The sequence below is a fragment of the Pyxicephalus adspersus genome, chromosome 3, assembly GCF_032062135.1.
Source record: "Pyxicephalus adspersus chromosome 3, UCB_Pads_2.0, whole genome shotgun sequence".
Lineage (NCBI taxonomy): Eukaryota > Metazoa > Chordata > Amphibia > Anura > Pyxicephalidae > Pyxicephalus > Pyxicephalus adspersus.
Window position 1 is genome coordinate 76750402 of NC_092860.1, and position 72089 is coordinate 76822490.

At 36.2% G+C, this 72089-nt stretch overlaps 1 protein-coding gene across 1 annotated transcript; it reads left to right on the forward strand.

The window, feature by feature from the left end:
• The first annotated feature begins 9066 nt into the window (after positions 1-9066).
• On the forward strand, positions 9067-43439 carry FGF5 (fibroblast growth factor 5). Its single transcript, XM_072407096.1, has 3 exons — positions 9067-9733; positions 21577-21680; positions 42671-43439. The coding sequence occupies exons 1-3, from the start codon at positions 9334-9336 to the stop codon at positions 43019-43021; spliced, it is 855 nt and encodes a 284-aa protein (XP_072263197.1). The 5' UTR covers positions 9067-9333; the 3' UTR covers positions 43022-43439.
• The last annotated feature ends 28650 nt before the right edge of the window (positions 43440-72089 follow it).

Consider the following 72089-nt stretch of genomic DNA (forward strand, 5'->3'; position numbering starts at 1 on the left):
TAATATCTGTTTCAGCTATCCATTAACGAGATGCACCACTAAGTCTGAAACACATATTAACCACACTTTAGTCTGGATGACTAACTTTATTCAACCTGTAAAGCCCTGGCTGGATTGCTGCTGATGTTCATCTATCATCTAGGTTTCTTACATTTATGCAGGTCCACCATACCAAATTTCTGAGCCCCATACTAGGTAAAATTGTAAAAGACTACATTTTCAGCATTGCAAAAGTCAAGTTTTTTTGATTTTGTATCCCTTCCTCTGATGGTGGCCTTGTATACATGGTAAGGGCTGATTTGAGCGGGCAAACTTTTTTTTCTCAGGCTCATATTAAGTTGTGGTCTGGCTCCTGGAGCTAAGTTGGAGTGGGATAAAGCCCAACATCTTACCTGGTAGCCACACTTCATTATTAATTTAAGCTGTGCACAGACCTTGTATGTATGTAAGCTGGATGATGCTCAGAGTTCTTCCTTGCTCTTTTTGCTATAGGAGCCTGCTGAAGCTGACTGCTAATAGAACGATAAAAAGTGATGCCTAGTTGTTTTGGAGAACCCAGCAGGGAGCACCCACTAGTCAGGAATATGACCTGAGTGTGGCTACTAGCTCAGACACAAATTTTTTGATGGATTTATCATGCAGACTTGTTAAATGAAGCTTTCCAGCATTAAAACTGAATTTAATATTACTGAATAGTAGTGCAGGACAACCTGTTTGGACTTTTCCTGGGTATTGCTGTCTCCCGAATAGATTCTAATGCCAATACAAGCTAAGCCCTCCCTTTTACAATTTATTAACCTACCCAGTAATTCATTCTTTTTAAAATGTTGGTGTACAGATTTTACCAAGAAGCTTTCCATCTAAATGTATCTTAGGCTAACTATTTTGCTCTTCTCATGCCTATTTTTTCATATATCCTATAACCACCATTTCTATATAAATTCTTGTCTGTATTTTTTGTAATAAATACAATGTAAGGCAAAAATGGTTGACATTCACACATATGTGAAGAATTGCCTCGGTGCAGCCGAAAACTGTCAAGCACAAGAAGAAAATATGGGCTTTAACACTGATGTCCCACTTTGCAGCATGCTGGCAGGGGACAGGTTTTTCTACAAATTTTAAAGAATTGTAACCCTATGAATGTCCATTGTTTTCATGTACCAGGAATGCATATAGCTGATTTCATGCAAAAAGTCAGTTTGTCTTTAATTATAAACCTAATTCTAACACTTACCGGTAATTATGCCAACCTTAGCCCTTAACCCAACCTAAAATTACAACCCCCTAGAGCCTGACATCAATATTGATGATACTGCTAATGTTCTTTTCCCATTGCTGTTTATGAACGCTGAAAGTCACCCATATATCATCCAACAATTTTCAAACTATAACAAAACTTTTAAATGCACTTACACTTATTCTTGCAAACATTTTAGAACTATTAGGACATATAAGATACTGTGATGGGAATTACAAGGTTGCAAATATTTACTGTTGGACCTGGGTGTAGCAGAATGTTCCATATTACACACAGTCTATGCATGTATTAATTATGCCACATTCCTGGTCTAGAACCACAAATCCAAATTTCAATGACACCAGTTTGATTTGCCAAGACAAAGAAGAGAACTGGTTTGAGTTTTCTGAGCTCTAATAATGGTTGCATGTGTTCAGTACATATACTTACACACGTCTTTAACCCTTTTTTAAACTTTAGTCCCCCTTCAATGTTTTGTAGGCGCCAAATAATAAAAGATGAAAGAATATAATGAATATAATATAAAGAAGTATGAGTAGCTACTGCTGCTTTTTCCTGATTAATGATTAAATGTATTAAAAATTACTATGTTCAGTACAACAGCCAAATACCTACGAGTTTTAACAATGAAGTTTAATCATGGCAGACAGCATTGTCTTTAATGAGAGGTTTCATATTTAGGTTATATGTACAGGGATATCCAAAATATAGTATCAGCAATTTTAGGGTTGGTTATGGAGGCTCAATTTTTATTGCTTAAAGTTTGTAATAATGCCTATGACATAGACGTACACATGCCATACACAAGTCAGTGAAGTGCCAAGTATCAGCAAGGACAAATGCTGCGTGCAGGATGAAGCGGAATGATGAACTCTTTAGGACCATGTGCGCATACATTGTCAATTGATGCAAGTGTTTTTCAACCAGCGTTCTGCCAGGGATTGCTAGGCTTCCCAATGGCTAGCAATCTAAGAAGCATTCTTCCCAGTGACCACCTATACCAATGTACTGTGAGCTGCGGATATAGTAATTATAGCAGGGGTTCTTTAAAGACCTAAAGTTTTTTCAATGGTTCCTCCATGGTATAAAGGTGGAGAAACACTGTTCTTATAATTGTTATAGATCATCTCGTGCAACAATAGAAGCGAAGAAGCAATGAACAGATAGGCTGTTCTATTCTATGGAAAGAGGAGAGGAAAAGAATGAGCTGAAGATGCCCTACTGCGGGTACTAAATTAGCTAGCATTAGCATTTCGACACTTGGTGATTTGTCATAAGAGATTGCTAACTTACATTGCAGGGCACATATACTGAAGTTAGATTTTTAATTTGGGATGAGAGAGTACAGAGCTTTATTTCCCTGTATGCCATGGCTGAAATCTGAAAAGGTCTGGGTTTTTCTGATCAGAGGATTATTTGGCACAGGGGAGACTGGCACCAGGACAAGGTTAGCTTAAAAAAGTTACTAAATGTTAGGGATTTTTTAAAGGCTAGAATTAGCATTAGGGATTGCGGATTTTGAAATTTAAGTGTATCCCAAGTCAATTTTTTCTCTACCTAGGATGGATTGGTGACAGATGAGAACTCCTGTGAGGTTGTACTGCCCTTTATATAGCCTATATGGAGAACGGCTCTTGTTAATTGTCTTAGTGTCCACCGCCACTGGAATTGGAAGTAAGGGAAAAACAAATATTTTTGGTTGTCACCAGACTAAGAGGAAATATCTTTCAATGAGACTTCCTAACATTGACAACTGTCCAGGGGGGAATCTAATTTGTAAAGATTTAAAATAAAATAAATCATTTTTATTTTGGCTTTAGAAAAACTTTAAAGCAAAGGATAAGAAAGTGTTTAGGGGAGGAGGGAAATTAATTGGTAAAGAAAGACCATGTGGCGATTATTTTGAATACTGTATTGCTAAAATCATTCTGAAAAAAAAATAGCCATCTTACATTCTTTGACCTGAACGAAGAGCCAGGATATAGAGAGAATGCGGAGAAGGCCATGTGACTGGGCCAATCAGTACTGTCACAGGGGAGTCTATAGCCACGTGAAACCAACCTTTCCAGGGAGTTGTCTGCATTAACCTCCCTGGCGGTATTCCAGAGTGTGGCTCGGGGTGACTTTGCGATAACAAAGCGGTAACCCTTAGCCACACTCAGGGTGGACTTGCCAGGGAGATTAAAAGTCCTACCAAGTTCCCACATTCCAGCGGCGTCCTCCAGTGGTGCCTACGGCCTTCTCCAGCGATGTCCGTTTTCTTCTTCCACCTGTTGATGCCGGCTGGCCATCTGTGTAACCTGGCAATGTCTGGCCGGCATCTGCCTTCCCAGCATGTGAACGTTGGGGGTGGGAGGCCAGGGGAAGCAGATGCTGGGCGGCCATCTGCCTGCGAGTGTGTGGCTGGAGGGTGGGACCGTTGGGTTGGCAGTCAGGACCAGGCGGTATATTTAAATGACTAAATATTTTATATTATATTTCTCTGTATTTTATATAAATGTACTGCTTTTACATTTAAAAATACTTAGTATGCATACCGGCAGGGAGGTTAAAGCGAACTTGGTGCTGCACAAGCGCTAGTGATCAGTAAAATTCTTGGGGGTTTTCAATAAATGAAAGTGTTTTATTTTAAAGAATGTTTGTAACTGCCTTAAGACAAAACTCTGAAACCTTGATGCTAATTTTCCAATAAATATCCCCCTCCTCCCCAGCAATTTTTGTGACAATACTGTAAGATTGATTTACTAAAGGAGTGCGGGCTGTTCACTTAGCAAACTCAATAATTGCTGTACTGGGGATATCTCACCTAAATTTTCAAGTAAACAAGGTGAAGTCAAAAATGGAATAGAATACAAAAATTACTGTGACTTAAATGAAAAGAAAAATATAAAATAAAGGAGATTCCATAAAAGACAACTATGTATTTCAAGTCTGTATATAGTATGTAGTGCAATCATGAAGCTGGGCAACCTGGATAATTATTCCAGACTCTCTGAGAAAGTAGGAACCGTTGGTGGATCACCAACACCGGGGGATGATTGTTTAAACTACTGGATAGAAAGAATGTAATGTACCACTATTTTAGGTGATGACACGGAGCACAAGAACAAGGACAATAGTCCAATCACTGGGGAAATGGGCACATCCACCAAATATGTAACATTGTCCGAGGATCTTTCCCACAACTCCAGCAGAGCTCAGAAAACTTAGGAAATATAATATGGAGCACTTCTGGGCATCTGTACTATTGGAGCCAACTTTTTAAACTTTTTTTTTCCTGATCTGTACAAGCCATATTGGCCATATGAGCTATTAGGAAAATATTTAGTACGTCATCACACTCCCAAGCATTACTTCCAATTTCTAACTGTTTAATACTGATTTATTGACAGATAAAATACCTTTTTTCAATTTTTTTTCTGGACATATTTCCACTGGTTCTCCAGACATCCCCAGTGTTTTTGGTGACAATTCAAAGTTCAGGATATTTGCAATTGCAAGCTCGAAATCTTGAAAAGGCTGATTCTTACCTGCTTGATCACAGTTTTTACATTAACTCACCAGTCCCTGCTCCGTCACAGGTTTTCTTCATTGGCTGGGATGACCTTATTCCCACACCTACAATCAGACAGGTAGGTATGTTTTATTGCAGAAGGAACAGTGCCTGCTTGATTGCAAATTTTTAAAGTGGAACTTTAGTTCCAATTTAAAGGAAACATGATGTGTAAAATATGAGGGCTACCATTACTGACCTGTCCACATCCACCTGTCTTAGGAGAAAAGAGACATGAGACATACAAAGGCTACCATTACTGACCTGCCTACACCCACCTGTCTTATAGGAAGAGTGATATGAGAAATATGAATGCTTGGATTACTGACCTGTCTTTCTGAATTCTTCTTATCTTGCTAATGATTTTGCTGGAGTACTTTGATTCCCTGACATAGGATTACCCAGAGAAATGAAGAATTCGGACTTTTCTATATCTGCCTTATTTTAGAACTGGGACTGAACCATTGAAACCAAGTGACTTGCATTGCCAGGAGAAGTTTACCAATGCCAGTCTTCTGCCGCTGTACTTTTGATATACGTGTCCATCTTTGCTTATAGATTATTTAGATATATAAAGTGATAGTTAGATTTTCCCCAAGCTTAGAACAGATTACATGACTATCACTGACATCAGCATGTAAATATGTGAAGTGGTTTGATAACATATGATGTTGTACAGATACATAAATACCAACAGGCAGCAATGTTCTCAACCCAACACTGCATTCAAACTTTAAACATCCATGGTTAAGTATTTAAAGAATGTCAGTTTATCTAGTAAATGACAGATTTGGCTTTTCAGCTAGAAAGGGATTGTGAATGCTCAGGTTTCTCAAGGATGAGTCCTTAGTGGATTGTCATTAATCATTCATTGTGGTCCTCACATAGATCTGCTCTCAGGAAGAAGCTGCACATTTGTTCTGCAAACCCAAAACCATCGCAGAGAAAAGGTGGGTTATAAGAGAAGAGGAGTGGAAGTGGAATATTCAAGGTTCATCATTTACATATGGATGGTGATATTTTATGGCTTGTGTGACAATATAAGACTGCAGTTCAGCTGCTGCAGAACATCATGCAAGTGAACCACCTTCTGCAAAGCTCAGGAATGATTGACAGGTGTCAGATACAAGAGACTGGTCACAAGTATTGCAGCTGCTTGTGCTTTCCTTACTGCTGCTATGTGTTATATTATACACTCGGATATTTACCATATTGTAGAGACAAATGGATGACTGTTGTGTAATTAATTGCTAATGACAGCATGATAGCTGTGCTGGCTGAAAGAAAAACAGGTCTGGAGCGTAGTGATTTTAGGAAGGTAAATTTTGCTCAATTTTGCAAGGAACATGCCGATGGGGAGTGTTTTTTGCAAGGTGGTTGGCTGCTGCCACCGCAGCAGTGAGTTCCCTTTCGCATTTTATTAGATTGAGCAAGGAGTTACAGGAAGACTTGCAAGTGTGGGAAAAGTTTTTATCAGAATACAATGGTAAGTCGGTTTGGATGTAGGGGCCGATGGAGAATGCAGACTTGGAATTGTATACGGATGCGGCTGGGTCATCTGGGTATGGGGCGTATTGGCAAGGAACATGGAGTGCGGGGCTGTGGCCGGAGAAGTGGCAGGCAGCAGGATTACTGATGAACTTGGTGGCACTGGAACTGTTCCCCATAGTGGTTGTGGTGGAATTATAGGGTAAGACCTTGGCTCCTGTAAAGGTTGGTTGGGTAGGGGTTATGGGGGATTGTGGTATCAGTATTGATGGTGTTTACACTGTTCTTTTTAAGGTAATAAATTGTGTCTGGTCTGAATGGGGCACTTGTATGTGTGTCGCAAGGCGCGATGAGCGGCTTTATGGCGAGATGGATGGCAGTTGGGCATTACGAGGTCTGAAAGAGTGATCTGTCGGTTTGGGGCGCCTGGCATGCCTTTAAACAGGGTACTACCAGAGATACACAGATTTGTGCCATGGGATAGGCAGCCTGGTTCTTGTGGTTGTGGTTCTTCATGTGGGGTTTAATGACTTGGGTAAGAGAAAAGTACAGGAATTGATTTGTGACATTAAGTGGGATTTCGTTCTGAGGACGGCTCTTCCTCAATTGGTGGTGGTATGGTCGAGTGTGATGGTCATTTGACTGATGTGGGTATGGATCTCTGGTGTTTGGGAATTAAGGATGGGGTGCAGAGAGCTGCTTGAAGGTGTGGCGGAGTGCAAAAGTGTGAAGTCTTGCTTGTGGCGCTTTGGCAGAGAGGTCCTTGAAGGATGGTGGTTTGGGTAGTGGTAAATGGGGGTGGGAGATGCCACCTTTGGTGTGGAATCTCAAAAAAGTTGTATTTTAAGGTTCATGGTATTGTGGTGGGACTTTGCTTGGTGGTGATATTGTTCCCGAGCTTCGCATTATGCGGCTGGGAGCATACATATCTTGGTGGTGCAGATCCCAAAAGTGAGTAATTGAAAAGGGGAATTTTGAGGACCGGTAACCAGATATTAGTGTGTGGGAAAATGTTATTGTGTGGGAAAATGTTGTTTAAATATGATTTAATTTTGGTTAGGTTATTTCGTTAATATGTCATATTTGGTTTGTTATTGGTGTTATGGTATTTGTTATTTGGTTATTTTATTTATTTATTTGGTAATTTAGGTAATTTACTAGTGTAATAAAAGGCCTACTGGCAATTTAACCTCCCTAGAAGTATGAATAATAAGTATTTTTAAATGCAAAAGCAGTACATTTAAAAATACTTTGTATTTCAAATTTCCTACCTGGTCCTGCTTCCCAGCCGCACCCCCCCATCCACATGCTCGCACGCAGATGCCCGGCCGGCATCTGCTTCCCCTGGCCCCGCATCCCCAACATTTACACGCCGGGGACGCAGATGCCGGCCGAGCATCGCCAGCTTACACAGATGACCGGCTGGCATTGGCAGGGGAAGAAAATTCCGGGCATTGCTGGAGGACACTGCAGGCACCGTTTACCAGCTTTTAAAATTCCCTGGTAACTCCACCCTGAGTGTGGCTCGGGGTTACTGCTTTTGGTATAGATAACTCACTATGAGCCACACTCGGGTATACCGCCAGGGAGGTTAAGCAAAAATCTGGTGTGGTGTGTTTTTTGTTTGGGTGGGGTTGGGGAACTGACTGCAGTTCTCTGTTCATCCTCAAATCAAGACAAGCCTGGAGCATAGTGACTTAAGGAAGGTAGTGGAAGGCCTGCATGACTGAGACAGGAAGCAGGCAGTGGGAGGGTTAAAAAAAAGCATGGGAAGTTAGCACTAGGGGGATGGTAGAAGTGTGTGGAGAATAAAAGGGTTTAAAAGGACAGGAATTTAAGAAAAAGGGATCATTTTTGTTAGGAGTGAGGGAAGCGTTTTGGGTAAGTGCGGAAAAGTTTGTTAGAGCGTGAAAAGTTTCTCTAGTGAGAAAAAGGATTTTCCACCGTCCCGCCCTTTTCGGTTAAGAGTTCAGGGAGTATGCTGCGGTGAGGTCCTCGAAGGATGGTGGTTTGGGTAGTTGTAAATGGGGTGGGAGATTCCATCTTTGGTAGGAATCTCCAAAAAGGTGTGGTTGCAGTAATTTGGTGGGACTGCACTTGGTGGTGATATCGTTCCCAAGCTTGGCATGATGCGGCTAGAGGCATACATATCTTGGTGGCGCAGATCCCAAAAAAGGGTTAATAGAAGGGGGGAACTTTGAGGACCGGTAACCAGATGTCAGTGTGTGGGAAAATGTGATTTGAATGTTATTTAATTTTGGTTAGGTTATTTAGTTAATATATTATATTTTGTTTGTTTTGGTGTTTTGTTATTTGTTTATTTGGTTATTTATTTTATTTTATAGGCAATTTATTAGTGTAATAAAAGACCTACAGGCCATTTAAGCAAAAATCTGGTGTGGTGTATGTTTTGTTAGGGTGGAGAACTGACTGCGGTTCTCTGTTTGTCCTCAAGTCATGCCCTGATCACTTTTAGAAAGAGGAGACCCACTGACTTTGGTCATCTAGCTTTCCCCATTGATTGTCACATCTAGGGATGAAGTCTAATGCACAGCATGGGCCAGCACAGCGCCCCCCCCAGGGACTCTGCAGGAAAGCACTCTCCTTGTCAATTTTGGCATAACCTAGTGCATATTCTTCCTGGAGAGATGGAAGACATCTGTGTCCAGCTGGGATCCCATTCCATGTGATCTATGGAGTTTGTAAAATCCCCCAGGGGTGGCACTGTACCCACCGCAAAGCCCATCATCTCTCTGCAAAAAGATCCAACTTGAAGACATTGTTCTTCACTTCTTAAAAGACCTCAAGCATAGATCAGAGCAGCATTGTGTGTGGGAGAAGAAGAAGAAGAAGGAACCTCCTTGATCTGGCTGCTGCAGGCACACATCCTAGCTGTGAGATCACCAGTGTTATAAATATCTCAAGCAGTGCCAGTGTGCAGGTTGGGTCTCACTAGAACTGAGCCATGCCTACCTTCTCTGCACACACACATCAAGCCTCAGTGCAATAAAGCCACTGACTCTCTAACTGGATGCTGCTGCTGCTGCTGCAGGAGCCACTGGGGCAGCAAAATGCTCCTGGGATACCTCTCATTGGAAGAATGAGCTTTCCTTCCTTCTGTTTTCTCATATTATTTTTACTAGCCACATCTAACCTCTGGACTTCAGTGTCAGCAGCAGCTCCTAAGCAGAAGAAAATTAAAGGACAGCTTGCCAAGGGGTCCAGCAACATCAAGAGAACCATCCTATCCTCCTCTGCATCCTCTTCTTCCTTTTCTTCTGCAAGTTCCCTGGCATCAGAGTCCAGGGATTCCCTGTGGAGCACAGCAGGGCGAAGGACTGGCAGCTTGTACTGCAGGGTAGGCATTGGCTTTCACCTCCAGATTCATCCAGATGGAAAAGTCAATGGTTCCCATGAAGCTAATCATTTAAGTAAGTTGCTTCATTTATAGATCTCTGTATTCTGGCATGAAAAACACTAGAGGATAAATACTTACATAACTGATTTCTATTGTCCTAAGCTTGCAAAGTAGTCCTGAACCTTGCTATTCATCTTATCTGCACGACTGTCTTTTGTAGCAGCACATCTTCTCTGCCAATGTAAAACTATAATAGAGCTAGTTAGTATAACAAGAGGACTGTCTGAAAACTCACCCTGCAGATATTAGATAACTTGTAGCAGTTGTTAGACTTTGCTACGTTTTTATTATATATGCACTGGAAACTAATTTTAATATATATATATATATATATATATATATATATATATATATATATATATCATTTGTATACACTGAACACATTTTGTTTTTCACTTTAATTTTATGTACTTTTAATGTGCAATTACAACTTCTTTTGATATACATGTATTACGTTTTTTATATTCGTATTATTTCTTTTTATATATATAGTTACATAACCGTCTTTTTAGTTATTAGTTTATTTTTATTTTGTTTTGAATAGCTGCAGTACATAGTAATCTCTATTCTGTATTGCCCATCATTACTATTTTATAGTGTAAGAAAAGAAACACTTTGTAAACTTTAGAAAGTTTCCTTTCTTATCATCTATCCGGAAGGTATATCTATAAAACAGATCTCATAAACCCAAAAGGGAACAGATCATGATGTCCTCCCGCCAGCTCTATAGCAGACATAAGTTTTAAAAGCGTGTGATGAATAATTAAAGCTCGGTTTCCTTATCTTCCTAATGAAACATTGCAGACAAGGAACATTATATACTAGATTGTACTAGTATGGTCTTTATACTGACCTGATCACACTGGCCATTTCCTTACAATCTATACTATCATGTTTGTCTTTTTATTATGACATTGTAGTTTTATTACTTTTATGTTGTTTGTTTTGTGTATACTGCATTTTAACAAATTTTATCAAGTGCTGTAGGTATCAGCTTTTCAGTTAATGAGAGTAACTTACTAAAGTAGCACAGATTGGTCACTCAGCAATGTGAACATTCACTGAAATTATGAAAAAATGGGAAGCTGTATCCATATAACATTTAGCTGAGATAAAATCAATCTGAATACAGTGTTGTTGAATTTTCAAAGCTACGTGAACAATTACTTAACAGTCTCTTCTCCTTTACTAAATCAAACCCAAGAGGTAGTCATTATGTTAGTGAATAAGGAAAAAACTATGTGCACTTCAGTTCTACCAAGCAAATCCTAATTTGTTAATGTGCCTAATTGGGTATATTGTTGGTTATTCAAAGTAAAGAGGGCTTTGCATTATTAAATAAAGGTTTACTTTGATAAGTGAAAATTAGCTTTCTCTTTTTAGACCAATAATTCTTTACTTTAAAAATACATGAATCATTTTCTAAAACCTGGGGAACCCCTTATATCATCTGTAGTTATAATATATATATATATATATATATATATATATATATATATATATATATTATCACTCCTACGTTTTATTTATGTGATTTTTTTGTCTGTTAGAGTAACATGTCAGGTAGTTTATGTTATTGTACAGAAGTAGCTCTGGGGTACAGCAAGGTACAGGTAGCACTAATGAAATAGTTAGATTGTATATCTTGGTGTCTGTAATAGTAAATGTGATTGTAGCCCTTTAAGTCTGTGTAACCTTGTAATAAGATTTCTCTGCACTCCAGTATAAGTAATTCCAGTGTGATGGATTCTGCATAATATTAGGAATCAGACTGTGAAATGTAAGGTTTAAGAATGGACTAGCTGCCTTTGAAAATGCTATTTTATTCGGTTAAGATATGTAAGGCTGCTCTGGTTGTCAGCACCATCTAAAATGAGTTTTGCTACAGAGCTGAGGATTAAGTGAACGGTAGAAAGGGCAAGCTCTCCTTTATAAGTTTATTTCAAGGCTTCCTGAGATAGTCATAAAAATGTCACACGACTTCCTATATTCACTGCCATGAGATTTGTCTGAATTTATTATTACTAAGACACTTGTTGCTGGATTCTCAGTAAGTATATTTGACAAAGTAACAAGAACTCTCACACATTACTTACTACACTTTACATCAGCTAAAATGTCAACACTATTGCCTAGACATACAAATGAAATATATCCTATCATAGGTAAAAAAAAAACGTACCTTCTGTAGAACACAGGTAGAGAAAATAGGTACTGTAAAACTAAATATAATATATATATATATATATATATATATATATATATATATATATCTTTATAAAACAGCAAATTAATTATCAGCATATGTGCTTGTTTAGAATATTAGTAATTAGAATATGTGTTGTTTAAGTTGGATCATATAAAAGGTTTAGGAATATTTATACACGGATATGTTTATGTACTTGGCCCTACATAAAAGTGAACACAAACACTGCACTGGGACTACCTTTTTTGCATTATTTAGTCTTAACTCACATTTAGGTATATGAAAACATAGGTGACCTATAATCCTAATATATCAGTTGCAGTTAATGGGCTTTATTTATTCAGTTGGGTTAAATGTGTTCCTAATGCAGCCACGATGATCCGCAGTGTCCAAGATCAGAACATTTCTTCAGCTTTAACTCAAGCTTTCTGCAGGTCCAGTGACATAGAAACCAATTGCTTTCCTGCTGCTGATTACTCAGCAATGGCAACATGAATGTTAAATTCAAAAATTGGATTTTTACAGTGTCTTCACAACATTATCTTCTTTTTTATCAATATTTTTACAGTTATTTGTGTTTTTTAAATACCAGTATAACTTCTGATAGACAATGAGGTCACCCAAAGTTTTTAAGCGGTTTATTCTTATTTTACAACCTTTTTTTTCTTCATAAATTATTTAAAGATCATTTTTTATAGTTTTAATACTCTCAGTATGACTAGCATTATCTGTGTATAGTAGGAATATCACTTTTACTTTAAAAACCAAGAGTATGATTATATCATTTTTATATATTTTTACTATGCATTGTCTTTTTAATTACTGCCCTTTAGTTTGTTAATGATTCATAGATCTGTGTTGCATGTAAATGTAGTGTAGATGTAACTTGGTGAAGCATAATGTAATAAAAAAATTCCAATCAGGTGCAAAAGTAATAAAAAAACAGATTTTGTTTGCTTGTACCTGTTTGAATAATTCATGTGAACACTGCTTTATTAATTTCATTTACGTATTCCCACTGGTACATTGTGCTAACGCACACATTTCCATATGGAAACATGAGCACTAACACAATATGCAGCTACAGACATGACGTGCTGGTGCGCTGGAGTGCCATTCATTCCTAATGGCATCCAAAACACACCATGTCAACGCACTGTAGTGCAACATGCAGTAATTCTTTGCCATGTGTTGTACTCTGTGTACAGCTGTAACAGGGCCTAAGGTAACTGATCATTTAAAAACTGAACATGCTCTATTCCTTTTGTAAACAACCCCAAAATGTCACTAACAACAAATGGTGAGTAGTTATATCACTGACATGCATGGAGTTGCACCAGGACAACTGGGATACTGACTTGCTCTTGTTGAGCTGAATAGTAATATACCACACAAAAGCATAAAAAGTATAAAATTAAAAAACATAAAACAACATAGCATAGAGCTAAGTAACACATATTGATTTATTTTTATTGCATTTATAATTGTTTAACAATCAGCAGTTACAAAAAAACACTTATTTGGTCATTTTTTTAAATCCTTTTTGCTGAAAGCTGCTCAGAAGTTACCATAATGTCAGAGTTCTATGCATTGCAACTAAGCACTCAGAATCAGATCAAACCGAGTCTTGCATTGTAGAATTTATCCCAAAGTATTGTTATTTTTAAACAATTCATTCAAACAATGCAGAATGCATTTCCAACAAATCAGTAAAGGGAAAAGTAGGCACAGCTGCTAAGCAGTTACATTTCTGCATAGATTGCACTGGAAACTAATTATAAGCCTACATGACCAAGCAGAAGTCATATGGTCATACCCATCTGCCTACACAACTTTCATGTTTTGAAAAATAACAAATGAAAACTTTACACAGATAAAAAAACACGATCATGTAAAAGTAAATCGTGATTATGATATGGGCCATGGATTATGTATGTTCAGTTGTACTTCGGATACAGCAGTATAGCTAAGAAAATGAAATAGACGGTGTGCAAACTACTACATAATTCTTTGAACAATACTTTTAGGATGACAGTTTTTATTTTGAAGACATATGCTTTCTGCCTCCAATGGTTTTATATCTTTGACAAAGTAATGTAATTACTACACAGAAAGGCACCTCTTGCTGTATGTAGCTCTGTTGTGTGTGATAAAATGCAGCCGCTTCTTGTGGGGGCTCGCAGCAAAGAAACAATCTGGAGAATGCTGAATGTGAACCTAACAGGTGCATCTCACAAAAATGACTTTTATTGCTTGGCCACACATCAAGCATTGTCTTGAAAAAGAAGACTATATTCAAAATTGACTGCCCAAAGGAAACATAGTCTATTATGTGCATGGTGTAGTTTTGGAGAAAGATTGGAGAAAGTGAAAGTCATATAAAGTGTTGCTGTTGTTTTAGGCAGTATATAAAAAGTTGGCTGTTTGGAGATACTGTTACACCAGTTTGTTTTTATGTGATCTCCATTAACAAGAATAAAACAATTAACCATAAATAGTAATTTACAAAAATAGAAGTAATGGAAATATTTTGCTTGAAGAATAAGCCATTGACTGGTGACATATGGTGATGTGATAGCATAACCTTTTATGTTCACTTATATTAGATCTTTGTCCTGTCATACCTCAGTGCACCTGGATGTGATGTATAAACACTTCCTTGTAATAGGGATCTGCCTCCATTTGCTTCCTATTGTTAAAAAGCAGAAAACAGATGGCCTTGTACTCCAATAGCTGACAAATTTCAGTGTCACTTTAGTGATAAAGGTACAAAACATTTTCAGTTATCTATGAGTAACAGTAAAAAGTCACCATAACAGCAGCACTGCTCCCCATTTTTAATTATTTTTTGTTGTGTATATCTCCGTCCTAACAAACTGTATTGACTGCGTCAGTCAAAATAATCCAAATTTTTTTATTTAGGCTAAATATACTATACCTGTGCACCATCCACATGTAAGCCCCCAACCCCACCAAAACTTTATTTACTGGACTTTAAATGGCTGGCCATTTATTTACAACATAAATAACCAGTTACAACAAATAAATAAATATCAAACTTTTATATAAATTTACAATTAAGCATATATTAACATACAAAAATAACTCAACAATTTATCCCCCCAATAATAAACAACAATATTCTATTTTCTTTATGACAACACCACCTTGTTCTAAACCCAAACAACCAGGCTGCAGGTCGTGGAAGGCAAAGTCCCAACAAGACCCAACAACATTTCAAATCATCAGCACCGCTTCAGGGGCCTACACTATACATTATTAAAGGGGCGCCCCACCAAATAGGTTTCCCTTCCAGAATTTACTGACCAGTACTCATACCTTCCCAGACCCCAACTGCTTTCGACTTTCCATATGCCACCCTTATTACCCAGCTATTGGGGTGGTGGACGGGAAACTTTTATCTCGCAAAAACTGTCCCTAAACTTTTTGTTCTAATCCTTCTTAGCCCTTTCTTTTCTTTCCCCCCATAACTTCCAACCCGACCCATACCTAACCCTTCCCTCAACCCCTTCTCTCATTAATCCTTTCCCTCCTTTAAGTTGTCACTTCCACTCAGTCATGCAGGCCCATGGAGCTGCTGTGGGGACAAGATAGTTGTAGTGCCATACCGATGCAGCAGTTCACTGGCATGAGAAAGCAGTAACCACACTACAACCTCATTGACAGTCTGAATAATACCTTCACATGTTCACATGTATGTATATGGAACAAAACAAATGTGAGCACTGCATTCCATCAGGAAAATCAGTGGCTGTTTCCAAAGAAATGTAATATACCTCGGCAATCTTTATATTCTCCTATTGAAGAAGAACAAACTCATTTCAGGGGTCTGCAGCTCCCTTAACAAAACAAAGTATAAGCCAATTTGATTATTTTAATAAATGAATGCCAGTGTTTCAAATAGGGAGGATGCAGCAGGGTGCCTGCCACTCATCCCCAGGAAAAAACATCACTGTTTGTATAACCCTTGTTGGTTCCTACTGTCATTGGAAACAAATGTTTCCAGTGGCTTTAGTTAAGTGTCCATACACAGCTTTTTATTGTGAGACAGCAAATCTATAGTGTCATTGTCTGCATTCTCATAGGAATTGTGGCAGCAGTAAAATTTTACTAATGAATGATTCTATTGTTAAATTTGCTCTCATAATAAAGAAGTATTATGAGTATGTTCTAAAATGGTTTTAATTATCCGCAGACATGTTTTTAGTACTGATGGTTTGTTCTTGTGGGTATATAGGTCATGAGGAGTTAACAAAAGCTGTACTAGATTTGAACAATTTTATAATATACATTGTATAACGATATTTTCAATAATTAATATGGGACATTTTATTTTAATTTGATGACAAGATGATTACTCTTTTTTCAGTTCTATTGTCACAGGTCTGTATACACTTATGAACATGTGACACACAAGGCTCTAATTACAATATTAGAACTTACAAGAGTAAAAGGGACCCACATTGGATGTCTTATTGTTTTGATTTCCACTATAACACAAAAAAGACATCCAATAAGGTGCCCTAAAGGTTCTAAAAGTTTTGCTATATAATGGATATTGTGTCTCCCTGCAGGGTCTACTGTTACTTTAATGTATTTTTTTATAGGCCCTGCCTAAAGCCCCTCATTTCTCGTTGCTAAACTTAACTAAACTAAGTTAGTTTCTAGAGGAGAAAAATTGGAGGGGTGACCCCAGTGCTTAAAATGTACATAATGTGACAATGTTTATCTGATTTGTTTCATCTACTATCTGCCACAGGACATTTGAAACTAAATTTCAAATATTCTATCTAGAGTTGCTCAAACATGGCTCTGTTCAGCCAAACTGATGCAAACCAGACCAAAGTTTACCATGTCAACCATTTGGTGGGCAAGGTAAGCAAACTTTAGCATTCCTTAAAGAGAACTAAACTCACCTCTTCCTGTTCCACACTGGTGTCTACGACTTAATCTTGTCATGTTCCAGATTTAGGTCTTTGGCCATCTTGATTGTCCAGGGTGGAGTGATATTCCTACCATGCATGTATGCAGGAGTTAATTAGGTGGTGTCAGGACAGTCCACCAGCCAATAAAAATGCTCATCATAGTATTCTTTTACAATGCCATTTCCTACAGTGGCTGCATGCTGTTGACTAAAATATTGCTAATTTTTGATAGCCCAATAATGGCATTGTTTAGTTCTTTAAGATCCATTTCTGATGTTAGATGTTCCAAGTGATTTCGTAATTGGGCCCAATAAACAGTAACAACCCCTAACTTTCAGAAATAGGAAAGAGGGAAAGAGATGCTTTAGCTTAAAAGGATGGCTAAAATATACTCTATCTACCACAAACCAAGCTGTATGGTCCATGAACAATTATTACCAAAACAATGACTGGATAACCCAAATACATTTTAACCCTCATTCCTGGCCTTTTTAATAAAAATGTTATACTGAAAAGATATATGTGAAACATTTAGCGTTGTATAGCAATCTTGGTAATTAAGTATTGCATTTAATTTGGAGGTCTACATACTGTATCTATCCAAAATAAAGGACAACTGTAGAGAAGAGAAGGACATTTGGGATTTGGTTTAAAAACAGGGACAGTCCTTCTAAATTGAAAACAGTTGGGGAAAATTGATCAAAGAAACTGTAGGAGGAAAGGGTTGCAAGGGATGTTATGAAGAGTTATTTTTAAAGGGTTAGAACATGGGGTAAATTAAGTATGTATTACAGAGATGAAGTTAATCTTTGTTTCTTATGTCAGCTATACAACCTAAACTGGCTTCAGATCAGAAAAAGGATTTAGGAATGATCAAAAATAGCATTTTCATGATAAATGAATAGATATAAATTCTGATAGACAAACATTTTTCAAAATTGTAAAACACTCAGATCATAAAAGTGTTGAAAGTTATATTTCAAGTAGCCGGGAGGAGAAACCCATTGCATTATCATGGTCCTTTATAATCATCTGGCAAATCATCAAACATCTGTCATTTGATGAAATGTATCCATTTTACACACCTAGTGAAATCACCTTCACCTGTCCCTAGCAATCACTATTTCCAACCTGTCCCTTCTATGACAGATTTATTATAGTAAGCCTCAAAAATAGCAGCAACTTGGAAAACTAGCATATTGTTTACGATATATTTAATACAGTTGATGGAGGTTACAGAAAATACAGATTAAATGGTTGTACAACAGATGAGATTCATGTTGGGAGAGTAACACAGTATATATGATAGTATGTAAAATTACGTCTTGTTTTGTGCAGCTAGTCTGAGTAGGGATCACTGCCAAGCCTGAGTTCAGATGCACAGGGAGGCTTCATTGTGCCCGTGAATCATGCTGTGGTTGAGGCTATACATGCTTGGCTCCACCATGCAAAAGGGGGCATGTCAGCCTGGCCCTTCTATTCCTGGACAACCAGGCTCCACCTTACACAATTCAAATACAAAGTACAGCTTTAAGCCATTTTATTATTGAATTTGTAAATAAATTAACAAGTCTCATTTAAAGGAATTTTGCTCATTTCTATACTATTATTAGTGATTGTAGTTTTGATATTCCTAGGGAAACTCTTTGTTCAGAAGCTTTGTAATTAACAAAAAAAGTCAGGCAACTTTAAAAACATGTTTTCCCTACTTAACTTCCTTTGATTTGCAAAATAACAGCATGCTTTGAAAAAAAACTAGAGACAAAACCCTATAGATCTCAGTAACCCACCCACCAATTTTTTATGACAATGCCATGTTTAGGGGCTTTGAAATGAAACATCAGCAGCTATAAACTATAATGTATTTTGTTTTGAATTTTATACTCCTGATTGTAAAACTGTCCCCTCCTTTGCACTTAGAAAAAAAATATACTAAAATATGCTACCAATATGCTGCTTGAATGTTGCTTGAAGTATATATAGTACATAGGACATAGAAGGTAATACGTAAAGTAATACCCCTGACTTTTTTACAGACATTAACTTTTTATTCCCCACATTAATCCCCACATTAATTTTTTTTTTTAAATATTCATTATGTATTTTTTTACTGTATGAGCTCCCCAAGGTGTCCACATTTTCAGCTCTATGGTATCCATGAACAATATCAGTCCAGATGTTGTGCCTCCTACCCGCACCCCCACCACTCTGATGTGCCATTCCCAGGGCAACAGTACTGTACACTTTCTGTACTGTTATCTATGGAGAAGCAAATTTGTTACCTATGTTGTTTTCCTAATTTTCATAGCAGAACATCTTCTTAACTTAAATTCTGGAAGCCATTTCCGAAGCCAGAGTGACTCCTTGCAATCCCACCAAGTCCCTTGCCATGCCCCCACAGTCTCTTCTTTGTCACCCCATCTTTTCTCATTGCTCTTCTCAGTGTGACCCCCTATTCATCTCTCCACAGTGCTACTTCGACCCTACCAACCCGGTCTCTTCTCATGCATTCAAGGTTTCAAAGTCACGCACAGGCTTCTTTCGGTAACAGTGTTTTAGTTTCCTAGTGCCACCTTTTGATATCAAGACACAAGCAGTGCTCCTCCCTTTCTTCAGGTGAAGGGGGACAGAAATGTCTTCATGCTCCCGAGGCTGGTAGGAGGGGTGGGAGCTGTTGGGCCAGTAATGCTGGAAGCCCAGTCTCTATGGAGAGGAAAGCAGAGAACACAAAAGTGTGCAACTTTAACAGATTTGCTGGGCACCAGGCACCACTTATAAAACATGACTGTTTAGATCAGTCATGCTATTAAAATAAAACACTCAATGCCAAAAGTAGCAACGCTCACTGAATAGATGGAAGAAATGGTTTACAGTAACCAGGCTTGTAGTAAATTTAAGCAATAATGAAACTTTCCTGATCTGTATTTTAATATACTTTTGTAGCTAACTTTAGAAGGAGACATCTGTTCCATCTCTTTAGCAATTGCTATTTTATTGATTAATTGTGTGGTTATAAAAGCATAACTGAACTAATGGAATATGATGGTCTTTCAGTATCAAGAGATTAAAATGTAACCCAAACTTTAGTGGAAACTAGCACTATAGGACTAATTTTTCAAAACTTGAAAGAAAATGTAAAGTGTGTGTAAACTCTAAATCTATTATCAGTAAGTCTTTAAACTATGGCAAACATTAAACCTCAGCCCTCTGTAACTAACAATCAAAAAACTTTGTCTGAATGCCCTTTTTAAGTCACCTTAAGTCATGGTTATGTGACACTCCAGCCCCAGTCTTCTCTCTGTCTTGGTTTACTACCTGCAGTGTCCTTATTTGTGTGTGGAGGTCACTGCCGGTTGAAAAGATCACTTTGTATTGGCTTACCAGAGATCCATTTAGGATCTTAAGGGGTCATTGCAGCAGTGGCATCAAGGGGGAAGTAGCATGGGATCATCTGCACTGCCCCCATGCATCATTAGCAGCACCCACAAAGCACTGTCAAGGAACCTGAAACAGTGGACTAGTTGAGTATACCTTCCGACACATAGTAAGATTAAAAATAAGCAGGATGGGTTAAAGTGGGGTTTCATTTTTGTCATGGGATGGGCTTTGAGCACCTTGGGCCCTTGCTAGTAAAAGCAATTACTGACATTTTTTAATTTCCTCTGTAACACTGGCAAGTAGCATTACCAGCCTGCTTTGGGAACCCTGCTGTTGATCTGATTATCTTGTAGACCGAGTCTCAAAATAGACCTAACCACCAACTAAAGGTGTGCACATGGCAGGCAGACAAAGCTTCTTCTAATTTCACAATAGTGGCTTAGTGATAAGAAATGCTCTTAATTTCAGGATCTCCAGGTAAGGAACATTAGATTGGATTCACAAAAATATAATTTGCTTAAAAAAACTGTATACAATGAGACATGATGCGAAACATTCTAAGTAGATTTTAAATTTACAACCATTTTATGTAACAAATCTCATAGTTTTGTTTTGGCAACAACTCCAACTTTGGGATCTTTTATTTTTCAGTGTTGAGTAATCAAACTCATTATCGGTATGCAGCATTTACATAGTATCTATTATTTTCAAGTGGAAAAAAACAAGTCTTAATTTGTTCCTTTTTTATTATCACATTTTATATGGCAAATTACAAAATCAGGTCCCCTCTAAATGCATCCAATAATTACATAGTTGCAAAATCAACTACGTTATGTAACATCATTGATCTATGCTGATTATAGGCTATCAGTTCTATAATATGCAATCAATGAATGATACATCTCTGCTTAATGCCCACATGTTGCTTTAGAAATAATATTCAGTTGTTTTATTTACACATGCCAATTGAGTGCAATCAATTTTTAGAGGCAAGATCACCAATGTTTATTGGCCCTAAATGGAAACATATATTTTTTGTCCAATTTTTGGCATGTCCACCACACGCTGTTTTTTGTTATCCCAACAAATGGCAGTGGCTTAGTACTTAGTCAGTAATGTCTTAGGGAAAACTCGCAGCCAGATCCCTAGACATCTGAGCAGTCTTTAGTTTCAAGTGAATGCTAATAAAAAGAGTGATGGATTTACACAGACTTCTTGAAAGATAGATGAACACAACTTCAGAAAATGAAAGCTGTTATTCTTTTCCTTTTCACTCTTTCCTAAGCCCAGGAGCAGTGCTTTATTTTGGGATTTCTGTCGTTCTAGGTATTTTGGAAATATTTGCCGTGTCTCAGGGGATTGTGGGAATAAGAGGAGTTTTCAGCAACTCATTTCTAGCCATGTCCAAAAAGGGAAAACTACATGCAACTGTAAGTAACAAAATACTCTGTGTAAATATTACTTTCATTATCACACATTTGTCTATTTAATTACACTGTTGAGAAACATAAATGTTATATTCCGAAGGTAATCAACATTCATCTTTTTATCAACAGTTGAGACAGACAGCATTTGAAGTTGTGCAATATTTTTGCCATTTTTTGCAGTGCAATATTTTTCTTACCGTGTCCAAATGAACCAAAAATTAAATAATGTAAATTCCAAAAGCAACCATGTTAATTAGTGTAAATTATAAGTAGCAACTTTGGAATTGATCTTTACAAATTTAAAAACCCCATTGTAAAGCTGTTCTTGGCTCTTATGCATATATCCAAAAGAAGACAAGTATTGTTGTTCCAAACATTGGCATCCAAAATATCAAAGAAGTCCCAATCCCAGTATTATACACTAACATACACACATAAAAGTACCTTAATAACAGGTAACTTGAAAAGAGGGATTTTAGGGAACAACATTAAAAAAATATATTGATCATTTTAAAAATGTTAAAAACAACATATGTACAAGATTTTTTTGTCAATGCAATGTCCCACATAACACTATATATATATATATATATATATATATATATATATATATATAGATTTATTTACATGAAAACAAATTTCTATCTGACAAATACTTGCTCCCACTTGATGCGTTTCGCAGTCAACACTCCTTTTTCAAGAGTGTAGGGGGACAGGCATATCTTATTGGAATTTAATCACATGTATAGGTCATAAATTATCACAAAAAAACCACTTGCTTTGCAAAGAGTTTTCTCAACCATTAACAGGGTAGAGACGCCAGGGAGTTCACAGGTGCAGCCAAAAATTGTGATGAGATTTATGATGGAAGACACACCCAATAATATAAATATTTGTTGTACTGGAGTATACTGTAAAGGAAAGATTTCCAAAATAGGACAACAAGAGGATTGCTGTGCTAGAGATGGAGTTCTATTAAGCACTCTATGATGGCTGCTGCTCTCTCTCTCGGCGTCCAATGCCACTATGCTGATTCAGACTGACCAAATGCATATGGATATGCATATATTCACATAACCCTGACCTCTCATGCTTTCCATTTTTCATTTAACAGAATAAAGTTCTAAAATTTTTCACCACCTACTTCAGGTTTTCACTCTAGGGCAGGGGTGCTGAGAAATGAAGTCTGAGGTCTATTGTTCTTCTTAATTTTGGGTGTCACATAGTCAAGTCTGATTGACCCTGAATCTAGAGATGAGAGGGAATAGTTGTAATGCAATGTGCAAGCACATGAAACATATTCTCTTCACTACTTCGCAATTATACACTGTAGGTATACAACTGTTAGCTGGATTGCTCTTAGAATTTGTCTTCCTCAATTGTGGGTTTAGCTGGGCTTAATATTTTTTTTTTTTTAAAAAACACTAAGTACAGTACATTTGGGACTTATTGAGGATAAAACTATATATGCAATTTTGTTATTTGTGAAGTTTTATTGTTGGTAATAGTGGAATAAAGATAAAAATGTATCTGTTTCAGAAGTGTCCCAATACTTCTGTCACTCAGCCAGAAGGTATTACAGAAATAAATGAATCGCAAAGACACAGAAGTTGATGATTGGGGAACCTTAAGTAAATTTGAACTCAAAAAGTGAATATTTTGTAATAGCAAAAATCTAGATCTTATTGTAAGTAAGCAGTGTCATGGAAAATGTACTTTTTGTCCTAAATTCCACCTGAAAAATAGCAATGTGTTTGCCTCGAAACTCCATTGTCCAAACTGTGATGTGAGTGTAAAGCTTGGAATTTACTTTTACCTAAAATGTACACACATTTCATATATTGAATTATTAATGTGTGACTAGATTTTTACTCAAACTTCTTACATTTTTCTAATTAAATCCAATGTCAAAAATATGTAAAGTTTGGGTAAAGTTGGATAAATCATAGGTGAAAATATTTACAAACAGAACCCTTTATTTGCTAGTCTTAAATGATTCTCATTGTTCACCTTGCTGCAAAGAACTTATACCTGAACCTGGCAGTGCTAGCTTTATTCTTAAAACATTTACCAATACACTATGCATGTGATCACATTCAGAAGAATAATTTATTGCCTACAGAATTTGTAAAAAATTGGTGATCTGATTTTCTACAGTTTTAAAATCTTCATTTACTGTTAGGGGACAGATTTTGTTTCCTGGCAATCAGGATTTTACTGCATTTATATAAATTAGGAATTCATTTAGTTTTAAATTTTTTTCTAACGTTGTTGCTTTTTTAATTTTAATTTTAATTTTATTTCAACTATTTGAGTTCAGTATCTTTATAAAAATAGGCAGTAGTTTGTTTGCCATTCTCTTTGTAATGTTTCCAAGTAATATCTGGAATTGTTTAAATTGTTTTGATTTGTTTGTCAGTATTAAAAGCATCCTCTTCTAGTGGGCAATTCTTTGGTGACAGATAAAAATTTCTCCTGGCGCCTGAAAAACAGACAACAATAAGGAAACAATTGTATTAGGTGAAACAAAGTAGGTTTTTTGCAGCAATTGTAAAATATTTTTATGTTATTTACAATATATCAACATAATGGGTCTGATTTAATAAAGCTCCCCAAGGCTGGAGAGGATACACTTTCATCAGAGAAATTGGGTGATCCAGCAAACCTGGAATGGATTTCCTAAAAGCCATTTGCTTTGCAAATGTTTTTATTCTTGGACCAGATCCATTTCAGGCGTCCTCCAGGCTCCTGCCATCCTCTCTCTGGCCACGTTGTCTTCCTCAATCGGTCCCCCGGTGAGTGTGTTGACGTTCCCTAGACGTTCCCGGTGATGTCGGCGCGTACAGCCCCTAGCGGCGGGAATTTCAAATTATTTTGGATTGCATTCAATACAAAATAACTGTATTGAATGCAATACACTGGATTTATATGTCTAAAAGCAGTACATTGTCTTTCATGAAATCGTATTTTACAGTATAATATAATAGTATGAGTATAATAAAGTTTGAAACACAAAATCATGTCAAAGTTTAATATTAAATTTATTTTTTTAAATGTATTTGATTTATTATTTTGACATGATTTTGTGTTTCAAACTTTGTTATACTCATACTAATATATTATACTGTAAAATACATTTTTATGAAAAACAATGTATCACTTTTCGATATATAAATCCGGACAATAATGAACCGCCCAGGAGGTTAGAGGAGTACTGAAGCAGGGTGCAGTGATGTAATATATACTTTACCCTAATGGGCTTTGGTCTGCACAGACAAAACATCATCCCTTCTTTCCAAAGTGGCTAAAATTATTTCTGTGGAGGAGGGTTATACAGTGGAGAAGGGTATAGAGATTTACCCAAAGGGCTTGTTCAGGCCATGTAACATACACTGCATAAAAAGCAATATCTGATCCTCATTACTAGATCTTTCTATCAATGACCCAGATAAACAGACGTTCTGATCCTTTATTATGTAATTGTGCACTGTACAGTTGTAATGATACTTCATAGTCATCTGTATATACCTAGGAATTATAGTGTAAGTTTTATCTCTTACTAATCATGATGGCTTATGTGGGTAATACAATATTGGGGGCATTACATTTTCATTTGTAATATTGGTAACATTTGATTCAGAAGTCAGGGATGGCATTAATCTTTACTGAAGGGTCTTAGAATACAGCTGTATAGCCATTCTTGACCAAGGTACCTCCAGAGTTTGCTAAGGATTCCTCAAACTATGGCTGATCAATCTCCAATTTGATGATGCCTTCATAGTTGTTAGACCAACACCATTTGGTAGGGCTAGCTGCATTACTTTAGTAATATGTTTAGTTGTCTATAAAGGGGGTATTCTAGCCAACACTGTAAGGGGGAAGTAAATTGATTTTAGCTGAGACCTAAAAAATATTTTAGGGTTCTTCAAGGAATCAATGATTGAGAAAGTCTGGTCTACAGTCTGCAGACCTGGGGGAAACATCTCAAGCACCCTTCAGCTGCTGTCTGGGGATGGTAAACACAGATCTTAATTGGACTCCTGGCTGTGGCTTTACCAAGCTGTTAAAAGAATTTAGCAAGAGTGTGTTTGTTTTCTAGAATCTAACTTTAGAGAAAAAATGGGCCCATTTAAAAATAACCTTATACCACTGCTTTATAAAACGCACATTTAGAAAGCAATATATGTATATAAGGCAAAACATTTATAGAGCAATGAGCAAAAAGTTGTGTATTTCACTGGCGTAACGTAGGTGTGTGAAGCTCACTGTAATTAAAATAAATGAAAGTGTAATGGTAAATTAGGAATCTATGCCCATACATATATTATTGCTGGTATTGTACTTTATTGCAAATCCAGCACCAAGCATCTGTTTAACTAATCCATTCTTGTGTTGGTACTTGTAATTTCATATAGCAGTTCATCAAGCACAATCTTCCCAGTGCCTAAATAGCATGATATTTTTCATGCCTCAAGTGATTTAGCAACATACGTCATGTCAAGATCCTCAATTCTTTTAGCTGGCATGCTACTTCTGATAGCAATCACAATGTCATGTCCAATTAATTACACAAACTGTTGCAGCCTTGCATTGTAATCAAAGACTAATTAAAACGTTCACATAAATGTTTTGTCTTAAACTGCCTCTCACAGCATAAGGAAGGCAGTAAACATTGCTGTTCTCTAACGGTTAGCTGTGAATGTGTAAACCTCATGGGTAGGATTAGTAATGGACAGGTGGCTGCAGAATCCATAGAAGGAAGCGTACTTCATGGCTGTTGTCTTAAGAAAACAAATACATGATTTATAGTGACAAAAAGTGATATAGAATATATGGAGGATAAAATCAGCAAATACTTTAATGTTTTTCCTGCTGTTAATCAGCATGCTTTGCAAAATTCCTGTCTGTATTATAAACATTGCTCAGCATTATTCAACACTGAGAACCTTAAGTATGCTATTCTATCCTTTTCAGACCTCATTCTATCCTGTCCACACAGATCACTGGTTATGCAAAGAACAATTCTTTTTAAATGAAATATACAATATTATTCCTACTATTCACAAAAAAAGGACTGTCATAAAAAAGTGCATTTTTCATTTGGCATACCATGCTTCTTTCATGGTAAATAGGATTGAAGAGAAAATTTTACACTATCAATTGGTTTATTACTTGTCATGTGTATATTGACTGGGTGACCAGTCAAATTTATATGTTCATTTTTTTTAAGTTTAACTCCAGTAAAATAAATAACAACCTTGCAGTGGGGCTTTTTTTTATGAACCCCTTGCACCTACAAGCATCTTACCTTGTACAACCAGACCCCTTGCTGCCTCATCTCTAATGTGTGCTTTGTTTGTTGTTACCAATACTCCTTCTTTGTGAGGATGCTAAGGGTCCACCCAAACCCGAAGCATTAAAATGCTTTTTTTATTTCTCTGAAGTCATGCCTTAAAACAGAAGCCTCATAGACACAAGAATACACATACTTTGGTACAAAGGGGTTGGTATAGGCTGACCATATACTGGCCATACCCCAGATATCTGCTCTACCTGTCCTGTTGGGATGACCTTTTTCTAGCCCTTGCCCTTGCAATAGAGGAAGACAACAGAAAGTGAGTTTACTTTCAAGGAAAGGAATTTACTTTCACCAAGAGAAATCAAATAGGAAAAATAATAGGAGAAAGGTGTCTGCACTGAAAATCTCCATTTTTGAGGTGATTGTATAATAAAGAGCAGTGTAAAAGAGGCCAGCAAACTTCAGCTCCGATTTACTGGAGACAATCAGTGCTAGCAGAGACTTTGCTGCAAGAGTTAAGATACTGCACAGGATAAAGCAATGTAAAATTACCCAGCAGCAGTAACAAGGCTAATATATATACCTTACATTTGTTTTGTCTATGGGGATATGGGGGTTAGTAGTATGCACTTCTTGCAACCCAAACTTATATACATTTCTTAAAAAGAAAGTCATGTAGCACAAAAAAGTGTTTGATGAATGAGATAGCAGCTAGGACTGCTGACCTTAAATTGACCACAAAATAATGTTAAATACATAAAAGGTAGCAAATGGATTTATTGCGAAAGAGGTAACAATCAGAATCTAAAGACAGATTCATAAATGACCCTAAACTTTATATGGTTGATAAGGTGATTGAGGTGTTTTGCTGTCCAAGAGAGAGTTGATGAAGGGGGGAAGATTTCTGGTAGTATTAACAACAAGTATTATTTTGAACCTATCATACCAATATAACAAAATGCTTCTATAATACCTAATAGACCAAAAAGGAGATCATTGTTATAGGTTACCAATACTTGACGTCATTTTCTTTTGTGTTTGAGATATATGATTGCTTGATGGGGGTCCCAATCTGCTTTTTGGCCCAAATCAAACCAAATCATAACACCCTCTTACTGTAGTGTTTTGTCCACTTATCAAAAAATAATACAGTTACACTTTGTTATTCTTCATGGTAATCAGGATTAATCATTTTTACTTTTGGAATTACTGTATATCAGAGCTGAAGACCCAGCAAAGACTAAACTCTTAAGTTAAATTATGGTCTATTAGAAATATAAAACATCATCTTCATTTTGTTTTCCTAACCAAGCATGCACAGTGGTCCTGTTGGGGAAAGAGGAGCATGACATACATTAGACCTGTTTTCTATTTGGTCTGGAGCGGACTTACATGTATATCTCATTGACAAATAGGGACTGATTTATTAAAGCTGTCCAAGGCTGGAGAAGATACACTTTAATCCAAGAAGCTGGGTGATCCAGCAAACCTGAAATGGATCCAGGATTTAAAACATTGCAGGTTTGCTGGATCACCCTCGAAAATGTGTACACTGCAGTCATAGGGGGATAGACATGGTCATCAACAATACTAAAGTAGGCTGTGGCATTTAAATGATGCTCAACTGGCACTAAGGGACCCAACATATTCCATAACATATTTCACACAACATTATGCCACAAACAGCCTGAGTTGTTAATACAAGGTAGGATAGATCCATGCTTTTATGTTGTTGATGCAAAATTCTGACCCTGGCATCTGAATGTCACTGTAGAAATTGAGACTCATCAGACCAGGCAATGTTTTTATGATCTACCAATTAGGTTGAGCCTGTGCGAATGTTAGCCTTAGGTGCCTGTTCTTAGTCGACAGAAGTGGCATCTGGTGTGCACTCCCTTCTCTACAGCTCATCTGCTTTCATGTGTTCAGAGATGTTCTTTTGCATACCTTGATTGTAACAAGTGGTCATTTGGGTTACTGTTGCCTTTCTGTTAGTTTGGCCATTCTTCTTCCACCTCAGGCATCAACAGGGCATTTTCACCAACAGAATGCCTTGCACATGATATTTTGCTTTCTTTGGACCATTCTCTGGAAACCCTAGTGTTGGATTTGCATGTGAATCCCAGAAGTTTCTGAAATACTCAGACCAGCCTGCTTAACATCAACTACCATGCCACATCCAAAGTCAAATAAATCATCTTTTTTTCCCCCATTTTATTACGCGATTTAAATTTCAGTGGGTTGTCTTGACAATGACTATGTTTCTCAATGTACTGAATTGATTGGCTGATTGGATATTTGCATTAGGCAGTTTAACAGATTTACCTAATAGTCTGGTGAGTGTATATATTATATTAATGAATTAATGTATATACTATAGCACATAAACTGAACTCTATTCTATGGAGCCCAACATGATCTAATTTCACTGCATAGGAATTTAAAATATAAACTCTGTGGGCACTGTGTCCTTGTGTTATTTTCACCTTCTAATCTGATCTTTGCTGTAAAGAGACTGCAAAAAGCTGATAACAAGTGAAATTAATTTTCTTCCACTGCTGGCCTTTAAAAACACATTTAATTATGTGTTCAGTAATACAGAGCTCCATTTGAGTATTTCATATCTTACTGAAGTTTAGTTTCTATCTTTCTTCAGGCTGCCCAGGAATGCCAATGATCTTTTGCAATCCTAGCAATGTCCCTGTTTCCAATGATCTTAGCCATGGCTCCTATTACAGAGAGCATGTTCCTTTCTATTTATGAGTTGCTTACCTTCTTGCATACGCTGGAATGGGCAATGTAGAAAACAATCAATATAGTTGTAATAGACACAAAAACATACATTTAGCTAGGTACTGTCTCTTCAGCAACAGGTTTAAAGCAATGTAATGTACAGATGATAGAACTATTTTACGAGCCATATTTAAACCTCAAACTTGCATGTGCAGCTTGTACAGCTGTATGTGATTACAGGCTGCTGCTTATTTCAGCACCAAATACAATGTAGCCAAAACAGTGAAAATGTAAAATGTGATATAAAACATTATAAAGCCCAAAGTGAGTATCAAACAGGTTATATTAGTTAAACTCTAAACTGAAAAACACTGAGAACGTTCCCTACCACAAAGCTCATGCCAGTTGTACTCTGAAAGCATGGAGTAAGCTCTTTTTCTATCAGAAGATAAAATAATACTCCTAGAAATCTACTTATAAAGTAGTGAATCTGACATTCACCATTCTATGGAGTAGAATCAATCACACCCATTGAATGCAAATTGACCTAAAATGATTTCCCTCCAGAAAATGTTTGGTAGAAGGTAAATTTTCTGCTTTATAAAAAAGACTCCAAACAGCAAATGGCAAATCCATAGTGCATTAGTTAACATCATTTTACAATTCTGGGATTCAATGACCAATTGTTAAATGCAAAAAAGCAAAGACTCTTGGCTGGGCTGTGCGGAGTATGAAACAGAGAATGACCACACAGGTCATTGCTTCTATCCATTGACAAACACCGGAATCAAGTAAATTTACAAGGAAGAGAAAAATGTGAGAAAATGTGAGAAAAAAAGTCAATAAATGAAAAACCAAAACCAGGAGTATCACTTTCAATTGCACAAATGTTTCTCAGATGCAGTTTTAAAAAAAAAATCGAACACATTTTCAACATAATTAAGCATATAATTAGTGCAAACTGTATAATTCTCTTTTAGCAAGAATTCACATAAGGCTTTTTTTTTGTATTTGTAACCCATAAACCTGCAATCCTGGCCAGCCGACAGCAATAGTTTTGCAGAGATCTGTGATGGTTTTCACATATCCTTGCGACTGAATGATAATGGTCCACTTCTGATCCTTGATCTTTATTATGGTATGATGGCTTTTCCTATTCTTATCCAACATTCCAGTGCATGCAGTATTATAGAATGCCAGGACCCAGAAGGCTTTTTACAAACACACCAAGCTTTATCTCAGTCCAACTCCTTAGAGTGCACATATAGCCAAACTTTTTTTAAAATGATATTGGATAGACGTGGTTTTGTCATCAAGAGAGAAAGTAGTGGGAAACAACTGAAACAAGAGGTGAAAGTTAATATTTCAATGGGAACCCTTGTTCTGGAGATAACTGGCTAAGAGTGAGGAAATCTTCAATTCATAGAGATCTCCTACTTCCTCTTGTGTCTTCATATTTACAAGTGGCATATTCAGCCAACAGCGAGAAGGAATGATTTGCCTCACCCATTTTCCGAACCATCCTAGTAAAGAAGCGGACAAAACAACATGTTAGATGCTATCATTTCTGAAGCCAATAGTGATTCAGATGAGAATGAGAGGCTGCCCTGGGCATCAGAATTGGTTGGCAATTGTAAGAACAGTACAGATAACGCAATTAATTCAGTGCAGAGGGTATGGGGGAAAAGGAGAAAGAGGTGCATCCACCTCCAAACTACAGAGGTTGGTAGCAGTATTGAGATAGCTAAGCAGATGATAGATTGTCATCTGGAAGGATTACAATTATTTGTGTCAAATAAACATTTATACCTGCATATTTAAAGCCATAGGGACAAAGATCCATAGCAAGTGAATTTGCTGAAAAGCTGTTAAATTATTGTATAGGTTTTTTTTAAAAAAGTCTATAACTAATCTAAGGAGCAAACTCTAAGGGCCTTATTTATATACATTCCCTGCCATTGAAACATTTGGACCTGGATGATTCCTACGAGGGAAAGTTTGATTACCTGTTTTATAAATAGAGCCCTAAGCTCAGTAACCGGCAACTATCAATTGGCATGTATTTTACCGGAATTCAGAAAAGTGTTTCTGACTGGTAGGTCCAAGTACTATACATTGTTTTAGACTGTATTACCCAATTTTTTTCGACCCCAAATAATACCAGAACTTCATGAGAAATACAGATGGTGTTCTTCTATTCTGAGTATGATTACCTCCTTACTTCCTACTCATCGGGATTGTATGACCGAAGTTTCAGCCTTGTGCTACACAATGATGTCTGGTGTCATTGGAATGTTCAGTATGAGAAGTTGCATCCGTATTGACTTTCAGATACCATACTTGGTATGTAACATTTTTCAGTTGATATATAAAACATTTACAATCATTTCTAAATAATCCAAAGTACCTTTATAAGACCAATAGATATGGATTACAATTGTTCCTTGTTTTTATTCCCTTCAGTGTATAATTCAAACATTTAAAATGTCCTTATAAACTTTTCAAGCTGCACTGCTGCCCACCATGTCCTCCTTTGACCCCAGTCACAACCCTTCTTCTAGGCTGATCGAGACCCAACATCATCCTACCCCTTCCTTTAAGCCCTTGAGTGCCATTATGTGTTGAATTGAAGACAACCCATGTGTCACCTCTTAAAAAGAGAAAAAGGACTTTGCCTTTATTCACCCTCTTGGAAGATTTCATGATATGTTGTCATTATCATTAAATTATTATATTTATTTTCATTTCTTCTGTTCAGCAATATACTCTTTATTGTGAACATTAAAACCATTTAAAAATACATTTATTAAATTATCAAGAGCTATAGCTGGAGTTCAGCTTTAATACCATATTGATTAGATTACATCAAACATTAAATACCAAAAAAACCTCACCCAGTTGGATTCTTTGGTCAATGTTTGCTTTTATTAAGATTGATTGAATTTAAACACATTGCAAATAAAAATATGTTTATCAATGTTCCAATGTTTATAGACATTCTATCCTGATCAATGTACATCTGCTAGGTTATTGTTGTTTTATGTTCTGGAGTATATCTTTAACTCTCAAAACATCTGTTTGACCTTATTACAAAATCTGGAACAGCAGAGCATACTGTTCTGTTGCTGTTTTAACAAGAATTCCAGAAAAGGGTGTGATGTGTTGTATTGTATCTTTCAATGTTAATTTTACACCTATTACATTCTCAATGATTTCTGCTACATATTTTGTTCCCTTTTCCATTCCTTACATTTCTAAAAAAAAAGCTAAACATCCTGAACAAAAAAAAAAAAAAATGAAATGTTAAAAGAAACAAAAAACAAGCTGCAGATGTACTTGTCTCAGTTCTGGTTTTATCTCCCACAGATATACTCCAAGATCAGTACAATATTTTCCTAATGTTCTAAAAGAAACTATACTGACTTTAGGCAAATGTTATTAAAATGTAAAGATAAAGAAAAAAAACTAATACATTGTAACTTATTGGTCCTATGATGTGCTGCCTGCATGCATTTTTTTTAGGCTTTGCTTGCAGTACAGAAAATTACCTGCTTATCCTGTTCTAGTGTCCTTGTAATTTATTGTGTGTGCATTTTGGTTTGTTCTTGGTTATAGTAATACCGTAAGTTTACACGTTTTTAAACTAATTTTTATTAAAATGTTTTCCTTTTTTGAGAGAGACTATGGTTGATACTGGCCAATTTTAATACCAATATGCCAGCATTGTAACCCACTAGTCACACACATCATTGGCTTAAGCCATGACTGTTAGAGGATTGAATTCAGAAATAATGGAGCCCTATACAATTTAGCAGCTTTGGCTTATTTCTTTTGACTGACATAGAAATATACCGTATTTTTCGGACTATAAGACGCACTTTTTCTTCCCCAAAACTGGGGGGGAAAAGTGGGTGCGTCTTATACACCGAATACATATTAAATATACCGGTAATTAAAAAAAATCATACTCACCTGATCCCGCGATCCCGCGATGCTGTGGGCTTCTTCTTCTCCTCGCTCTCCTCCCGGCTGCAGCGTGTGTCTCCTCCTCCTCTGAGCGAGGAGAAGCCGACATGCATACCCCCGCGATCCCATAAGCAGGCTGATCCAGCCTGCTTATGGGATCGCGGGGGTATGCATGCCGGCTTCTCCTCTCTCAGAGGAGGAGATGCGCTGCAGCCAGGAGGAGAGCCAGGAGAAGCCGACACCCGTGCCCCCGCGATCTCATAAGCAGGCTGGATCAGCCTGCTTACGGGATCGCGAGGGCACGGGTGCCGGCTTCTCCTGGCTCTCCTCCCGGCTGCAGCGCGTGTCCCCTCCTCCTCTGAGCGAGGAGAAGCCGGCACACGTGCCCTCGCGATCCGGTAAGCAGGCTGGATCAGCCTGCTTATGGGATCGCGGGGGTATGCATGCCGGCTTCTCCTCTCTCAGAGGAGGAGATGCGCTGCAGCCAGGAGGAGAGCCAGGAGAAGCCGACACCCGTGCCCCCGCGATCTCATAAGCAGGCTGGATCAGCCTGCTTACGGGATCGCGAGGGCACGGGTGCCGGCTTCTCCTGGCTCTCCTCCCGGCTGCAGCGCGTGTCCCCTCCTCCTCTGAGCGAGGAGAAGCCGACATGCATACCCCCGCGATCCCATAAGCAGGCTGATCCAGCCTGCTTATGAGATCGCGGGGGCACGGGTGTCGGCTTCTCCTCGCTCAGAGGAGGAGGGGACACGCGCTGCAGCCAGGAGGAGAGCGAGGAGAAGAAGAAGCCCACAGCATCGCGGGATCGCGGGATCGGGTGAGTATGATTTTTTGGCACAGGGTGATCAGAAGGGGATACATTGTGTCAATGTATCCCCTTCTAATCACTCTGTGTCAATGTATCCCCTTCTGATCACTCTGTGTCAGAGTGATTAGAAGGGGATACATTGACACAGAGTGATTTTTTAGTATTTTGTTCAGAATCTTTTTTTTCTAGGTTTTTCTCCTTTAAAATTGGGTGCGTCTTATAGGCCGGAGCGTCTTATAGTCCGAAAAATACGGTATTTGTATACACCCAGAGTGTCTGTCCCATTGCATTTTCTGTACTGGTATGACCCATCATTTTTAGACGCCAACTGCCTGTGAGTGCATCCTTCTTTTATGCATTGGCTGCAATGCCTTGACTAGCTGCACTGATTCATTGCAGGAAATAGAAGATTTTAGATGGGCCCTGTGGGCATCCACCAGTACCTTGTTGATAATCTAGCTCTAGGAGAGATTTATTGGATGAACTAAGCAAACACATTGCAGCAAATCATGTACTGCTAGTTGATGTCTCACACTGTTAAAACCAGCTAGAATCTAAAAAATTAAAAGAACAGCCCTCCTGCCTACAAATATAAAGTTAAATTTATTAAACACTACTTGTTTTTTTAAAAGTTTTGTGTTTTATTCATTTTATACAAAGACCTTACTTAAATAAGAATCTTCTGTGATTTCTGTAATCCTTAATACATGTTCAATTAGTGACCACAACCTTCCCAAAACAATACCTGTATCTATTCTCTCCCTTTCTGTGTATGTGTGTGTACATATATATATATATACACACACTGTTAATAGTAATATTCCATCTTAGAAATAATCCTGCAATAGCAGGAATGTCTTCATTTCATTCACACAAAGTCCATTACACAACAAAATGATGCCTTTATCAATTGCTAGCGATCCACCATGAGCACATTTTAAAGTCTTAATTATGCCTTTTGCAGAATGATTTATGTCAAGGGCACTAAGTAAAATTAAATTAAACCATCCACCTTCTGGTTAATTATCACAGAAAGCAGGAGTGCTGTAAGTGGATTCCAATTAGACAGGTTACAGTCCAAGGTTACGGAGTGCAATTCCTTTAGCTTATAAGAAGAAACACAAATAATGGAGAAACTTGACCCAAATGTTTAATGATCTTGGATCTAAACAATAAGATAAAGCAAAAATGACATCTGTTCTTTTCTTTACTGGTCTGGCAGCAAATTATTTCATGGTCTAATTATTTCTAAACAGCTAAGTGCTGTATAAAAGCTCACGGTATGAGTTTCATGCAGCCATTTATCCTTCCTGATTTTCTATAGCAAATTGTGAATACAATTTATAAAAAAACATGGTGACCAACAAGACAGAACAGTGCATTGTAGAGAGCATTGTCTTCTTAAAAATACATTTCTCACAAGTATTTTTGATAGCCAGCTTTAACTATGTTTTGGGTAAAATTTTTAAACTAAAATATGAATAATACTAAAACACACTATTTTTAATAAGTAATCTCGCTTTACTTTTATACTTTTAAAAATTGTAATTTTTTTAAAATTTTCAAATAATAAAACAATAAACATAAAAGAAAAAGTATAAAAAGAAATGCAAGAAACACACAGTAAGAATTTAAAACATTTTAATTTTAAAATAATTTGCTAGGTTTGTTATAATTGTTCTAAAATATTTGTCTGGCAAATGTAGGAAAAAAGTAATCTATAGTCCTACACTACACTAAACTTTATAATGTTAATATTTTAAACCTAAAAAAAAATCAAATATTCCAGTTGTATTTCAAACTTTTAGTAAAAAAAAAATATTTTATTTATTCCCGCATTGCAATCATTTATACTCATCAGATATATCTGTTCAACTGCTTACTAACATAAATATTAAATCAGCCAATTGCATAGCAGCAACTCAATGCATTTAGGCATGTAGACATTGTCAATACGACCTACTTATGTTCAAATCAAACAAAAGGTGATTTAACCTCCCTGCCAGTATGAATAATGAGGAATTTTAAATGTAAAAGTGTTACATTTAAAAATTCTCAATATTTAAAATTTCCCGCTAGGTACTGCCTACCTGCCCAACGGTCCTGCCCTCCAGCCTAAGGCTCGTGAGCAGATGCTGAACATCGCTGGAGGACAGCACGGACATCACTGGAGGATGCCACAGGGACTGCTGGAGGACACCACTAGAACGTGGGAACCAGGTAGGACTTGGTAAACTCCCTGGCAATTCCACCCTGAGTATGGCTCAAGGTTAACGCTTTTGGCACTGAAAATTAACCCCGAGCCACACTCGGGAATACCACCAGGGATGTTAGGTGACTTTGGAAGTGCCATAGTTGCTGATGCCAGGAAGGCTCCACTGAGTGTTTCAGAAACTTCTGGGTTTGCCCTGTTACATACTTTATTATAGATCCAGTATTTGGGCACTTCTATTATTAGGATGACATTACTGTTCCTTCTGTTGTAAAACAGCACATTTAGTTTTAAAAGGACTTAAAAACCAGAGATAACAACAAAAAGGTCCAACTCCAGTTAGCAACTGGAATTACAGCACAATTTTTTATTAGTTTTTCTTTTTTTTAAAAAAATGCTATTGCTTAACTATCGGCAAAACATATCTGATGCAACCTCTCAGTAACACAGCAGTTTCTAATATTCTGGCCCCCACTGTAACATAGTTTTATTACCTGTTAATACTGTCAGTAAGTCTGTTATTTTTCAACTTCCCTAACATGCATTTAGGTACACTTTAGGCCATAGAAATGGCCAGTGTAGAATGATAACCACATCTTTTGCTTGACAGCTTGGTCAGGAAGTAAAATATTAACAGGCTTACTAGCAGGATAACAGGTAATAAAAATATGTTTCATGGTGAATTCAGAAAAACACAGTATCTTATATTTAATTTCATCTATAGTCCCATTTTAATGCTAAAGAAAAAAAGCTAACCGTAATACAAAGAAACTGCTGCTGTTCCACTATTCATTTAAAATCTGCTAGGAGTTGCAGCATGCACAATTAATATAGTAATTAAATATTTATTTAAAATTGTATTATTAGGCTATAAATTATTAAATCAGGTATAATTTTATTGATTTTTAATTTCATAAATGAGTTCAATAGAAATGTTAATTGCAAATGAAGAAAATGTACTACTATACAGAAATTTGATGCATATTAATTCTTTGTAATTGATTGAAATGAAAATTGTAATATTATATTTACTTAATCACCCTTTAACTTATTGAAGAAATAGTAACACGACATACTCAAATTTTAGGTCTAACAGAAATTGAGAGGTCAGATATTTTGTGCAATGAAATGTTTATGACCTGACTAACAAAGTTTCTTAAAATTCTATACTCAGTATGGATCTGCTCAATCAAATTTAGAAATCATTAAATTATATGTTTAGGAACCACCTTATCCATGTTATTCTTTATTTTTTTTACATTTTGTTTAATTATTTTTCTGGCTTATGCTACAAGTGCAAAAAACACTTAAAATTTTATAATTTTTTGACACTCTGTTAATACTTAGCACTTTTCAATGCGTAAAATATATTACAGATTGCATTTTATTTTTTTATGTATAACAGATGTTTTTTGTTGTATTGGCTCCTGTACACACATGTAAAGCTGGTATTGAACATAGAAAATTTGTAAAACTCTGATGTCATTTGTGTATTTCTGTGAGAGCTAGAATAGTCATGCAGAGCTTAAGCCATTTTGGATAACAAATAGGTTAATTCTTTTGATCATGGAAATGTACATCTTCTAAAATATTTCTTCCATGCAATGAGTTCATCAGCTTGTCTAAGATCATGTTACAAAGCCCCCAATCTGAAGTCATCATGACTAATCCAAGCAACTTCCATGGCATTCGCTGACTGTTTTATGTTTTCTTCTTGCTAAAAATTTATTTACCCAAACGGAAGTTTATGGGAAATAAAATAATGTCGGCACTGATAATCCTATAATCCATTGACGTCACTGTGGGTGCCAGTGGAAATATGGTATTGAACAGGTGTGGATTTATTTAGCTGTTCACATCACTGACTGGCATATTTTACAATTATCTAAGCTCTAACATCTTTTATTTGTATTAATTGGGCTTCTATTACAGAAACACTTTATTACAGAAAAGTAGTTTGGACCATTTTTTTGTTTTTACTATTATAACCAACAATATTAGATGCCAAGACACATTGTAGGTGCTCAATCAGCTCTGCAGTGGTGGAGATCTACATTAAAATATAGCTAAAGCTAACATGCTAATTGGAAACACTTTAAACCCCACTTTAGTTAGATTTCTTCTTTTTACTTTTTGTTTTGGAAAAACAATGTGATAGGAAATATCTTCAAGTCAATTCTCTCTTCATTTTACACATGTGCATGACTTTTTCTTTTATATTTTTTCCACATCTTTAAACCCTATTTCAGGAAACCCTTTTTAAGCAAAATTTTTTTTAGTTATTCCCTATCACTTTTTCCTTTTATATTACTGTGATTTGTATAATACTGTCACTCGATAAATGTCCACTGGCATTGCTAGCTAAAAAATGTATATAGCAATATGCCAAGTCACCTCCCATAATATATGCTGTGCCGCCTACCCTGGTATGTATGAGTATTAGAAAGAAGCAGTGGAAAGACAGGGTATTTTAAAATGCAGCAGTATATTAGATAACAAAAACAGGTTGAACATGTATAATGTGTACATTTCACATGAATATACTTTTAAATTAATTCAATTGGTTCCCACTAGCTGAGTGGGGTAGACAATTAGAGAACTAAACAGTAATTCCCTTGTTAACTAAAGTATGATGTCAAGAAGACTAAAAAAGTGTGTCCCAATGCGTTTTGCCTGTATTGGATTTCTTAGGGGACTTGTGGACATCAAAGTGTAACTGCGTACAAAGATATATAAATAACTCATATATCTGAATGTTGAAATATATATATAAATACACTAAAAGTATTAGTCATTGCTAGCTAATTATTTTTCCCATGCACTCAACCTTCATGTCGCACCACCTTATTACTGCTTCTTAATGGAAAACAATTTTAGTCACATGTGACAGAAAGTATTGCCCACTGTCTTAATATAGTGTTTCTTTGGCAAACCTTAACTGGTGCTAAATGACGACTTCATCACACATGCATGCATAACAGTGTGCTCCGGCATCACGAGATGTCATCACATCCACCCAACGTAGGTTTGCATTTCTATATTCATGCAGTATAAATATATATAAATATATATTTCAAAATGTAATGTGAAACCTAATTCTCATGTATTATGTTCCTTTTTTTGTTGTTGTTTAAGCAAGCCTACTATATCCAAATATTACCATACTTTTCATTTTTTTACATGCCTGATTTTCTACCAGTCAAGTTTATTCACTACCAGCAATGAAAAGGGTTTTAGCCTTTCTATACTTTTTTCTGTTCTTACTAGATACGTTTTTTTTAATAAGATTATGTCATTAAAGTGTACCTTGATTTAAAGAGATATCTGATTTTAGGGTTAAACCTAAACCTTGCACTGGCTGCTGATAGTTGTCAGAAGCAGTTCTGTTTTTTAACAGTTTTCGGCATTGGGACATATTAGCAGGAATTACCATGGACCTGGTTTATTAAAGATCTCCATGATGGACTATCATGGGAGATGATCCATCAAACCTAGAATGGATTTAGAACTCATTCGGTATTAGCTAGCAAATGTTTATTATTCTGGACCAGATCCATTTCAGGCTTACTGGATCACACAGGTTCTCCCATGATAGTCCGTCTTCTGCAGTCTTGAAGAACGTTAACAAATCAGGCCCAATGTAACAAACTGGACCTGGTTTATTAAAAGTTACTGAACTAAATCTATGGTTTTCTATAGATGCTTTAGAGAAAATATTGTGATTGAAACCTCATATATATACTTGGTTGTCAGGGAGTAGAACCTCTCTGTACTGCCATTAAGTAGGTTCTACAAGGGACACCTTATTTCAATTATTATACTTTTTGCAAAATTTACTAATATTGTATGCAAAATGAATAAAAACCCTTGAATTTCTTAAAGAACAATGAACTTGGCAAAAATGGAATCTTTAATAAAAAATAGTTTTCTTCGAGCCAGTAATGATCCTTTAATGTGCTTCACATTCAAAAAAAAGTAGCTTTGATAAAATGAAGCAATTGACCCAAGTGTAGAGTGCTATCCTTGCAATTACTGATAAATAAATGTTCAAGCCTTTCAAGCAAATTGCAGGTATTAAATGATTTCATTATTTAACGATGGGCTATAATGAAGAGACTGAAGGTCATCGCTTGCAAACATTATCATTGTTAAAAATCGCTAAGGCAGATGTCTTCTGGCCTCAAGCCACAGAATGTACAAAGAGGCAACATGATACAGATGAGTCTGGAAAGCACGCTATATTTTCTCTTTTAATGAACACAAATTAGACAAAGTATCCCCTTACACTTCAGAGGATGCATAAGCCACAGTATTTCCAATAAAAACAGTTTAAAGCTGGTGTGAATGCCTGTTGAATTAGCACTATATAATAATTGTACATTTATACAGTTCATTCTCTCCTGTTTAATTTTAGAGTTTAGGGTTTTATTATTTTTTTTTGTGAGGGATGCACCAAATAGATAATAATTACAGTAGTTCATAAGTGGTTGTCAGACTGATGTATTTATGATACACATATTATTCTTTATGATTTATTATCCTGAAATTTATAACGTAGGATATTCCAAAAAAGTAAAGCACTTCTGAAATAACAGGGAGATTTTCACCCTATAAAATTTAATGAAAAAAAAAATAATTAAAATTAAATATTTAAATAATAATATATATATATATAGCTCTCGAAAGGATGCTATATATATATATATATATATATATATATATATATTAAAAGAAAATGTATTTGCTTATTTTTTAAGGTGTATTAACATGTTTTTCGTTGATGGTACATCCATAAAAAATACAGAATTGTATAAATGTTTAATATGGTTTTATAAGCCTTGTATCTTTATAAAGGTATTAAAAATGTTGTTATGGGAACAAATATATTTACTTCTTACATATGTGTGAAGCAGTTTGCAACATATGCAGACTTCTACTTTGCAGTGTACACAGTTCTTATTACTATCCCTTTACATACAGGTTGGTCTGTAGGGTTGATTTACTTAACAGATATTTACTATACAGCAAATGTATTTTTTATTTTAGAAGATAAATATTCACTTTAGGGAATGTAAAATTTGGAGTGTTCATCTGATCATTTGTCAGAGTAAAAAGAGGAAAAAAAGGACTTTTTTACTTGCACAATAATGGATGATTGAGGTGATGGCGGCCTTTTTATTCATAAGGCAAGTAAGTTGACTTTGCTAAGTATACAGTCTCAGCATCTTGGTGAGTCAGCCAACTCACTGAAACAATTCACCATCTAATAAACTAATTTGTTGTCAACAGCAGTTAAGCAGCAGAAGGATTGAATAAATGTTTAAAAATAGTCAAGATTTTATCATTCTAAATGATGGAGGATGTTGGTAATCTTCCCTGTTGGATTAATAACAACCATCCGCTAATAACTATAATGGTCATACCACTGTATAACAATGCAACTGGGTGACCTAACACTAGTCTTTCTATCTCTCCAAAGAACAAAACAGGCTGCTAAGCAGGGAGCAAATTGACCTGTTTGTACAGCCATTGTTCATAGAAGGTCACCTATAATATTCAAAAACAATCATTTCAGGAGACAGTATTAGTCACATACTTGACTCCTATAAGTTTTTCATATAACTTTACATATTGGAAGGGAAGTTAGGATTAAAAAAGGGTCCCATTTATAAAACAGGGACATTGCCTTAAACAATCCCAGGTGGGAATCAGTTACTGCCATTGAAACACATGGACCTTGAAATTACCACCTGGGAATGTTTGATGAAATGTCTAATTCACAGTTTTTTAAAAAGAGCTCTAGAGTATTCTATAAAATTCTCTGTATAGAAAAGACTTTGGGAAGTGCTATAATAAAGTAAGTTACATATTTGTTGGAAACTCATTTTTTTAAAAATATAGTTAACTAGGACAAACTTAGTTTATGCACATACCTTTGTTATAGACTGATTTTTATTCTTTCTTTTGTTTTTCAGCCAAAATTTACAGATGACTGCAAATTTATGGAAAGGTATCAGGAAAACAGCTATAACACCTATGCCTCAGCTACTTACAGAACTGAAAAAACAGGAAGAAGGTGGTATGTTGCTCTTAATAAAAGAGGCAAAGCCAAAAAAGGTTCCAGTCCAAGAGTGAAACCTCAGCATATATCAACACACTTCCTACCCAGAATCAAGCATATAGAGCCACCTGAACTGTCCTTTACAGTAACAGTACCTGAAAAGAAAAAGACTTTACATGCACCTGCCAAACCTAAAACCGTGAAGCCACCACCGAAAAAAAACAGTAGCCCTGTTAGATACAGGCTGAAGTTCCGATTTGGATAATTTGTGACTTGCGCTCATTGATGGTAAAAATGTTCTTACTGTGCTGGCATTGTGCCAGATACAGCACAGCAGCAGAGTTGAACATTGCACTTCCTTATGAAAGAACCAATGAGATTGCCCACATCCAATTGCTGCTTGGAAAGGTAGTTTATACAACAGTGCGTTAAAGAATTATTAAAGTGAGTGCAATATAATGATTTAATAAAACTTTCAAAAACTATGATTTGGGAAAGCAACCCGAAAGTGATTGCTAGATGTAATAAAATATTTATCATTTGATTGCAAGAGAGTTTGAAAGACTATGACTATGTTAAAATGCATATAAATTTATTAACCAAAAGTGATGACTGGCACTCCTGGTACATAAATACTTTTATGTAGCATATTTGAAATACAAAATAAATATTTAATACATTTACATGGCAACTTCTATTAATTAAGGATTTGTAACGTGAATGAATTACATGAATGTTTGGTAAATGTTTGATACTTAATAATATACCTGTCACCACAACAAATTTTGTATTGGGGAAATATTTACCAATAAATCTATAGACTAAAACAGGAAAAAGATGAACATTCTCTTATGCACATATTTACCTGACACTATTTTCTACTGAATATTTATTCAGTGGTCACCTGATGTTATTTATATATTTAAGAACAACTGATTGGAAATGACCACCATACCATTCAAGGGAGGTGAGCACAGGGTGTGGGGGGCTCCACTTGCTTGTCTTCCCCCTTCCCCAGAGTACAGCGTTTGTGACTTTTCTTTGGTAGTCTTGGAGAAGAAAATTTCCAACTCTATATTATGCAATTGTAATACTTGGGTATGGGGCAAAGAATACCTAGAAAAATATAATATTATTTATGCTTTTAAAATCATAATTATTTGTTTGCCTGGTTTAAAAGTGTTTGGCCAATTAAAATTTTCTTATGTCAGGTTTCCATTTTGAACAAGTCATAACAGACATCTGAAAAAATCAATGAAATGCAAAATGAGACATTGAATGGGAGAATGTGTCCTATTAATCATAAAGATGTTTTAGTAGTTTAATACATTCCAGCTAATGCAGATTTATAATGTTGGAGTTGTCTGATTGAAAAGAAACAGGGCCTATTATGATGATATATCATGTAACATTCATCACTGTCATAGCCAATTAACAAACATTTTCATGCTTTTGCTCAGAGAACCTGTCTCCTGGGATGCCTGTGTGAGACATACTGCACAGACATTTCTCCATGCAATATTGAAAATGATTGTCAGGAACATGCTGTGTGCTGAAAGAATATGTGATAATTGGGAGTCAACAGATAGGCTTCAACTTCAACAAAAATTTTCATGTTGTATTCTTTATAGTTTACTAGCCAGAAATGTCCAGCAGCTTTCAAAAATAAGTATGATGTCATGTTTCTGAAATATAGTTCATTTATAGATATGTATATTATATTTGAATAGTAGAATAATTATGTATATTCAACGATCAATGTAAATTCAAATTTTCAAAAATTAAAAAAAACAGAAAAAATATCAAATATCAAATATGCATATCAAAGCATAGCTTGCTCCAGAAGGTAATGAATGTATAGGCTCCATTAGGGTTTTTTTTTTTGCTTTGTTTGTGATTAGCTCACATTGAGGATTTTATACAGTACCTGACACCATGCTGCCTAATAATACATTGAGACAAACATCTGTCCTAATTGCATTTTTTTTTTAAATTGTATCTGTTATGGATTACATACAAATTCAAGAACAAACCTACATTCCCTATCTCGTATGTAACCTGGGGACTACTTGGATGCATGAAAGATACCTGTACCTTGGATGCATGAAAGATGCAGGAACGAGCACTATACATACAGTGGTGTTTGGCTATATGGAGAGGGGTGGTCCGGTGTACACACATCAGATTCAGAATTATCTGACATGTACGTAGCCTTAGGGTGCTTTATATCAATGGTGGCCAACCTTGTGGACATCACGGACCACTAAACTTATGGACTCTGGACCACACATGCGCGGGGAGCCATGTGTCACTCAAAGGGGAAGAAACTTCCCCCAGAGTGACGTCATGATATCAGAACCCGCCCAATCTCCTATCGCAGGGGGTGCACGGGCCAGATCCGTGGACCATCGGTTGGTGACCCCTGCTTTATATCACAACCAGCCAACAGCCTTTATCTGGCTGTGTCTCCTTGCCCTGTCTGTCTGTAACCCCTATATCTTATTGTGTTTATTTAAAACACCTGATATTAGGTTGGGGGAGTAGTTGAGGCCAGAAAGTATTTGACCAGAGACAATTGTAATCAGTTTTAAACTTGATCTTTGTCTTCACATTTGCAAGTTACAAAACACAGGTTCAATAGTTAACAAAATACCAATTTTGACTTTTTAAATGTATTGTTTTAAAACATATGTTTGCAATGAACATTATTTTATGTAGAACTCCTTGTGCTACCTAACAGACATTGAAGTGGGTTCCCACCTAATACATATAGCTGTATGTGAACAAATGGCCACCAATCTGATAAGAAAAAGTATTAGCACTAAGCAGGTCTTTCCAAAATGGTGTCACCCATACATAGGGACCTAGTGACCTAACGTGATTTTCCCTTTGGTAGCCATATAAATATCTACAAGGCAATACTTACATATATTAATTATATTATTATTATTATTATTATCATTAATATCTTTTTTCCTAAAATATTCAATGAATGGGACAATGGGTACCAGTTAACCCTCATTCCCCATCAAAGTATTTGCAGGGATTTTTAGCTTTCTGAACAACAGGCAAGCTGTGGAGACACAGCAACAGGTACTTGACCACTGTCTACATCCCTTCCAAGATTAAAGCGTGCATTTAACACACAATGTACAAACATTTTGAAATCAGTCTGTGTAACACATAATTTGCAAAACAGAATGTACACAATTCACCCTCTTGGAAGCAGATATTTTCTTATTGGCCATAGGTTCTTTACTGTCAAGAGAGGAACTTTCAATGCGCATTCACTTTTTATTGTCTGGTCACTGTCCCTTACTCCTTTTCTTCCTGATTTAGGTGGCATGACCATGTAGGAAGTTCTTTTAAGAGGTTCAATCAGCAAAGGGTCTTCTATACATTCCACAGCGATTCTATAAACAGGAAAAAATGGTTGCCAGACCATTTGGTAGAGTGTTTCTTTCCTCTTGGCTTACAATTTTACTCCATGAACATGCTTGGGATTTTTTATGATCACACTTGTCTCAAGGTCTAAGTGGTGACAACCACACTGTCTACTCACTCACTGTAGATTGATGTCTTTCTAGGACAAGTTTCTGGCTTTCCGAAGGCATCATAATGTTCTTAAAACCCACTGGTCAATCATCCTTTGTGTTAGACTCCTTTCAAGAAGTAAGATGATGGGAAGCCTCCCACCTATACTGTCCAAACAGCAGAAAGATCTGTAGCCAGTGGCGAACAGTTTTATTGAATGCCCAGACCAGATATTTCACATTTTCAGGCCAGTGTTCCCAACCCTTATCTTCTCTACTTATAGAGGATGTTCAGCTAAACCGCACAGATAAAATCTGATTGCTTGCTTTATGACTCTACATTTATTCCTAATTTAATTCCTAATTATTGTTACCCACTCAAAGTAAAATCCCACATAAAAGAATCCTGGAAGAGAAAAGCACTCAGCTTTCTGGTGGCCTGTTTCCCTACCTTCCCTCCATCAAACTTTATTCCCCCCACCCTCACACAAGCAAAACCTTCCAACCCTTGAACCTGTCCATCACTGATGTGTTGTCCTAAGCTACCAGCAAAAATATTAACAACGTTGCATATGGATAACAAGATTCCCCTCTATTCAAATATAGAGATCAGTTTGAAAACAACTTCTCATTATACTATTGACTAACAAAATATTCTAATTATTTTCTTTTCTTTAATGCTTATTTTATCCAGGCAACTTCATAAAAATCTTTTACAGCTGTGTTTGGTATTTCTTTTGAAAATAAAATAATACTAGAAATACAGTGCAGATGTTTCATACATTTTAAAACAACGTTACTATAGCTTAGTGCTGCATCAACTCTGATCATTTATAGGAAACATACACTCCCATGATTTCAAACATAAAAATCTTGAATGCATCATATGGTTGCATGTATATATCTGTATAAACTAGCAAATGATGATATTTTACTGTCATAACTAAGATTTATTACTAGACCATCATTAAAGCAATTCTCCCACTCAAGCGCCGTTGGAGGCAAAAATATTTACAACGTACGAACTTTTAAGGAGCAGTAATGTCAGCAGGAATAGTCAAAACATATACTTATGTCTCTTTCTTTTCCCAGCTCATGTGCTCTTTTACATTCCTTGCCTTATCTGTTTTAAATTCAATATGCACATTTCTTTTGTGCGTCATCATATATTGGTGCCTTCTCCTGTACGCAAACCATAGCTTTACTATCCCATTCCATGGAGATTCAACTAAAGGCACAAGGAACATTGCCTTTTTTGTACATCAAATAAAAAATTTATTATATATTTTAGAATTTTGTTACATGACTAGGTGTAAGCTTTTCCATTATTTTTCAAAAGCCCAACTTCACTATTATCCTGCAATATCAGAAACATATAAAAATAAATCTCTGCTAAAAGGTCCATCTGAGGCTACCAGCCAATTTGTATGAAAGATCAAGTGCAAACTTTGACCTAGGAATTGGAGAGGTGAGACCACTATACATATTTATTATGTATGCACCCCCCTTTTAACCGCCAATAATATCTATTTGTTATAAACTAAATAAAATCCAAACTTACAGCGTTTCAGTGAAGCTCAGGTATTGCCAGTTTCTAAAAGTCTAGGGTACAAAGTTAAAAATTTTTAACAGTCCTACATTGAAACAGTTGATTGTCCAATTTAGCAAAGAGAGAAAGGGTGCCAATAACTGTGCAAGTACCAGAGCATCCAGTTGATAAAAAGTTAAAAATGAGAGATGAAAAATATGTACTTTGTGGGTCCAAATCTCAAAGTCCTTCTTGTTTTTAAGACAGAAATCTTGTTATTGTCAGCGAATTAAATTTCAGGGTTTATGCTTTGATATGGTCTATATACCTGACAGTTGGCAGTTTCTTTTTACTTAGATTGGTTTTACTTTTACTACAAATTTCATTTTACCTTCTTACAAGTTTTTTTTTTTTTAATTACCTATTTTCTATGCCAAGAGAATAATTGGACAGCATGGCAGTTGGCTGGTACTTTGTCTTGCAGAACTATAGGTATTGGTTTGAACCATAATTCTGTTTTTTCTTCTACCACGTTTATTTAATATTCTCTATGAAAACTGTCCTCCAGCAAGCAGTTAAATTTGTACCCTTACCTTGTAATATAATGTATTAAAAGTATAGAAGAGACCTAGATAATGACATATTGCCAACACATTTGATGAAAAAAACAAGGTATATCGATCCAAGGGAGCAAGATTTTTAAAATTCCTTTGGTTGCCATATAAGTTTTTCCAATGTGCACCTAAAAGGAATACAAACAAATAGTTTTCTCTACCATTTTTCCCACTAATTTATCAATTTTATTCTAAAGACACTTGACAGTCAAGCACATCCACCACATATGTGCTAAGTCCCAGAATACTTTAAATCTTAGAAACATATGGATTTTGTTTATTCAAAATGATAGCTCCTATATATGTACAGTGGAGCACTTTTATTGATGTTTCCAATAAAAGACTTTGATGATACAAGTATGTTACCATTTATCCTCATTTTATGGTTCATTCCATGTCTAAACCTACTTCTGCAACTCAAGCTGGCAATACATAGAGGAGTCTGTTTACTTGGATAGGAAAGATTAGGGCTCCTGTTACGCAAACTAAATCTCATCAACCATTCAACACAAGTCAGGGAATCTTCTCATAAATGCCTACACAATACAAATCAGCTTCATGTAGTTCTGAGTTATTGCTATACATCTCATTTTACTTCAGCTTCCAACTCACTACCTCTTTCAGATGACTGCAGTTCCCCATCTTAGTAGGCATGTATAATATTATACTCAAAACACCTTTATTGGGAATGTAAAAGAATATAAAAACAACAACGCTACATCTGTTCGACTTTTCATTTTCACAATATTTGTATATAATGATGCAAATTGAGGAATTTACACATCTTTTCTTAGCAATGCAATGCCTATAAAAGAGTAATATATATATATATATATATATATATATATATATATATATATATATATTATCAAGATCTATTTCCTAGTCCTTTGCACTGCATGGTTCAGTCTATGGCAGAAGATAACCCTGGAGAGATAACTTCATCTTGATGAGTGTTTTTGCTGAAAATACTGAAGTCTAAGCTAATGACTGGAACACCAGGTATTTTCTCTTTCCTTTAAAGTTTTATATAGAACAAACTCAAATACCCAGTTTTCAATAGTAGTTTATCATACAAAAGTTAATTTGAGTGTACTGTTATGTTAGGCTGTTTCTATTTAATGCTCATTAAAATCAATGGATTAATCAATTAACAAGTATGTGATATCTATCATCCACACATTATTTAATATTTGTAATTATTATTTATATGTTGAAATCCCAGTAACTGACAATGTAGTCATAACTCCACTCCACTTCTGGCATAACTGACGTCATACTGAGTGCATAATTTTACCCTTGTTCCATATTAGATGGCATTAGGTGAGTTATGTACGATATGATTTCACATTATCTGTATTACTGAAATACTTGTGTAGCCAGGGTACACCTGTGAAACTAATCAAAGCTAATCCCCCTGATTGCTTGACCCAGACTGGAGATGACAACCATCTAAACTCATTGGGCCTCAGGATACAAGGCATTTTCACTGACTGTTTAAAAAATCCTCTCATTGCACAGTGATGGCAGATAAATAACTTATACCACATGGCTGGTTATTTTGGAGTTATTACTCACTAAGGACACTTTCAATAAAATCATATTTTGTTGGAAATTATGGATGAGGACTGTGATATAATTAATAGATATTGTCTCCTATTGTGTGATACTTCCCCCATCTCCTAGACTGTAAGCTCTTCGGAGCAGAGTCCTCTCCTCCTCCTGTGTCACTATCTGTATCTGTCATTTACAACCCCTATTTAATGTACAGTGCTACATATTATGTTGGTGCTATATAAATCCTGTTTATTATTAATTATCAATAATAATAATATTATTGTCTTATAAACTACATGGAGATGTTTGTAGGCTCTACTGACACAATATCATTTCTGAGACATTTTACCTCATTCACCCAATCTAATCTGGAGCAATCTGCTATATAAACATAAATAATTCATGTTTACAAAGTTGTTCAGTGAATCTTTAAATAGGATATTTCTATATTATGTATGCCTTTGGATTTTTAACTTTGTGCTAATAATGCATATTATCTGTGGGAGTTCAACATTTCCTAATACACAGCAAATGATTGTCCATCAGTAATATATATGTAAATCCAACAAGAATTATATGAGGAGGGCTCAAGTAATACATAAATTCTAGAGTCTGAAGAAGTGGCTAAAGATGGCCACAAAATGTATCACTTAGAAAGTGCACCTAGCCTTAAAGCCCTCCTAAACTGGAGAGCATAGACTAACCTGGGAAAATCTGGGTGATCTAGCAAACCTGCAATGGATTTCCTAAAAATAATGTTCTATTGGTTAGCAAATATTTTCAATATTAGATCAGATCCATTGCAGGTTTGCTGAATCACCCAGGTTCTCTCATATTAGCCTAGATTATCCCATTTTGTAGAGGGTAAATACATCAGGCCCATTGTATATACTTTTCATTCAGGAATACACTTATATTTAATATGAAGCTATATTTTGTATTTCTCATTATTTCAATTTAAAAGGAACATTTGAGTAAGTGAGTGAAGATCAACCCATTTCTGGCATTTGTAAAGAGTTTAGATAGCAATCAATGTTAACGTTTGTTTTTATAATTGATTTATTTTAATTGGAATTCATTATAAACTTCATGCCATTGACACTGCTGTATATTAGCTTTAAAATGTTAAGGGGATTATATTTTTTGTTTGAAAAAATTGGGCAATCATTTTAATTATTTTATGTACACAGGGCCTGATTTATTAAAGCAAGAAGAGAATTTTTTAGTCCTTTGGACAGGGCTAGCTTTTTAATGATTTGAAATGATTTTTTTTTTATTTGCTTGGTGTATTGAGTACACTATATGATTATTATACACAGGTATACAAATTTCGACTTATCTATTTATTAATCTACTTAAAGGGATCTTTACCTAATTAGGGCAGTGATCTGTGAGAACCCCAAAAGGACTTTGTGATTCCTGGGATGGGATGGGGGCAACGAATTGAACGGGGGGTGGAGAGAGAGTCAGCCATGCAAGTGTATGGTTGCAAATGTGTGTGTTTAAGTGTTTAAGTGTATGTAAATGGGTGTGTGCATCAGGCTTTGGGTGATAAATTACTCTCCAGACATTACATTTTACAGTGGCTTTTGTATTATTATTATTTTTATTTGTATTATTAAGTTTTCTATTAAATTTTCTTGCATTTTAATGGGGGTATTGCTAAAATAATGATACACCCTAATGAGGTTTGATTTTTTTTCTATATTCATTGGCTATAGTTCCTCCTCTCCAGGGTTATATAATCCATTTTTAAGGATCAACCCTGTACATGTAACAATACATGCAACCCAAACAGCCTTGTGTTAAAGTTTTTTTGGAAGTAACTGTCCAGAGTAATTGGTACATAAAGCCTTACCGTCCTGATATTTATACAAAAATATTGTTTCTTTTAGGACATTAACATCTACCGCAGGCTTATTTTTAGAGAATAAATAGTGAAAATCATTCCTTAGCAATTTCTTTTAAATTTTAGGACATCATAAGAACAACAAAGATTTCATTGAAATTTCATAGGAAACTAATCCTGGAACAAATTTTTAAAAGGTCACTTATACTTAAACAGGAAGCTAAATTTCAAAGGAAGCCCAATAATTTAATACATATTTGCTAAATGATCATAAGTTAGTAAACAGTCTGTGACAGATGTTCAGAAAATAGTCACAGTAAAATCTCAGCTTGGATAAAAATTCAGACAGATGATAATTATTGCTACCTACTTCTATATACAGTCATGAGAAAAAAGCACATTTCTTTTTAAAATCTAGTTTTGGATATTAGGACAAAAAAATCATTGCCTTAGCAGGTCCTAAAATTAGGTAAATACAACTTCAGAAGCACAACAGCCCATAACATATTACACTGTCATCATTTATTTAACAAAGACGTAAGTCGAAATTCAGATTCAGGAATTACGGCTGCAGCTGATCAAATGCACTTTAATAAATAATCACTAGAAATTTTGACCGCCTCTATAAAAGCAAAAGTTTTGGCAATTTTTCAGGTGTGTCAACACAATGTCATAGAAGTTCAGGGAGTAAAAAAGTAAAAATGTACTAAATTTCAGAACATCGTTCTCAGCTCATAAAGGGAGTATTGGCCAGAAACTATGTTTCACAAAATAATTTTGCATAAAGAAAGCTTACTTTGACCCACCCCCCAAAATAAAAAACTTTGTTACCTTAAGTAAGAATAGGTTCATCTGGCCTATAGTGGAAATATAAGAATTAGGGATATGAAGATACAAGAGTTGGAGTGGCCAAATAAAATAATTATGATAGCAATAACAGGGAAACAGAGAGAAAGGACTGGGGTTTTTTGTGGCTATACTTCAAAATATGTTTATTATGAATACTTTTGTTCCATATAAAAAGGTATTACAATATTATACAATGTAAATAACAAAAACACAAAGTATATGTATATATCAGTCTATATACACTCCCAGGAAAAGAATCAACTGAACTATACATTGAGCATTACCGATATGTGTTTGGTAATAGATGTGATTTTTAATCTATCACTTGGAATGCCTTAGTTATAGAATTTTGAGAATTTAAGGAGTGGTAAAAAAACACCCACAACATATAATACTTATACAATAGTACAAATAATAAATATTCATTTACTCAATGTTGACACATTAAGAAAAGCTTGCTGTGGTAGTTTGCATGTGACAGATATATGTTTGCATGTGTGTACTTGGCTATTAAAGGACTTAAGCAGTGCTACAAACATCTGGGATATATTTCAGCCACATGGAAAAAAAAAATCCTTGACACATAAGAAAGTGCATAATTTCTGTTCGCCGTGACTGCCCCAGAATTATATGAATTTTTATATGCTATTGTAAAGCATAAACATCTGGTTCCTCCTCATCAATATGGACATAGTAAGATTTAAAAAAAAAGACCTGCTCCACATTATTTCACAAAATAAAAGCTCCATGGAAAAACAGATCATGTCTATAGGTTCAGTCATCTGTTTAAAAAAAAGTAATATTCTATAAAGCTATATATTTATATACAGGCCATCAAGAATTTCTTTGGAGTGTATTTATAAATGTATCCACCCAAGATTCACTCATCTATTAGCAAAATGCACACATCTCATATTGAATTCATTTAGACGATGTGTGAATCAACTATTACTGATACGTTTTTCCTATTTCAATTCAGTGTGAAAAATGTGTAAATATTGGGTAAAATTTAGATAAATTTTGGAATGTTGAAAACATTTATAAATAGGCTCAAATGTGTTTACCAAGAACAAAGCTTTGATAGCAAGAGCAAATGCCATAAATATTTAGCCAAAGACTCAGCCCTGATATTCTTCCATTTAGTATGAGGTTTCTGAAGTAACCCCAAGCATAGCTTTCCTATGGGAAGCACTGGAGGCAAAAACACCGCCCATCTAATAGTGACGAACAAAGGTAGACATGTTAGAGGGTTGTATGACAACCACAAGCCTTTCATTAATACAGTGGAGACATCTAGCGACAGGTTATGGTTTATTTAAAGGAATAACTTGAGCCACATGCCCTGTGCAGTGTAGGGATCAAACGAAAAAGCCACCATTCCACTATAGCCAGGCAGGTTTCCATTTTTTTGGCCTAAAACATATTGCTCTCTGATGTCATAAGTCCTCTCCAAAGTCATTGTTCAGCAGTTCTTTGCAGAGGTTCACCCAACCTATGAAAGGCATCTATATGGCTTGAAATGTTTACATAAAAACTACTCATAGAAAGAATTTGGAAAAAGGAAACAGGTGAATAAAAAAAAAATTTATAAATAACTCCTAGTGCTTTATTTCTTAAACAGGGAATCTGACATTCCTTGAAACATTCCCTGGTAAGATTCACTTACTGGAAGATTTGAACCAGGGGATGGTTGAGGTATTGTCTGATTCCCTGTTTTAGAAATAGAGCCCTTAATATTTGTTTGTTTTCTGCAGATGCTGATCAGACATGCATAGTGGTTAGGAGGCATTCCTGCATACAAAACCTTTTTAATTTATATTTTTTGTGTGATTTCATGGATATAGATATGGATATGTCATGGATTCTTGCATATGATAAAAGGGGGATCCTCAGTAATGTTTCCATCCTGTTTACATTAAATACAGTTTAAAATAAAGTCACATAAAAATATCATTTTAAAAGCAAGATGAGATGGTCAAGCAAATACAGAAAATTAGACTTTTATGCATATCATATGCAAAATTCATGCAAATTGAACTGGGTTGAAACTGAGCCAATCAAACTCAGAATAGCATGTGATGGGTTCCGTTTCAAGTGTAATTTGCATACACAACGCATAAAAGTAAACATTTTCCGAATCTCATTGTCAATCTTAAAAAAGCAAATAATTCTCTTTTTTTTGTGCAGTTCAGACCTACGCAGTGGTATTACAGTATGATATGTTTAAATTATGCATATAGTTTTCAATATGCAAACAAAACCTTTCATACATTGGCTCCTTAAAATTCCAGGTCAATAATCAGCAAATAGAAAGCCATGTCTTTGAAGAAAGTGTACAGCTAACCCTGATTATCACAATACGAGTAATATCTTGTACAATATGATATTTCTTTTTGGTAAATGTCCTACATATTTATGAACATTATCATGAGACCATATCTTACAAGACAATGACCTGTTGCTTTCCATTTCTTTAAAAAAGGATTGTGCAATGGCTCAATATAAAATACTACATTTGATATTTTGACATACATGCATAGTTTAGCATAAAAAGGAATTAAACACCCACACAAATGTATGGTTCCACAATAAACAGAAGCATACACATTCTCAATAGTAAATCACAGCGATGACAAGCAGAGGTCAGACAAAGTTAGTCCTGAAGTTAAAGTAGGAAAAGCAACGCAGTGTGAGGTAACCTCTCATAACCCAACAGTAAAGGAGAATTTTATGAGAAACAACTGAACATGTAAGATCCCAGTACATGTTATTACCACCACAACCATTTAGCCAATTTCACTATAGCACAGCATGACAAATAGAAAGAGACACTGGCAGATATACATTCAAAAAGGTAAATTTTTGTTTTTTTTATGTTTTAAAGTCTTTTATAGTTATATTTTATATAAATTTATGAATTTTATAAAATATATAGTATGTTGTATGTCAATCACAATCATGTTGAAAATAGTAAAAAAAGGATGTTATAACCTAACAGAAAAGAAAAAATATGTAAAATTATTACTAGGAAAAAAAATAATTTTGGTCTAAAATTAAAGGCTATCAATCTATCTTTTTTTTTTTCCAAAACAGAGCTGTATTGACATACCACAAAGAAAGTTACGGAAACTGCACAGATAATTAATTCCAAAAAACCAATAAACAGAACACGTTACTTCATACATAGTACACATGAAACAAAGACATGAGGCATAAAAGACGCATCTGTATACAGGATTCACAAGTTGATCTTGCAATAGTAAGCCATACATTTTACAAACCCTACATATTAATATTACACAGTATTTATATAGCGCCAATATATTAAGCATCGCTTTACAAAGTCTATTGTCAAATAAATAACTGTCCCTCAAGGGGGGTTCACAATCTAACCTTTTTAAGGGAAACTCATTGATCTATGTTTTTTGGGATGTGAAAGAGGACCCAGAGTCAACCAATGCAAATACGGTGAGAACAGACAAACTCCTTGCAGATGTGCCCTTGCTGAGATCCAAACCTGTGACCTAGGGGTGCAAAGACCAGAATGCTAACCATTGAGCCAACCATGCTGCCCATTGCAGGTTATACAGAAACCAAAGGTAAGAGGAAAAGTGGGGGGCAAAGCAAGGTACAGGGATCTGATAGAAAAAAGGGAGAGACAAAATAAAGGGATGGGACCAATCAACAAAACACAGCTCATAATATAATGAAATTCATCAGCGGTAGGCTCTCTATCCCAATTCAGCCATGGGGGTCCTATATTTCTGTGTTGTACAAAACTGCAACTAGCAAGCCGATGTGGATTGATGAAGTTGATTTTTTTATCACAAATTTAAAATAGAGAATAACTCAACAATAAAACAAAATACTTCTCTATACTGTACATAAAGTAGTGAACATCTATCTCAATACAAACAATCCTGATACTCCATAAAACGTGATACAACTTACACATGAATTCAGCCATGCCACAAGAGGGGCCTTTAATAAAAAGAAGATATTAGAAATACCCTTTCTGTGGGGCTGCCCCATCACATCAAAGGCTAAATGCTCATGTAACCAACAATGATCATGATAGTAATGAAATGTATGATGTTTACTTTTCAAAGGAATTGAATATTTGGTATATGTGAGCTCTTTACAACATTATGGCCCTCCCACTCGTCAAAAAACAGCAAAACTCACATAATGGAAAGAACCCTTTTTTTCTTTGTACATATTGCTGTGTGTGGAATAAAGCATATGGCTATTCTGCACAATAATACTGTCATAATTAGCAGGAGCAAACTTAAAACAGGATATCAACAAACGGTATGTACGCTTGCCAAAGCTCATTAATTTCAAATGCTAAAGCCAAACTCAAATTTAGCAAAAATGTAAATCGTTTTCCTTATCTACACTGAACCAGCCAGACACATTTATGATTAATTAATGTTTGCTGAAGCATGGGGTCACCTAAATTAACTAATTGAATGGACAAAAGAAAACACAAAATGCAGAATTAAAACTGTTTAAAACTTCTAAAAGATGCATAGATCATCGCTTTCAGTTTTTGTTGACCAGTAATATAAGTACTGGAAAAATGTTTTTTCTAGAAATTAAGGCTGCATATGTCAGGAGAGGTGGCTAGCTGGAGCCACCTGCCACAGCCACACCTCAGTGTAGTCATAGACAAAACCAAAGTAGGGACTGGGGGCTGGCAGAAGGCGTAATCACAAACGAATCACAAACACACGAACTGGGGTCACAACAAAGGACAAATGGTCAGGAACAAGAGTAAACACATGCTGAGGATCCAATATTTGAGGAAACCTAACTATACTTCCTAATCCTAAGTCCTGCCTATGCACACAGGCACACTCCTGCCTCGCGCATTCATGCACAAATGTGTGCCTGGCAGCCTGCATGCATAAATTTGTGTATTGAACCACCCTCGCATGCATCCATCCACAGAAATGTGAGCACAAGTTGTCATTTCAGTCAAGTGAGTGGGAGACACAGATTTGGATGCCATTGGGGTGCCTGAAGCATGGTAACAGTTTCTTGGTTTTCTGGCCCAGATAAGAAAGAAAGCAAAGATAAAAAAGAGATAGGAATCTATACAGGAACACAAGGATGAAGAAATTGTGTGACTTCAAGCTGCAAAAATTAATTCAATCTGTAAATAAAACAATCTGTATGTCATAGGTGCTCTGGATCTTTCAGTACCATAGAAACATTTTTTCAAATGTTGGAATGGGCAAAGCTGGAAATGTACCAAAATGTAGGCAACAAATCACAACCAGTAACAGGTCACTGAAAAAAGTGATCTACTCATGTAAAGTTGTAGTCATTGGGTCTTGCTCCCAAGATGCACAACTATAAAATGCTCATGTAAGTGAATGTAATGTCATTCAAGTTTTTGTGAAAAAAGTCACTTTTGTGCTTTGTTTGCCCTAACTCTTTAGCAATGTCATGCTAATAATTTACACAACTGTTTTATCAAATGTAAAAATGTAACACTGAAAGGGGAATAAAGGTTTTCTAAAAATACAACAAATACATTTACTTTATTCTTTACGATTCTGCTATGTTACACAAAATTTGCATAAATATAATGTTTTAATCAGCAGACTTTGTAGTGTACATTTTTGGGGTAAATACCGTATTTTTTGCCATATAAGACGCACTTTTTCTTCCCCAAAACTGGGGGGGAAAAGTTAGTGCGTCCTATACGACAAATGTGTTAAAAAAAATAATTAAAATATTATACTCACCCGATACCCGATCCTGCGTGTGTCTCTGGCTGCAGCGTGTCTCTCTTCTCTCCTCTGCCAGCATCGTGTTTTCTCCTGTCTGTAAAGCAAAGCGAAAGAAGCCGGCACAGCGCCACCTGCTGTTCCCTGTCCTAACTGCCGTACAATAGAAAAAAAGCACAGAGTGATCAGAAGGGGAGTTTGAATGACAGAGTGATCAGAAGGGGAGTTTGAATGACACAGAGTGATCAGAAAGGGAATTGGAAAGGTAGAGAGTGATCAGAAAGGGAATTTGAATGGCACATGAGTGATCAGAAGGGGAATAATCTTTCAGAATCTTTTTTTCTAGATTTTCCTCCTTTAAAATTGGGTGCGTCTTATATTCCGGAGCGTCTTATACGGCGAAAAATACGGTATATAGGAATGTATAAATATGTAAATGTTGCCGTGGGAAAAATTACTTCTTTTTAGTGATATTCTTTTTATTATTCATTCCAAATGTATGCAAAATTTCCAAATTAAGCCCTATCTTTTCTGAAAAATATTTATCAAAACAGAGAGTAAAGAATTTATTCTTCAGATTTGTTTATTAAAAACCAACACATTTTTATTTCCAATTTTTCTATTAGAAATGAGATGATGTCTTGATGGTTAAACCTTAAATATTCTCTACATATTCACAAAATTGGAAATAATGGTCATTTCTTTATGTAAGGCTACGTACACATGTGCAATAATTATCATTATGAACAATTAACTAACGATCAACGATTTTACATGCTGTAACGATACAATCGTTCAAATATAATCTATCAATGGTGTACACGAGCTAGATACGATCGTTTGAACGATGCAGGAAGTGATGTGTACCAGAGAAAGTGTATTGCAGAAACATTCACGATCACTGAACAACTGTACATACAATGGATAGCGAACGATCATAGCCCAATCAGATCCGCCAGTACAGTCGTTCTTTTCCAGCGACATTCCTCATTCTTCCTCGTTGTTGGCCATTCGTTGTGCACTTTTTCATTTCCAACAATATTTATTGCACATGTGTACGTAGCCTTAAACAATATATTGTGACTATCGTGTCATTCACGTATCACTAGACTGTACTTATCACAATAATAGGAATGTCACCTTCATTAGTCTGTGAATAGAAAGTACTGGTAAATAGAATTTGACCTCTACATTATAAAAACCTATTTTATTGATTACCGAATATTGCCTGTCTTTCATGCAAATTGAGGACCAGCCTGGTTGCAATTTTTATCTTTAAGGTTTAGTACTGCTTTAAGGGGACAAGGCTCCTCAGTCCTAACATAGCTCCCACTCCACAGTCCCAATATAGCTCCACAGTAGAGAGTAGTATCTGCATCACTATACTGGCTCCTAAAAAATATCCCAGTGTTTATTTCTCAAGTCCAATATTATGCGAATGGTACTTCCAAACTTAGCTGCCGGAATCCCCTGCTCCTCCCCAGCCATCCAATCCTGGACCATTTAATGCATAATTAGGTAGCCTGTTTCAAAAGTTCAGCATTGTTTCTACATTTGTTGCAACTGGACTAAACTGAATGACTGATGTTCAGGTAAATTTGTGATTGCCTGAAATTCAAACAGCAAAAGTAAGAACATTTACTCAGCCATGAAAATAGCCTAGGAACAAAAGGTGAATATAGAATTCCAAGAACATTGGACTTTAAGAGAAAACAGCAAAAGATCATACCGGTATGCTCAAATTTCTTAATACATTTGCAGAATAGTCATCATCAAGCAGTGAAGTTTACCAGCACTGCAGGATGAAATTCAATGCGTATCCCCAACTGAGATGCTCTCCCATATGTTTTGGGACTTTTTGGTTAAGGGAGTTTTTAAATTTAAAGTCCAAGGAATTGTATTGCAACAATCAGATCCTTTGGCTTTTCTCTTTCACCTGACCCCCTATATATAAAAACTCACTTTTTCACTTAATCAGTGCAGCATGGGTCAGTATTATATTAATTGGAAACAGATATCATTTCCTCTTGTAAGTCTCTGGTGTACCAATGTTATGCTCAATGCAAGATATCACTCCTCTCTTGAAACATATGCAAGATAACAGGATATCTGCTCTGCATTGCAGATAAAGTAAACTATGTATACAGCAGATATATAGTGATCTGTCACAGCAGATTGCTAAACAATGAGGGCCACCTCATTCAGCCTAAGGAGCAACATTGAAAATACATAACTGGGATTTCCTGACCCTTTTCCAGGTATCCACAAAACTTCATCATTGACAGATTTAGCTTCCATGGAAGTAGCATACACTGTGCTAATAGTGGGCAGCGCTGGAGATTTGTTATTTAGATGTGAGAACATCAGCTTTCAGAGCCTACATTCCTAATGGTTAAAAATTGAACTTCACAAAAAATATATCAACATGTAATTTTTTTTTTTGCAAAGTTCTGGGTGAAGATGTTGATGCTTGTAAGGAAACCTATATATAACATAGTGCTGAAAGCAAGGTGACTATAACTTGGTTTTTCTATTAAATTTCCTAAATCCTTTAAATGCTACAGGAAAAGATCAACTCATCACAGTTTTCAGTTGTGTTCCTGTAAAGTGTGTCATGTCAAAGTGTTGCAAAAGTGAATTCCACTGTTCTGATTTTATTCCCCAAAATTTCACATATATGTGAAATCCAAAATTAAAAATAAAATCATGTTATAACTACAATGTCAGATATGTGCAAAAAGGCAGTATAATGCAAAATACAGTAAGGTTGCTAATGCAGCACCAATACCATTTGGTGTAGTGTATCTATCTGCAGTATCTACAGAACTAACCATGAGCTGTGCATGGACTGCTCAAATGTAAAATCTCAATTTTTGCTCATACATTGCCATCTAGTGGTACAACTAAATACTATTTTTATTCTTCAATTTATTTCAAAGGAATTAATTGCTCATTTATTAACTGCAAAATATTTACCAAAAAATACTGTATATTGCAATGCAAACATCAATACTTGCAGTGTTGCAGTTATGGCTGACCCATACCACTAAATAATGCCATCACTACTGTTAGGAATGCTTATCTGGCTGCCAATCCTGTGTTGTGCTTCACCATAGTATTACACCTTGTTGACCAGCAGTGTAACTTGCAGCAGTAAGTAGAACAAGGAAATAGAAGCATCTCTTGCTTCCCTTTAGCCGTGCAGCATACAGTCTGAGGCTGTGCACAGATGAAGGGGATTTTAGGAGCAGATTAGTTCCTGGGTCCATTCTACCCTGCCTTTGGCTGATAGGACTTTATAACCTTTCTGCTCACAATCACCTTTGCCTGTCGCTGGCCTGACCTGCTCAGGAGATTCACTGTTGCTGACCCTGCCTATACCGGTCCTTGTGGCTGTATGGGGCCTGGACTGACCTCTTGCCTGTGACCCCTCGTCTGGTGGGCAGATTACCCATGTATGACCTCCGGCTCAGTATTTTGGTATTGCCTCTGCTATAATCATGGTGCTGCATTATCTGTGGGCTTCTGGTCCTCTGTCAGTCTTTCGTCAGACACCATCTTTTGTGCACAGAAGTCCTGGGGGTACCCATGTGCTGGGATGGTGCAACCAGTCTCCCGAGGCTGAGCAGGGCTTGTTAATGGTGAAGAATCAGTTGTTAAATTGGGGGACTGGTGTCTGGCAAGCACTGGTGCTGAACCAGGGTCTTAACAACCCAATAGGATTATGCCGGCTAGCCCATAATACAGAAGCACTAGGTGTTTGACATAAAATTTTAGGCTTTTTTTCCAGTGTTTTTGAGCAAGCGTCAGACTGCATAGCGAGGGAAATGCAACATGCTTGAACTTTGCATTGATTGAAAAAATACCTAGGGAAACACAGCTTAGACGTAATCTTACTGCTTCATTTTTAAGCATCTGAAATGCACCGCCAACATTTTAAATAAGAAACAACTGGTAGTTGTGATGGCTGTTATAACTTCAACGCAACATGTGGCTTTTCCCTGTGTTATCCTTTAGAATGTGAAGCAAAAAAGCTTCAAAGGATGATACCTTTTCTGCACAAATTTAGAATTAAGTTTGCTCAAAGCAAAGAAAAACTAGCTGTAACAGAATTTAATTCCCAAAATTAGTTGATTAAGAATAAAAAATAAGCAAGGGAGATATGGAGGGCAGTAGCTCAAATCTTTGCCCTCTTTAGGGAGGTCATTTAACTATTTATGTCCAACATTAGCAGGTGTGTAGGATAGTATACTCTCTGCTAGAAGCTGCAATTCCCTGCTTCAATCCCCTTACTATTACAGTTCTGTAGCAACTCAATGAGGGGAACCACAGCACCTGAGTTCTTTAAATGGATATAAGCCTAAGTGATATCTTCTATCAAGTTTTTTTTTAATCTTTTGATGCAACAGTCAAAAAAATCATGGGCACAAGAATGCATGGTTCCCTTCCCTTGGGAACAGCATTCATTTACAGGGCTTTATAATCCTTAAACATACATAATGCAAAAAACATATATTTAAAATAAAATACAACACATTAAATTAAACATATACATACATTTTTTTTTTTTTTCAGTTTTTTAAATAATTCAGAAGACCCCAGAGCACAAGTTAACACTTTTAGTTCTGGGATCAAAAACAAAACTGAATGTTAAACTGTTAGGAGCTTCTTTTCCCCTTGATGGGAGGAGAAAGATGTAAAGTAGGAAGTGTTGCTGGCCAGCAAAACAAAAGGAAGAAAATGCAAAAATAAAAAGGAAAGTCTACATAGCTGACCAAATGTGACCCTTGTTACATTAACACACTAAATATTGGGTGAAAGCAGTGGCTAAAAGAGGGAAAGAGCTTATTCACCCTTATATTATTTTAGGGGAAAGCGCTTACCCACGCCTATGTTATACAAGGGAAAGAGCTGACCCACCCTATTTTATCCTAGGGAAAAGCACTTACCCTTCTTATATTATCCTAGAGGAAAAGCTTACCCACCCGTATTGCAACTGAAAATAAATTTAGGCTTAGTACAATATTTTAACTTTTACAGGGTTACTTATAGATCACTGTTACTAGGACACTGCAAATGTATTTTATTATTATTTCTCACTTAGTCTATGCTATTACTTTTTTTGTATTTATTAATATTTTATTGCAATTGTTTGTAATTTTAGCGTATGTCATTTGCAATTTTGGTGTTTTCTTTTTTCATGTAGTTTGAATAAATATCCATCTGTGTGGTTTTCTTTCTGGACTTTATTTGTCTAATTTAAATCTGCATTCCCATAATTTCTTTGAAGTGTTTTTTCAATGGAAAAATATTGCATAATGTAGGAACTTAAAAGATTAAAGTTATTTTGGTGACTCAGTTTACTGTTTGTTTAATTAGACCCTTCTAAAATATTTTGCAGACAATCCATCTCTCAAACAAGTGCATGTAAAGCACACAAACATCAAATACATACAATCCTTCATTTAAAAAAAAAAAAAAACAGTATTTTCTTTACTTGTAGATTGCTTCTGAACATGCCCTCTCTAATAACTGTCTGTGCTACCCTAGCTCCCTCCTCTCACCTACCTACAAAACCTTTTATGACACTTCACTAGACACCCCATGTCAGGAAACAATGACTACTAAAGCTCAGATTATTATGATTTCTTTAGGCTAATGTATATCAAATATTCTCTTTTATTTTCTATGGGGTTGGTCAATCCCCATGGGACTTTAAAGGCATTTTGTATACCAAACTATAGCTATCCCATTGGATGTGGGAGGAACTCCAGGCCGCCACGAGGAACGCCGATGGAAGTAATGATAAATAGACGTAGAAGAAAAAATACAGACCACTTTGCAGTATGCAGTAATCCTTACTAAATGGCTAGGTGATGAGAAGAAATAGCGTGCCTACAAATAAAAATGATGGAAAACTAAGTGTTATATTGACTCTTTCCTAAAGTCTTTCATTCTAGTTTTGTAAGCTGGTACTGCATTGTATAACAACTGGGAAAAGAAGGTGTTGGCTGCCTTTGGTCTTTGAGCTATTGCAAGGAGAAAAATGTGAAGATAAAAACTTAGTTTGTTCCTGAAAAAGCGGACCCAGGTCTGAAAAACGCGTCAAACCTATAAGCCTATCTTGAAAATAACAGACCAACTTCTTTGAATACCTACTTGGTTTTTTGGAATTTAACTTTTATAATTGTATTTTTTGTTGAATAAATTATTGAACTTTTATTAATGTTGAGTTAGGTATACAAAATGCCTTTAAAGTCCCGCAGGGATTGACCAACCCCATAGAACATAAAAGAGAATATTTGATATGTATCTATTAGGGATGTGGCATATGTTAAATTATGTTATCTATTAAAAGGAAGAGTCCATAGAAGGATTTGAAGTTTAGGCTAATGTACTTAACAAAATTGCCTTTACCTTTATCTTGTTGCTGTTTGTTAACTCTTTCAAAGGATCCTGTCAATCTTTGGGTAAAACGCACTCTTGCATTACATAATGTAATACTATGGTGAATAGCTAAAAATCTGTTCTTTTTTCTTTTTATTCAGTCAATTGTTTCGCCAAGGTATAGATAGATCATATCACTATGTATGATGTATGAATATTGTACATGTGTGGGTTTTTATGTCTTTATTTTTTTTCAGTCTTGACATGATATACTTCAATGCTCGCAACGATTGGCCTAAATTCCCTCAAAAAATAGGAGAGTATCAGTTAACACTTACAAACTGTATATAAAAAAAAACAGTTGCCGCAACTTCTCTAGCTGAAGCAAGATCTATGAAGCCTACAAGAACTGTCCACATCAATGGACTTCTGTGCCACATGTGAGTCCTTACTTTTTTAAACCATGGCATCACACGGGGAGCCGTGTGTCACTTAAAGGGGAAGAAACTTCCTCCAGAGAGACGTCATGATGCCAGGTGCCACCCACTTTCCCATCGCTGGTCTAAGCCACCGCCCTGAGCCTACAATCCATACGGGAGACATGGTCCATGGCTCTGGCCAGTGCAACTCTCCAGCGGAGTCCTTGACCACCCTGGGGGGGGGGGGATTGCGCAGTGGCCAAAGCTGCGGACCACTAAAATGTAACCTCCGGTTGGCGACTGCTACTCTAAAGTATGAAAAGTCCTTTTGGGGCTCTGTGCACAATGTAAGTGTTCTCAGGTGAAAGGAAAAGCAAGTCTTCCAATACAGCCATCAGGAAGAAGTTAAACATACTGTACAAATATATTTTTTACAATATATTTGTACAGTACAGTACAATACAATGCCCCTTTTTTGACTTTCCTCAATAAAATATTGAACCTTCATGTTATTTTTATTATACCAAATTAGGAATAAACTAAAATTCATTATTTTTGTATTCTTATAACATTAAATGATCTATTTACTATGTTTTCGAGATAGCAACAGTTTGTAGCCTTCTGCTGCTTCCCTTCTGTAGTGAATTCCATCCACTATTTATCATCAAGCAATGTTTTGTGAATAGTGCTGATCATGAACACTCATCTGCAAACATCCTGCCACAGCAAAATGTCAGGATTTGCTTTGAACTCTAAACCATGCAGACTCATGTCCAGCCTAATAAAAGTAAAACTATCTCTGTGATGTGGTATTTGGTAAATTATCCCTGTTATTGAGAACACAAATGGGCAGTAAACAAGCATGTTTTGTAATATGTTATTTGAATACAGCTACTCAGGACACTATGTCCCTTTTTGGCACTTTTTGAGAGTGATAATAAATTATTAGTGTTGTAGACTAAGGGACTCAGGACGGCTCTGGAGATCATAAAATCCATCCACCAAACATGTGGAGCTTTTCTCTTTGCTTTCTATTATATGACAAAAGTTTCTGCAATGTATTCCAAACCACAAAAAAGAAAGCAGCAGTGCACCTGATTTGGCAATCACACAATTTAGGATAACGTCCTTGAATATCTTGCTGCATTAGTCCTGCATATATATTTGGACATGTCTTCTAAGTGGGTTTTATGTTTAATTCAATTTGTTAAACAACACACTGAGCATACAAGATAGAAAAAATTAGGAAAGCTCGACTAATAGGTATGTTTTAACTAGGCTGGAAAAGAAAAAAAAATAATAATGTTTTAAATATTTAATAATCTCTAGGTACAGTATGTAAAACAATTACATTTAATGAATTTCCTAACAAATGGGAGCCAAGCTGCAATGGAATTTCTGGTCCAAAACAGAATTATGTTTGTGAAAGCCATGCCTTGTAAATAATTTACAGATCATAAATCTTTTAAAATATTTTAAACCACGATGCATGGCGTGAGTAGATGTTGAGTAATTATTTCTGACAAGACGTATGCCTGAATGTGCAATATACTCTACGAGAAAAATAAAAAGCAAACTGAACAAGAGAGCTCCCTGCATGCCGTCACTTTTACATGAGGATAATTTCCAAGTTAAATCACTTCAGATTACATATTTTCTAAAGAAATGCCATCAAATATCCTAACACATTGGGCACATGTCACACTGCTCCCAGGATCCAACACTCACGAGACTTCTCAACATTCGGGCAATGTGTAGCTGTGCTAGAGCTGAGCTTCCTTCTGTGCACTTTTCCTGGTGACTGTCTGTGCTCAAGTAACCCTTTGTGCTTCAGTGACCATTTGTGGTCCAGTGGCCCCTTCTCCTGTGTCCCAGCATTCCTGCTTCTCTGTCTCTCAGATACTACTCTGCCTCTCCTGACCTTCATCCTTTGTTCTGTTAATACCTTGTACATCCTTCATTAAAGTTATTAATTCCATGCTGATTGCTGTGGTGAGGTTCTAGTGGTGCGCATAGTCACCTTATCTTTGTTTAGGGCTTGCACTGCATACTAGAGAACTGAAGATCTGCTACAAATCTATTAGATTTGGATCCCTGTGACAACACCAAACATTTATGAATGTAACTCAGTTGCCTGTATCACAAACTGACAAAGCACTAGATTAAGAAGGTGGTTTGTTGTATATAATCGAATATTAACCTATTTGTAAACTATTTTATCTCAAAATATATTACGTTTATATTACATTACCTTATGCCTCCCATCCACAGCATTTCTTGCAGCACTTTTCACATAAGCTTACCAGTATGCACAGCAAAATCAAAGTCACAGCTGCTGTGTGCTCCCCTTCAACTTTATCGTTATAGTTGTAGAGAAAGAGGAAGGCCAACCTAACACCAATTGGGTTCACCTCTGTAGTTCTAGGTGTCTGCTTTGTCAGTTATCCAATTGACTTGAGTACTTGGTCACCAGCAACTCCCAGCTACTTAACCTTAGCTACCACCAGAACAGCTCCTTCTTTGTGAATAATGCCAGCTCCCCTGTTACCCTCTTTGGCTGTGATGTGTAACTGCAACTGTTCCAATATGTGACGAGATTAGTTTTTGATAATAGGCATTTTCCTATAAAAAAAATCTTGTTTTATTACTCAAGTATATATAAAAACACACTTACTATTCCACATGGTCCAGAGGTACTGTATATTGGACTGCTAAAGGTTTTATACTTTAACTCTACTTTGCCATCATTCCATGTCCATGACTCTTTTTCGGTTTCACTTGCAATGTATCATGTCCAGCTGGTCTCCAACAAACCTGAACTAAAGTCAAACCACAATCAAACCCAAAGGTGATTTCTACATTCAGAATAAAGTACATATTTGTATTGGATAACTAACTAAAGAACTCCTGCTTTTCTCTTAAAGTCCAAGTCTTGGGCAAAAAAGGTAAAGTGCAATTCTCTTTATCATTCATGACCCATGCATCATGGGATAAAGAAGCAGGGGGTGAAGACGACCTGTGATGTAAAGCAACAAGACCAAAAACTCTGTATACAAGGTACAGATTGATTTGGGAAGGGAACATGAGTCTGGAGTTGGGATTTAATCAAATAAGCACAAAAACCGCAAACATGGGTATAGTAAACATACCATGTCTATGAAAAAGTATAATTCAATAGTACTTGTCTTCAGATAACTTTTTTTTTTATCTTTTATGGGATAAAGCTTTTCTGAAATCCCATAATACAAAAAGTCATACATTGCAGTTTACCAGTCCTTAGATGAGATCCTTAACCACTCGCAGGTGCCCATTTTTTAAATGATAGGCATCTGAGAGCTTTCAACATAACAGGTTGGAGGTCTATGAAAGCAGTTGAGAGCACGGAGACCAGCGGTATTCTGCGGCTTTGGCCAGTACACCCCCAGCGGGTTTAGGAGAAGAACCCTGCTTGGGGATTGCACCGGTAGGAGCCTCAGACCATGTCTCCATCGCAGGCTCAGACCTGCGATGGGAGAAAGGATGGGTTCTGGCATCATGACATCACACTGAGGGAAGTTTCCTCCCCTTTGAGTGACACACAGCTACCCACACATAAGCGTTCTGGAGTCCGTAGATTTAGTGCTCCATGAGCTCCAAAAGGTTGGAGACCACTGACTTAAAGAACCTGTTTCCCCTGGCTGCAATTATACCCTTTGCCTCATTTCTGCTATGACCTGTGCCCTAATTGACCCCTGATTGGCTGTCAGGATATATAAACTAAGGCTAACCCATTGTCCATGATAATGTTCAGTTTTGTAGACTGCCAAATGTTTTCCGATAGTTTTCTTTTGTTGACCACTTTCTGTCTGCCCCTTCTAGTTCGCTGTAAACCCTGGTCTTTGCGTGAACTTGACCACCCTCTCATCTCTGGCACATCAGATACTGCATTTGGTTAGTTATTATATGTGTATGACCCTGTCACTACACTTTCACCTCTGGCCTCTTCAATTCCAAGTCTAGCTGAATGAAACATGCGTATGACCCTGGATCCAGCTCCTGAACACTACCTTGTGCTCGACCTCTTGCTGATCTTTGACCTGCTACTAATTGCATGCTCTCTGTTCTCCATAGCCTAGCCCATAGTTCTGTTCTTACTCCTGGACCTCTGTCGGTCCCTACTTACACTTTATGTCCTGAGGGCAATCATGTTTTGGTACAGTGCTACCATTCTCCCAAGGCTGAGATGGTGCTCCCGGTGAACGGGGAGGAAGAGATTGGGGGATTGGCACCTGAGAGCAAACTAAAGTTTAAGAGTCATTGTGGATCGCAAAATGCATGCATTTAAAACTCCACACCAAAACACATAGTGAGAAAAAGCTCTAAAACCTAATTACCAAAGCTTTTACACAAGAATAAAGACCTTTATTTCAGCCATGTGACTGTAATTTTCAAATCTCATTGAACTTTGTTAAATGAGGATTTTTGTCTTGGTATGTTTGCTTAATGAATAAGCCTATAGTCTCTTATGTCTTTAAATACTGGAAAGAAATATGGGAAGATTTTAAATGCTAGTACAGAAAATAACTTTAAACAAGCAGCCATATCTGTTCTGTTTCTCAAGTTACAGAAACATGTTTCAGAATTTTAATTAGTCTGCTTTTCTAAGCAGATGTTATAATGCATTATTTAAGCATACAATGTTAAAGAAAATAGTTACATGGTTAGTAGCTCTTCAGCACAATTAACCCTCTGGGTACTCTTGCGTGGTTCCAGTATCTGAACAAAAACTGGCACCCCATCTGGCCTTGTCATAGCACTTCTGAGCACAACCAAGCACTAAGCAAACACAGAAGTCTGGAGGCATGCTGGGACAATTTGCTTTAATGTAGTGCCCAAAATGAATTATGTTGAATTATGCAAAAGAATGGCATTAAACATAAACAGTCACCTAATAAATGCTATATAGATGGTCCTATCAAGCAATGGCTGCCTGGAAGCAAAGACAAATGTTTTTTGTTCACAGTATGCATGTACTGTATTACGCCTTTATTTTAAATAATGTGGCTTGAATTCGAAAATCAACAGTACAAAAATAAAGCATGTATAATTTTTTGTAATTGGTATTAGTTTTCCTAATTGCATGGCTCACCTAAAGCTAACCTATCATCACATTTTTTACATTATATAAAAGGCTGGGTAACACTTTTATATAATGAAAAAAATTGCTGTATTTGTTTTTATACTTTTTTAATTAAAAAGACAGAACCCCTTAAAGTGGCAGTGAAGACTGCCTCCTGGGGGAAATATGTCACGTATCCCAGGAGGTTGTTCCAAAAAAAGTGCCGATCATACTGCGCATTCAAAGGAAGGCACATCAGCCGATCTCATGCCTGCCTGCCATGCATTTCAAATTTCCTGCCAAGCCAAAATCCTGCCATGCATGTCAAATTTTTTTACTGACAGATCCTCGTTAAATTGGAACTAAAGTTGAAAAACAAAAAACTGAGCAGGCACATTTTATATTTCTATTTTATATTTCTTCTGCAATAAAATAAACTTTGCCTGTCTGCTCATAATATTATGCAACTCAGTGTACAACTCCAGTAAACCCATGTGCTGGAAATAAATGAACTGTGCCCATCACAGAGATATGTGATTCCAGTCTGGCCAATCAAGATGGCCCAAGACCCAAACCCAGAAGTGACATCAATGAAGATGTCAGTGCAAGCAAAGGAACAAGAAGTTGTAAGTATAATTCTGTTTTAAAAGATCATGATAGCATACACAAGTGGGGTTGTTTGCATTTGCAGTAAGGAGAATGGCTGCCATCTTGTCAATCTCATCACCAATTTGAAAGCAGGGATATCATATTATCAATTTTCAATGAATGTGAACAAAGTGACTTGGGTGCAGCAGTGCATTGGAACATAGTGATCAGTGGCTATTCATAATTATAGTAATTGTGAATGGAGAGAAACTGAATAGAAAGTGCTAAGTCATGAGTGCTTCTGAGCTCAATGTTGGGTACCAGGAAAAAAAGAGGCTAAGGATTCTGTGTCCTCAATTTCATTCCACAGCACAAACGGGAGATGGCAGGGGTTTGTTTTATAAAGCGTATCTTTCTGACCTTTTTTGTCCACTTTTCCTTGTTCCAGAAAACATCAGCACGGAGAGGGGTACCATAATTACTGAAAAATAAGTAATGATGGGCAATAATAAAGGAGCGACAGGATTCTAAAACACTTAATGAATACAGAAAAAAGAGGAGATAGAAAGAAAGGGAGAGGCCATTTGTAGGGGGACCATTTGTAAGCATGCTATTGCCAAACACAAGTCATAGAAAACCAGGCCCTTCCATGGTTTTCTATGTTTCAACTGGAAAACTAATATTAATTTAAAAAAAAAACAATATCTATTCCTACAGGGAAGTGTAAGCTCACCCTAATTGCACACATTGCAATTGCAATATGGCTGCTATGGGCCCACGATTTTAGGAAAAGCAGGCTAGGTTAGTCACTCCTTTAAGTTACTGGTTCTTGTGACCTAGCTAACTGTGGCAAAATCTATGCACTGCATAATAGTTTATCCCTTGTGTCCGATACTGAGCCTATGATGTTTTTGGTTCAAGATTCCCTTGTGAATTTATGGCAGCAGTAAATCCAAACTTCACCTCTAACATCCACTAGCACGGGTATAAATACATCACACATCCCAGGAGGCTCCTGGTTGCATCTTCTGCGCATTCCTGGTATGGGGTGTGAGATTGGCACTCTTTTTATCCCTTTTAACCCCAAGTGTGGCTCAGGGTAAAAAAAACAGATGATAGCGGTAACCCCAAGCCATACTCAGGGTAGCTAAAAAAAAAAAAAATAAAGACTTA

Coding starts and splice junctions, on each gene's coding strand:
- FGF5 (XM_072407096.1), top strand. CDS start 9,334: ATGCTGCTGCTGCTGCTGCAGGAGCCACTGGGGCAGCAAAATGCTCCT. Junction 9,734..21,576: donor CCATGAAGCTAATCATTTAA/GTAAGTTGCTTC, acceptor CTGTCGTTCTAG/GTATTTTGGAAATATTTGCC. Junction 21,681..42,670: donor AGGGAAAACTACATGCAACT/GTAAGTAACAAA, acceptor TTTGTTTTTCAG/CCAAAATTTACAGATGACTG.